The sequence below is a fragment of the Bos indicus genome, chromosome 13 (genome assembly GCF_029378745.1).
Source record: "Bos indicus isolate NIAB-ARS_2022 breed Sahiwal x Tharparkar chromosome 13, NIAB-ARS_B.indTharparkar_mat_pri_1.0, whole genome shotgun sequence".
In the NCBI taxonomy this organism is placed as follows: Eukaryota; Metazoa; Chordata; class Mammalia; order Artiodactyla; family Bovidae; genus Bos; species Bos indicus.
In genome coordinates, this window is record NC_091772.1 from 15,618,958 (window position 1) to 15,687,460 (window position 68,503).

The window sequence follows — 68,503 nt, forward strand, 5'->3', positions numbered from 1 at the left end:
AATAAATCTGCATTAAAGGAATAAGATAGGCTTGTGCACCAATGTGACTTGAGTCAATCCATTTCTTTACATGAATCATTCCTAACTAATAATAATGCAATGACCTAAAAAAAAAAAAGAAAGAAATCACCACTACTAGTTTTAGGAAAGCTCATCCCCGAGCATCTGACACATGATGGGCCCCTTGAATAAGTAGGTCAGAATCTGTACAGAGATGAGTGCATCAGAGCTAGGTGTTTAAGAAAGGCAAAGATTATAAGGCTTGGGGACAGATGGTGCCAGCTCAAAGGGACAAGAAGGAAAAGAAATAGAAAAGAGGAGAAAGAATTCTGAGCCGGGGGAGGGAATTGAAGCAGCAAAACACAGTAGCAGGCGATGGGAGAAGGCAAGTGTGTCTGCCTGGCTGGGGTGGAAAACACACGCCAGTCAACAGGAGGATGGACAGATTTCATTTCCAGGACCAGCTCCAGAGGATGGGCAGTGGCTCCCCAGGCTCCCATCCAAAAAGCATCCCGAGTCTTTCTCTGGGCCTCAGGAAGGGAGCCCGGATGGACTAGTATCTCCAGCCAGGAGCATCACAGGCTGGCCCGGGCCCCTCCTAGGCCAGGGTACAGCTGTTGATGGATGGTCTTGGGGCCCATGAGGAGGGAGAGAAGGGCACCCAGAGATGAGCCATCCAGGAGCAAAGGGGCTCAGAGTAAAAGGGGGAGCAGGAGGAGAGTTATTATTTCATGGGTGTAGAGTTTCATTTGCAGAAGAGGAAAAGAGTTCTGGAGATGGATGATGGTGATGGTTGTACATTAGGAATGAATTCAGTATTGCTTCAAAATGGTTAGATGGTTATGTTAGGTGTGTTTTAGCACAAAACACAGCCTCTCCTTAGGACTGGAGGTTAAAGCAGTCCCAGAGGGGCAGACAGATGATCTTGAAACCACTCATCCCCCTCCAGGGCCCCTGTGGTCTCAATGCACCATGGAGAAAGTTTTCTGCTGGAAGAAGACATCCACTGAAGCCAAGAAGGTTGAGACAGTAAGTTCCCACAGCTGTGGAAGGGAGACAAAATCTATCTACACTTGACAGTCAGGATCTAATGGGAAAAGCAAACTGAAAGGCAATAAATCTTAACATTGGTGATATCCAATTATGGCTGATTTTCATATATTCTCCATACTTTTAAATGGGTAAAGATATACCTATATTACTCTTATAATAGGACTTCCCAGGTGGCTCAGTGGTAAAGAATCTACCTGCCAATACTGGAGACACAAGAGACACAAGTTTGATCCCTGGGTGGGGAAGATCCCCTGAAGGAGGAAATGACAACTTATTCCTGTATTCTTACCTGGAAAATTCCATGGACAGAGGAGCCTGGCAGGCTACAGTCCATGAGGTTGCAAAGAGTCGGACACAACTTAGCGACTAAACAACTCATAATAAGAAACAAACATTTTTCTTTAGAGGTTAAGCCTCTGGCTACCAAACCAAATTTGATTCTTCAAAGTCAACCACCGTATCCATAGCAAGGATAAGTCCTGGACCAGGACTGCCCATCAGATGAAAGATAGTCTCTATGGCTTTATTACAGTCAGCTTGTCCCCCACCTCTGACTACTTGAAAGCCCTCCAGAGCTTGGGTCATTTGCAGAACAGTCCCAGGGTTTTGTTTTGTTTTGTTTTTTCTTTTCCCAAGGCACCCTCAGGAATTGCCTCTAAAACGTTTTCTCTTTTTTTTTTGGCGGTGGGGGAGGACAGATATCTGTGCTTGTGACATCAAACCAGAATGTAAATTCCTTGAGAATAGAAACTGTGTCTTCTTCCTGTCTTAAGCACCCTTTATTTAGCAAGTAGAAAGGGGTTTCATCGGGGCTTCCCAGGTAGCTCAGTTGGTAAAGAATCCACCTGCACTGCAGGAGACCCCAGTTCGGGAAGATCCACTGAAGACGGGATAGGCTACCCACTCCAGTATTCTTGAGCTTCCCTTGTGGCTCAGCTGGTAAAGAATCAGCCTGCAATGCAGGAGACCTAGGTTGGATCCCTGGGTTGCGAAGATCCCCTGGAGAAGGACAAGGCTACCCGCTCTACTATTCTGGCCTGGAGAATTCCATGGACTGTATAGACCATGGGGTCGCAAAGCGTCAGACATGACTGAGCAAATAAATAAATAAGAACAGATTTCATCAGTGTTCGTTAAATGATGAACATTCCCTGTATGTCCCCTGCCACTCCCCTGGCCCTCTTCTCACCTCGTTGGTGTCCTTTGCACCTGCCAGTATGCAGCACGATTTCTTGTTGTTCTAGAAAAAGAGAAATGCATGCTGTCAATCTCTGTCTAAGCAAGGGCCATGCCCTGTCACTTCCCCGGGCCTCTGGTGTTCGGGAGCACAACCTCTACGAATGCCAAGAACTGACTCCAAACCCATGGTTAGTCACCCCAGGGCTGGCTATTGGATGATGTGGTCCTCTTAATAATAATACTTAGCACTTAAACTGCCGCTTCTATGAGCCTCTTCAAAGCCTTTTACAATCATTAACTAATTAAGGCACAGCCCTGCCCTAGTGACTACAGTTATAATTCCCACTTTACAGATGGGGAAACTGAGGCAGATTTTAGATGAGTTGCCACAGGCTGGAGTCAGTTTGCAGATACCAACTTCTGGGTTGAAGCCGCTGTACCGCACACCTCTCTTATTCTAAATAAGTAGTTTCTGAGTAAGTGAGTGGACAGGCCTCTGCACAGCTTTTGAGGGATGAGTGTAATTCTTCCTTCAATACTTCTGTCAGTCTCCGGGCTGAAGTTGAGTTCAGCTTCCAAAGGGAATAACTAACAAACAAACAAAAAAGAAAAAAACAGGTTTGCCATGAGGTTTCGTTTTCTACGGTACATGATTTCTGAGCATATGTGAAAAGTCTATGGCAGTTTAGAGCAAATTAAATATTGTTCCCCACTTCTGGCCACTCACCAGCTTCCTCTCAAGAGAAAAAGATGCAAGAGAGAGAAAGAGAAAGGAGACGTAATGAAACTTTAAGCTCTGAGAATCCTCAGTCGGTGACAGAAATAACAATAAGTAGCCACAGCCGAGTGACATTAACGTAACATAGCAAATGATCAAAATAATACTTCTGCTCTTAGGTGTTAAGATGCTAAGTATAAAATTCTGACAGAGTAGTTTGGCAGGAAACTAAATGACTCAAACCATCCAAAAGAAAATCCGAGACTCTTGATGTCTGAGTGCAGATTCCAACTATTAACAGAAAATATAACCATGCACCTTATCCAGCTTGTCAAGTTTGGAGGGGGGGCGGTTATTATTAATACCAAAACTAGAAACAAATATTTGAGATTCTTATAAAAGCAAAGTACCTGTCTCTGGGCCCTTTGGCCTATGAAAAGAGATGAAATACCAAAGCCAAGGGCATCCTGAGCACAGGAAAGATTTGGTGGATTCTGGGGGACCCCTTCGGGGGGGCCCAGCCAGCTCAACATCTGTAGGGACTAGAGGTTTGGGGTCATTGGCAGATATTCAGAGGACATACCACACTTCGCACACATGATGTCACAGAGATAAAGAGGAGCCAGTCAGGGGACCTGACCCAAAAAAAGGACAGAGTTGGAGACTTCTTATTGGTCCAGTGGCTAAGACTCCACACTCCCAATGCAGGGGGCCCATGTTCGATCCCTGGTCAGAGAACTAGATCCCACAAGCCGCAGCTGAGGGTTCATGTGCCACAACTAAAGACCCTGCCTGCCGCAATGAAGATCAAAGATCACACACGCTGCCTGTCACAGCCAGATAAATAAATAAATGTTTAAAGAAAAGAAAGCACAGAGCTGAAGAAAAGGATGTTTATTAACCTTTAAATGAGACAATTTTCTGTTGTTGTAAATCACAATAACCTCCATAGGCGATTTCTTGGAGGGAGGGGTAGTAGGCCGCCCCCCACTCAAAGCCTGGGAAGTACATATTTCTTGTCCTTCCAAAAGAGAAAATGCTTTCTGTGCTGCAGGGAACTTGCGAAAGTGGGCCTGTGCCCACCGCCCTGACATCCTTAGGATCTGCAGCTTATAAATGCTTCCGCTTCTAACTCCCTGAGGTGTGCAGCCAAGTTCATCCCATGCTCACTAGCAACGTGGCTGAAAACTTGCAACAGAGATCATATTTTAGGACAAAATTAAGATCTTCCTATTAGGGGTCAGTTAGTTCAATGTGGTTCCCAAAGCAAAGGCCAGGGAAATGAAATCCTTCTCGTTTAAGTCGCAGATTCCCTCCTTATGTGTAAGTAAGAGGTGAGTTCGTGCCGAATAAGGAATCGAAGAGGGGTTTTTGGTTTGTTTTGTTTTTATGGAATTAACTATTGGAATTAAAGTAATTAAATGCTATTAGCGTAACAGTTCTTGATTATTATAATAGTCCAGGCTTGAACCGGGTAGACTCAAGGTAGATTTCAGATCCCACGGATATTTGGCGTTGAACTTGGTTTCATTTCTTGCATAGGTGAAAGGAGCTAAGAAATAAAGCCTGGGTAACTTCATAAGTCAGAGGGAGAAGGAGGAATATCGTATGACATCCCTTATATACTAAATCTAAAAAGAAATGATACAAATGAACTTGTTTACGAAACAGAAACAGGCTCACAGACTTAAAGAATGATCTTACGGTTGCCAGAGGGATAGATAAACGCTAGGGATAGTCAGGGAGTTTGGGATGGACGTGCACACATTGCGGTATTTAAAATGGATCACCAACAAGGACCTACTGTACAGCAGAGGGAACTCTGCTCAGTGTTATATGACAGCCTGGATGGAGGGTAAATTTTGGAGAGAATGGACACACGGATGTGTGTCTGAGTCCCTTTGCTGTCCACCCGAAACTAGCACAGCATTGTTAATCAGCCATACTCCAGTATAAAATAAAATGTTTTTTTTAAAAAATGCTGGGTGACTTGGAATAGAGAAAGATTCAGCCTTTCCCAAGCCCAGAGAGCCCCAAACCCAACCCTAACCCTTTCTCATCCCAAAGCCCCTGAATAGAGACAATAGAGTTTGAGTTCAGAAGTTTGAGAGGATGTCACAGAAGAGAAATATACCAGAAGCACAAGTTCCTGGGATCCTCTGCTATAGAAAGTTGCAGTGAAGCATATCATGAGAGGTACGTTGGCTGTGTAAGAGTTTGAATTCTATCCCTCATGCCTAGGGTTGCCAGATAAAATACAGAACACCTAGCTAAGCTTGAATTTCAGATAAACAACCATTTTGGATCAGTATATCCCAACTAGTGGATGGGACATGCTTATACTAATGTAGTGCTCTTTGTCTCATAGTCGTTTGATGACCTCAGGACTTCCAAGGCGGCTAGGTGGTAAAGAATCTGCCTGCCAATGCAGGAAACACAGGAGATTTGGGTTCAATCCCTGGGTTGGGAAGATCTCCTGGAGGAGGAAATGGCAGCCCACTCCAGTATTCTTGCTTGGGAAATCCCATGGACAGAGGAGGCTTGTGGGCTATAGTCCACAGGGTTGCAAGGAGTTGGATGGGACTGAGTGCCTGAGCACTCATTTCAGTGACCTCACCCAGGAAGAGAAGCTCACTGGTGTAGCTTTTCCACAAGGCTTTCCTCCCAGCTGGAGTGTGCATGCTGAGTGCCTCCTGGAACGGGTAAAGGAGGAATCTAAGTGTCCCCCAGAGAGATACTTCATCGCGTGCCTCTAGAAAGCCTGGAATTCGAGGGTAGGGGGGTCAGGAATTGCCCTAAAAGATACAACATCCCATGTGCCTGCTTGTTTCCCACCGGAGAGTAGTAGGGGCTGGGAGAGAAGTTACAACCATCACCGGTGAGTGAGGAAGGGTCTGCCCTCCCAGACCAGTCCATCGCCTCCGAGGCCAGCATGCAGTTCAGAGCCAGGAGACAAGGCCAGGAGAAGGCTTGTTTTCTGAGCCTGTGTGTTTTCAAGCTTAAGCTTCTAGAGCAAACAAGCCTAGGGCAGCCTAAGGCAAGGCGGGCATCTAAAAGCTGCCACTCAAATTAACACCTTTCTTCTCAGCTTTGATTCCCTTCAAGCCACACCTGAACACAATGAACAGATGTGGTTATCTCACCAGCTCTGAGTCTGGGGGAATCGTCAAAGTTCTTCCTCCACGTTGGTCCAGATTCAGGGCTGGCGAGAGAAAGAAGTGCTGTGAGGGGGCGATGGTGGCTGCGTGGCTCATCATTGTGATTACTGTTTTCAGAAAGCCCAACTGTGCACTCAGCAGGATTGTAACTGCCCCGAACAGGTGGAGAATGCCCCCCGGTCCTTCTCAGGGAAGCCAGCGAAGGCTCCCCTCTGCCAGCATCAGATAATGACCAAGATGATAAGTTTCAGCTCCCTGTGCTGGAGCCTCCTCCAGGATTTGATCCCAGTAGGAATCTGATCCCTCGTAATGCCATGTCTCTTTGATGTCTGAGATTCTCCTGAGGATAAGCAAGGTGACTGCAGTCTCCTGGCCTGACTCAGTTTTGCTTTCCTGCAGCCCTTGAGAATGACTTCCATCCTGGAGGCCTCCCCATCCTGGACCTGTTTCCCAGGACCTATCTGCATAAAAGTTGCTAGTACCATTTTTTAAAAACGAACATCAGGGACTTCCTTGAGAGTCCAGTGGTCAAGACTCTGCACTCCCACTGCAGGGGGTGTTGGTTCGATCCCTGGTCAAGGAACTAAGACCTCACATGCCACACAAAGTGTCCATAAATAAATACACAAAATAAAAAACAAACATCAAGTGAAACTTTCTTTTTTTTTTTACACTAAGGACGTAAGTCTCCAGCCACCCAATAGAAGCCCATTGTTTCAAGAAACCAAAGGGGTAGATGTTAAGATTTTGGCTTGCATACATTCTGCGGGTCCCCACCAAACAGAATTTCTGTGTGGGTCTCACTAACTAGTTGGGTAACATGTAGCCTGGGGGTTAAACTCAATACTCTATTTCACTTCATGCCTGTTCAGTTGCTAAGTCTTGTCTTACTCTTTTGGGACCCCATAGACTCTAACCCACCAGGCTTCTCTGTCCATGGGATTCTCCAGGCAAGAATACTGGAGTGGGTTGCCTTTTCCTTCTCCAAGGGATCTTCCTGACCCAGGATAAAGCTCGCATTTCTTGTACCTCCTGCATTTGGCAGGCAGATTCTTTATCACTGAGCCACCAGGTAAGTCTCACCCTGTTTCATGTTTGACCACAAATATTTATAGGCCACCAGCCTGGAGGTCTTCACATCTCTGTCTCTGGCAGGTAACTGAAGGTCGGCTTAACTCTCCGGGGAAGAAGACTGATGGCTCGTGGGGCTGAACCGCAGCTCAGGGAGCTGCACCTACTGGCCCGTCATCCTGCTTGTTGAGTCACTGAAAATCCCCAAACTGCCAGGCTGAGTTGGAAACTGTAAGAAGGAAACAGACTTCTGGAAGCTCTCCCTGAGTGCTGCCTGAGGGTCAGTGGTCCTTGTGTTGCTCTAGGGTGAAAAGAGGTTTATTCCAAGGGCTCAATGTCTGGACCAGAAAAACATTCTCTCATTAGTCAAATGTTCTCATGCACACACATACGCACCCACCCACACATACATCTCAGGACGAATTGCATAGGAAAACAAGATCAGGTCCCAGGGTCTGCTGAGCCTGGGGCTGTGGGTTACAGGGTGAGTTGAACACCAGCTTGGAGGCCAACCTGCAGTTCCGGGCTGGGCTCCAACCGAACCAGGGACTCTCATCCCTCTGGTGACCCGGTGTCTCCCAGAAGGCAGGAATGGGAATGGTCAGGAGGGTGAGATGGGCTGAGAAGACGGTGGGGGTGGGGAGAGAGCAGAGTTAGATCACAGGTGCAAATTCTGGCAGGTCTGAATCCCAAAAGAGTCTTCCAGAACCGCATTCTTCCAGACTCTGAACCTTCTGAAGTAGGGACCATGCCCATAGCCTGGACCATTCTGGAGGAGGGGACCCCCACAATCCTGAGATCTCTGGTTTTAAACCCTGCAAACCCCAGCCCGGCGCCCAGCTCCCCACTGCCTCGGGCGGGTGAGTAGAAGCTGCACCCCTTCCTCTGCCGGGGAGGGGATGGGGAGGCGCTGGGGCCAGGTCCCAGCAGGTGCCTGGGCCCGCCTTTCGTCCTGGGGCAAGAGGCAAGCGCAGGTGCCTCCTGCCACTCCCGCTTTCCTCCCAGTGGGAGTGGGCGGCAAGGGAGGTGCCCCAGCCGCGCCCTCGAGCCCCCCAGGGCTGGTGGCCTAGGGAGGGCCCTTTCCTCCCAACTCTTCTCCCAGAGAGAAGGCTGGGCCCCTAAACCCCAACCTTGGCTGCCCACCCTCCTTCCCCACCAGCCCCACCAGCTCTAAGGAGCTTCAGGGCTCCTGGTAACTTCTGCTTCCTCCACAGCCCCAGTCCTCTGCCTCAAATCTGGTGCCAGTCAGTACCCTTCAGAAGGTAGCTGTGGCCTCAAGGAAGCCATGTTCTAAGGAAACAGAGGGAACCCAGAATCTCTGAAACTCCCATACGGGCCTTCCCAAATGAATGAGCCCTAAGAGCTCACGATTTGGTTCCTTAGGTTTACAACCCACCCTGAAGCTCTGGCTCCATCAAATCTCTGAGTCCCTGCTCCTGAATCTTATCCAACCCTGGACCACACGGGACTCTGGAGAGCATCCCTTTTCTCCCCTACCTGGGGAGTGGTCCCCTCACTGGGGAGGAAGAGGAAAGGGGATTCTTCAAGGTAGAGGGTAGGGGAGAACCATCAGATCTGTTCTAAAAGTTCTTCAAGGAGAACCTCAGGTCCAGAATCGACATGTACAGCTGATCTGGAAGGGATAGCATCAGGAGAATGAATGACACACGGAGGGCCCTTCCTGGAAACGGCGACCGTGTGTGTCCATGGACCCCTCCTCCTGGCCCCACGAGTCCAGGGCTATGGAGCAGAATCCCAGGGAGACTGTGATCATCCCCCACAGGATGACCTGCCACCTCCCAGTCCATCCCAGCAACTCCAGAAAAGGGCTGCTTCTTTGTGACCCGGGAAGGGTCATGTTTCCCTGGGAGAAAGCAATTGATTCATGGAAGCCCTGTTCTAAGGAAACGGAGGGAACCCAGAAGCTCTAAACCTTCCAGAATGAATCTCCCAGATAAAAGGCAAGCGTGGAGGAGAAAATGGCCCGAGGAAGGCCCCTCGGAGGCTGGCAGAGATGTATGGGTGGAGGAAGGGGGAAAGGGAGGTGACACGTGGTCGGTAGTGATGACAAAAGTGTGCTCGCCTAGAAAATCCACCCAAAGACTTAAAAATAATTGTAGTTTTTGAAAGACCAAAAATGGTTCTAATTTTAGGGAGAAAGAAAGTGGGAGAAGCAGCAAAGGAAACAAGAAGCAGCGGCAGGATACGATTGGGCAGAAAATGTGACAGAGAAGAGAAGGGGAAACAGGCAATGAGGGAGAGACATGGACAAAATAATGTCCTTTGTGCCTCGGGCCCCTCTTAGGGCTCGTGACCCTTCTATCCTGGACATGAACGAGCTCAAACCCTGCTCTGCTAGTCTAAACTTGAGCTGAAATGCCAGACGGCCCCCCAGTTATTTCCGCTGAAATATAACTAGATGTTTGGGTAAAGGGAACATCTCCCCAGAAGCAGTCAACCAGGGTTTGGGGGGTCCCTTCCAATGACGATCCCTCATTACTAAGCCCCAGGCTGCATCCCTTCTTCCACAACTTGCCTGTGAAGCAGTGAGACATCTTACATTATAAAGGTGGAACATCCTTGGTCTTCCTCTCCATCTGACCCACCTTTCTCAGCCCAGCAGCCTTAATAACCAGTCTTCTCGTCAAGGTTCCATAAGTCAAGCTGAGAACATACGTCCCTGTCCTTCCTGCCGAGAGAAGGGGAATGTCTAATGTTGGGTCAATCTAGGCTAACCTTCTAAAGTCCTTCCTTAAAGGATGTAACAATAAAACACTACCATCTTCTAGAAAGGTTGTTTCTATTCTCCTGTGAAATTTCTTAAAAAAAAAAAAAATAGAACTAAAATGAGATGAAAGAGAACTCCAAGATCGCTGAGTAATTCCCAAAAGAGCCTTCGTTGCCCATCCACACAGCTGAATGTGATCAAAGACTAAAGAAAGCAGATCTAGAAGGACTTTCAGGGACTATCCAGGCCATACTCCGATTAGATGAACAATGAGGTGTCGAGGACTATGTGACTTGTTCAAGAACACACACTAGCTGTGTCTGTATGCACAAGCATGTCTCTAAAATGAATTACTGGTAACAGATTCACTGGGTGAAATTATAAATTTTGAAACATGTTATCAAATTACATTTGACAAGTGTATATCAATTTGTACTCACTTGATCAGGGTATTTAACTTATATGCAGAGTACATCATGAGAAACGCTGGACTGGATGAAGCACAAGTTGGAATCAAGATTGCCCGGAGAAACAACAATAACCTCAGATATGCAGATGACACCACCCTTATGGCAGAAAGTGAAGAGGAACTCAAAAGCCTCTTGATGAAAGTGAAAGAGGAGAGTGAAAAAGTTGGCTTAAAACTCAACATTCAGAAAACTAAGATCATGGCATCTGGTCCCATCAATTCATGGCAAATAGATGGGGAAACAATGGAAGCAGTGGCTGACTTTATTTTCTTGGGCTCCAAAATCACTGCAGATGGTGACTGCCACCATGAAATTAAAAGACGCTTGCTCCTTGGAAGAAAAGTTATGACTGATCTAGATAGTATATTCAAAAGCAGAGTCATTACTTTGCACACCACCACACCAGACTGTTAACTGCTGTTCATTTGGGGGCGTATTTCTGGAGTTCTTTAAAGGAAGACACCATCTTACTTTCTGAAACAGGGCACAGGAGGGCAACTCAAAGGGCAGGACACTGTAATCCCACACCAAGGAACCCGTGGTGCTCAGCTCTGGCTCCTGCCCCGTAGGACTGCATTCCATGGAGCAAGATGCCGAACGCCAAGGGGCCTGGACGATGGCAGCCTCACGTTCCTAGGGCCCCTTCCCCACCCCGCCCCTGCCCCCACCCCAGGGCAAGGGAGCTTGAGCCTGGGGAGCCGCCAGCAGGTCCAGCCCCCACCTGGCCCATCTGCAGACACCCATCCCATGAGGGTGGAGCGCTCTGAGTCCTGACGAATGGGAAAGGATCACCCTGGGGCGCTGACGGCTCCTAAATCGAGTTTTCAGTTCAGGGGGGAAAAAAATAAGCCAAGAGAGGAATTTTCCACTGCCCCATTCATCACACAGCCTGGGAGCGAGCAGCTTTCCAAGGCCCCGGGCTCACCTGGCCCCACTACAGTGCTCCCTTCCCCCACCCCCAGGGGGGTCGCCTGCCACCCTCACGGATGGGGTTCCTAGGGCCCATCGTTCATAAACATTTTTTGAACTAATACACTGCAGGCCGAGGGGCCCCCTCTCCTTCCGTGGTTCTCCTGGAGATACAGTTTGAAGACTATGAGAGGGACACGCCCCATGCGGTATCTTCCCATCTGGGGTTCACAGTGGCTGATCCTGCCCTGAGATCCACCTCCTCGGTGGAAGCCTCACCCTGCCCCTGAGTCTGTCTCCCGAGACAGCTTAGAACAGGGGCTAAGAGGTCATTCCACCACCAGCCAGCTGCTGGTCATGGACCCTTCCTTGGCCAAAGCATCTGTAAAATAATAGTTGTATGTCCCCAGTCAAGCTGCTGTGAAGATTCGTAGGATAGCGTGTGCACCAAACTCGCTGTGTGAGCCCTTCACAAGTGCTCATTGCTTCTGTCCAGGGACACATTCATTCAACAACTATTTATTGATAAGGTGTCCTGTGAGGACACAGAGGCTTCTGCCTTCAAGCAAGTCATCACCCAGCAAGGGGGGAGACAAATGTTCAAAACAAACAACTATGACATCGCATGATGTTTGTAAGGTGTGTGTTATGACCATCCTTCTGCAGACTATCTCTTCTATCTCCCCAGTAAAGCTTTAAGCTAGATGTGACCATATTACCCATGATGAGGCTGAGGGCCTGAGGCTACAGAGTTGTTTGGCAGACCCTCGTGGGTTTGAATCCAGGTCTTCAGAGTCCAGTCTCCACGCTCTCAATCTACAGTCACGACTCCCTTTTTTCTCTCTCTTACAGGGTCCTTCAAAGCTTCAGCTGAACTTCCTGAGATTAACTCCAAAGACCCCCCAATGCTGAACATGGCTTTAAATCTGAACCTGAGGGTCTTCCTCCATCAAGTGTTCAACTCTGCCAGACTGATGCAAGATTATCGACAGGCTTCCATTATCTGGGTTCATGTTCTCACCAGCCCAGCTCTGTGTCCTTACAGAATTGCAGCTCCGAATGTCACTCTGGGACACGTGGCCCAGGGGCTATACATGGCCACTAGGCCATGGCTGCTGAAGGCTGCCCTTCCATGCCTGACTGCATGGATTACACATCGCCTATAACAGAAGCGTAAAGAAGCCAGGTGTCCCACATAGATGAGTAGAGCAGAGAACAAGCACCTGTGTAGACACTCACTCTCCCTCACCCATCTCATCTCACCAGTTTCCAGATTCGACTGATTTTTCCTTCAGAAGATCTCTCCTGTCCATCCCCAACTCCTCAAGCTATTGTCCTGAGTTAGCTGCCACTTATTACCTTCTACTTGAGTACCTCTCATGGCCCCCCAGCTGGTGTCTCTTCTTCCATCTTTCTCCCACCAACCCATCCACTTTCTGTCATCAAACATACAGCTGTGATCAGACCACACCTCTGTCCAAAGACCTTTCATCTCTCCATGTTGAGGAGTAAAGAAAGCCCCTGCTCTCTGACCTGCCACTCATAATCTGGCCCTGACATCTCTTCTTAGCTTCCACATGTCCTCCACAGAGTTAGAAACCAGGGCGACTCCAGGTAAGACCCTCCTCCGTACCTACCTCCGCCCATAGCTCTCCTCTGCACACAGTGCTCTGACCTTCACCTCACTCTGCCCAGGAAAATCCTGCTCTCCCTCAAACTCAGTCCAAATGACACTTACTCTCCACAAGCTTCCTTCGTCCACTCCTTGTCATCTTCCTTGGTTCCCTTGCACCTTCCTTATCAGAGTTTAAAAAAAAAAAAAAAGCATGGTTATTCATGACATGACTCATCTTCCCTCCTTGATTCTAAGCCCCCTGAAGGTTCAAGACCACTTCTTAGTTCTTGAGCATTGAGTCTTGCCTGGTGCCATCTCTCAGGAAGCATCTTTCAGTTCTACAGCTGGAAAAAATGTTCTGATCATTCCTTAAATCTACAGAGTTCTAGACCCAAACATCTTGGTCATAGACATCTCTGTTTTGACAGACATCTACATAGCAGCATCAGCACCATTTTCTTTTTCTTTTTTTAATTGACTTCTCTGTCCTCACTGATTTTTTTATCTTGTTGTCATAATAAACATGACATCTACCCTCTTACACATTTTTAACCTTACAGCATATGATTATGGACTCTAGTACATGTTGTACAATCTAGGTGCAATCTCTAGAGCTTATTCATCTCAAATAACTGAAACTCTATTCCCATAGATGAGTAACTCCCCAACTCCCCTCCCCTGCCCATGGCAACCATGATTCTACTTTTCAATTCTGTGAATTTGACTAGATTCTTTATATATAAGTAGAACCATGCAGTATTTGTCCTTCTATGATGGTTTAGCTCACTTAGCATAACATCCTCCAGATTCATCCCTGTTGACACAGATTGCAGAATTTTCCTCTTTTTCAGGGCTGAACAGTATTCTACTATAAGCATGGAGCACATCTTCTTTATCCATTCATCTGTTAATAGACATGTAGGTTGTTCCCATATCTCAGCTACTGTAAATAGTGATGTTCTGAATACAGGAGAGGCAATATCTCTCCAAGACCTTGATTTTCTTTCTTTTGGATAAATATCCAGAAGTGACTCAGATGGTCATTCTATTTTTAATTTTTCGATGTATGAAGTTTCTATCTTCTCCACATCCTCACCAACACATGTTATTTCTCACATCATTTTGAAACGTATTAAACACACAGATGGTTGAGCCTTTCTAATGACGCTAAGAACAGTCACCATCTGTTGAATAGCCAGACTGAGTGACTGAACTGAACTGAACTGAAGCAAAATGTTCTGCCTGTGTTATCTCATCTAATCTTCATAGAAATCCCCAGGCTACAGTCCATGGGGTCGCAAAGAGTTGGACATGACTGAGTGACTCTTTCACTTTCACTTTTTCAAGCTAAATGTTCTACCTGTGTTATCTCATCTAATCTTCATAGAAATCCCCATTTTACAAATGAGAAAATAAATTTTCTATGATCCAAAAAATGTATGAGTCAGCAATTCTGCTCCTGTGAGCTCTACTTAAGCTCTGGGAGTGACCCGAGACTTAGCCTCGGTGCCTATTTTTCAGAATATCTGAGTTTGTGCAGCCACTAATTCTCTTTATGAAGAGCCACTCATATGGAACTTGCCACTGCTATTAATCAGCTCCAGCCACGAGTCAATCCGATACCAGAGGCAGGAGAAGCAGTCAAACCTGTTTGTCTTAATGTGTCTGAATCATTTCATTTTCAGTTTTGAAGTGTTATGCACCTTTCAAACCATCAGATCACCACTAAAGGCATAGCCCAATGTCTACGACATAGTGAGTACTCCATGCCTTCATTGAGTTTTTTTTTTTCCTTTAGGATGTAATTGAATGATACGCATGCCCAGCTGTGATGTGTACACCATCAGACAAGTTTGCCTGGCTCAAATGGAAACACATCTTCCCATCATGCAACGGAGAAAGAATGTGACTCTTCATCCACTCTAGGGCTCTGAGTCTTTCAGATTTGGGAGAGTCAGAGACCTGGGTCTATGTGATGGCTGACCACAGTTCTTACCTCTTTAGATAAGAGGTCAGATCATGGGTTAACCCTTAAAGGATCCATAAGAGGCCACATCAGAGGCCACAGGAAGCATCACGGGAGCCCGAGGCCAGCAGCTACACCCAGAACAAAGCCTGTCTGCCCAAGAAAGAGTCGGCTCTTAGAGCTCTTGACACGTCAGCCCCCGTCCAAACATCAAGGAATCAGAGCCAGCTTTTTGCTCCAGAAAACTTAGCCCTATCTAAGGAGAAGACAACCCTGAATTTCATTCTCTTTCCTACCTAAATATTGGGCTTCTGATACCTTCTCTGATGCAAGACGTGGCCAGTTCAAGATCATGAATAAACCTAAACTAATTTATATTTTAGGCTTCCCTGGTGGCTCATATGGTAAAGAATCCGCCTGCAATTCAGGAGACCTGGGTTCAATCCCTGGATCAGGAAGATCCCCTGGAGAAGGGGCTACCCACTCCAGTCTTCTTGCCTGGAGAATTCCATAAATTTATATTTATATATTTGGGACTGTAAAGATAAGCACACAAACATGCTAACACCTGCCCATCCATGGACAAACATGTCGGCACACACACTCTGAGGCACAAGCACAAACACCTACTTTTGTGACTATCTACTTTTGCACGACTTGAACCTGATCCTATAACTGGAGGCCAAATCTTGATCATGTTGACTTTAATTCACTTATTTTTCTGAGGCTCCTCCTGAATACACTCAGGGCTGACGTCCAGGCCAGTATCCACACTGCCAGTATCATACTCCTGATGCCAAGAGTATTTTATACGTTGGGTTAAAGCATAGCGTCACACAGCACTCTAGTACTTTTCAGTATTATCCAACAGCTTGACCTCATCCTTGGCCAAACTAACAACCTTGGGAAAAACAAAATAGGCCAAGACAGAGCTGCCAATGCTTTCCCACTGATACACCCTTCACCTAAGGACTCATAAGCTGTAATTACCATGATAGTCCATGGTCTTAAAATGAAGAAACTAGCACAAGGAAAGTAAGCCCCTTGTCTGGGCTTACGTAACAAGTGAAAGTTACAACCAAGGCTGAGACGCTAACAGAAATTCTGGACATTTTTCATCCCTTTCCGTCATAAACCAAATGGTTCCAAGAGGTAGAAAAGAGAAGTTGAAGGATCCAAACCAGTCCTTGGGCAGATATTCATTTCTTTTCATCCTGATGATGTTAGTTCTTACCTTTTTATAACACTGACAGAGAAATGTACAAACAAAAACCTGAATTGTACTTACTATGGCTCCACCAATCCTCAACATTCTAGGGATTTTTTCAAGGTGTTTCAGACAAGCCAAATTCCAATAAAATGTTTTGTTTTGTTTTGTTTTTAATTTTTAAATAATAAATTAATAAAAAATGTTAAAGGATGTGTCAGACAGGCATTTAGAAATTCGACTTTTTTGGCCAGTTTCTGGCCACTGGCAGCCTCCATATGCCTATCATTGCCTTGGGACAGCAGGTTCTTTCATTGTTCAATCACTGCTTTTGGAAAAGGACACCTCTGAAAGGCCAGTCATTTGGGCTTTATCTAGTTTGGGTCTGTCATGAATGCTTCTGTTTGTTCTGCCATTCCCTGATAGGCATCATTCGAATAATTCTGTTAAAACCCCAAAGGGAGCCGGAACCATGTTAAATCCATCCTCTTCCAATCCCCCTCAGGACCCAAATGTCACAGGAATACAGTGACAAAAGATGACGATTTCAGGGAGTATGGGATTCCAGTCCTAGAAGCTTCAATACAAGACTTTAAAAGGTTCTCAGGTCCTCAGACAGAGGTTCCTATGTTGCATTTCCATCTTCATTTTAGCCAAGCCAACGTGTGCCACTTATAAACGCAAACAAACAAACAAGAAGTCCTGCTTTATTTCTTAGACCCACACATGGTCCTGACTGGGCAAGTCGTATTAATTAACATTAGCCAGTCACCCTCAGATCTGGGATGAAAGGCAGGAGGTTATGTTCCGTGTACCACTCTTCATATTATTACTATCATAATTATATTTTATGGCAGTTTCCTTAAGCCCTGCTGCTCAACACTGGTTAATTTCTCCATTATAAAAAGTGGATTATTTTATTGGACTGAGTGTTTTGTGATTAGTTGGGTTACATTTTACCTCCAAGACATAATTAAGAGCAGCAGGTCTCCAAGTAGGACTGAAACCCCGCTATTCAGTCTGTGGGCAAGCCAGCAATTTTGAAGGCAGTGACCATGCTTTGCAGGTCGTCCAATGGGAAATCACATCCTTTTTCGGTCATTGAAGGGGAGTTTTTTTAAATAGAAGTATAGTTGATTGACAATATTGTGTTAGTTTCAGGTGTATAGCAATGTGATTCAGATATAGATATAGGTATGTTCTTTCTCCGTGAAGAGTTGACTCATTGGAAAAGACTCTGATGCTGGGAGGGATTGGGGGCAGGAGGAGAAGGGGACAACAGAGGATGAGATGGCTGGATGGCATCACTGACTCAATGGACGTGAATCTGAGTGAACTCCAGGAGTTGGTGATGGACAGGAAGGGCTGGCGTGCTGCGATTCATGGGGTCACCAAGAGTCGGACACGAGTGAGCGACTGAACTGAACTGAACTGAACTGATGTTCTTTTTCAGATTCTTTTCCATTTTATGTTAGGACAAGGTATTGAATATAGGTCCCTGCACGTGTGTGCACACATGCTCAGTTGCTTCAGTCTTGTCAGACTCTTTGTGACCCCAGAGACTGCAGCCTGCCAGGCTCCTCTGTCTATGGGATTCTCCAGGCAAGAATACTGGAATGGATGCCATGCTCTCCTCCAGGGGATCTTCCCCACCCAGGGTTGAACCCAGGTCTCCTGCATTGCAGACAGGTTCTTTACCTCTGAGCCACTGGGGAAGCCCCATAGCTCCCTACACTATAGAGTGAAAGTCTTTTTGCTTATCTGTTTTATATATAGCAGTATTCATCTGTTCATCCCATACTCCTAACTTATCCCCCATCTCCTGTTTCCCCTTTGGTAATCATAAGTTTGTTTTCTATGTAAGTCCATTTCTATTTTGTAAATAAGCTCACTGTCTTAGATTCTACATATAAATGACACCATATAATATTTGTCTTTGTCTGACTTAACTTGGTGTGATCATCTCTAGATCCATCCCATTGCTGCAAATGGCTTTATTTCATTTTTTATGGCTGAGCAGTTTTCTGTTGTATATTTATATATCCCTCATCTTCTTCATCCATTCATCTGTCAATGGACACTTGGGTTGTTTCCATATCTTGACTATTGGTAGTATGCTGCTACAAACACTGGGGTGCATGTATCTTTTCCCATTTGAGTTTTCCTCTTCTGAAACCAATTTCAAAACCAGACCTTCCATGCTGAGATTATGCTGGGCTCCTGCCAAAACCCCCAGTGACCACAAGCAACCGGATTTAAACAGAACCTACCTCTGTTCAGAACATTCCCCGGGGGACACCGGCCCTGTGCACACCTGTGAGTTTTCACCTGGATTTTGACCTTTGTCCACTGTGAGATGTTGGGCAAGTAACTCAACCTCTAGGCAGAGAGGGTAAATGGTTAGGCTGCCTTTTAAGGGAAAAACTGTAAGAGGAATCACTCAGCCTAAAGAACCAATGGAAAATGAAGTGAAAGTCACTCAGTCATGTCCAACTCTTTGTGACCCCATGGACTGTACCCACCAGGCTCATCTGTCCATAGGATTTTCCAGGCAAGAATACTCGAGAGGGTTGCCATTCCCTTCTCCAGGGGAAGCTTCCTGGCCCAGGGGTCTAGTCTTCTGCATTGCAGGCAGATTCTTTACCGGCTGAGCCACCAGAGAAACAAAAAAGTGGAAAATGCTTCCCCCACAGTCCCGAAGCCTGAGGACATGGGAGCACAGCACCCTTTCTTCAGCTCCTGGTTTCGGTTGAGGAGGAGAGGCTCTCAGAGAAGCAGGGACTCTAGAGCAGCAATAGCTCTAGAGTCTGGCAAGCTGAGTGTTCCTGACCTATTTAGCATCTCTGAGCTCTGTCCTCCTTTGTAAACTGGGGATGATAAAGAGTAAGCCTGCAGCCTAGGGTCATTGGGATAATTAAGCGAGAGGCATATGTCAAGCAGTCTTCCCAGGTGGCACTGGGGGTAAAGATCACGCCTGCCAGTGCAGGTAAATGTAAGAGTCGCAGGTTCAATCCCTGGGTCAGGAAGATCCCCTGGTGGAGGGCACAACAACCCACTCCAGTATTCTTGCCTGGAGAATCTCAAGGACAGAGGAGCCTGGCGGGCTGTAGTCCACGGGGTCACAAAGAGTTGCACGGGACTGAAGCAACTTAACACACAAATGCACATTTATCAAGCATACAGTAAGTGCTCAACACTTAGGGCGGCCCCCAAATATAGAAGTACGGAAGAATATACCATTGGTTTATTGATGGCTATTTCCTTATGCGCTAAAATGATTGCTACCTTTCCAGATGAGGTGGCAACTTCATGCCTTAGCTGATAGGATTATTCGACAGATAGCCCTGAGGTGGTGAAAGACATCAAAAAGCCCCTTTGCCCCCAAATATTCTGTGATCCCTGGAACCTAGAATTCCCATGGGGACCTTGTGCTTGGTTTAAGTTTTAAGCAGATCTCTCTCTTAGCTCGCAGGTCCATCTGACGGTGCCATTCTCAGACCCTCCTGGGTGGGACTCCTGGTCTCTGGGAACTGATCTCAGATGTGGAAAAAGAGGCCCTCCCCTGCCTGTAGCCCAAAGGAAGCTGTAGACGGTGGAGTTTGCCATGCTGCTGTAGGAACTGAGCCTTCTTTAAACCTCCTCTGGAGGCACCAGCCCGTGAGTTCCGCAAGGCCATACCTACGCAGAGCTGTAGGCAGGCCGGTACCCACCAGGAAGCTGAAGCCATGTTAATTACAGGGCCAAAAGGTTGGGCTGAAGGCGTGCACGAGGCTTCTGTATTAGACATTCCATATTTCATGTGGACGAGTTTGATCCTTTAAGCTCTGAAAACACCCAGAGGGCAAACTGTCAGCACCATGCACAAGAATTTTGCCCTGAACAAAATGACCTTTGAGTTCTTAACTGGTTTCATATTCTCCGGGTCTCCACGCACATATTCCTCAACGGTCACTCTCAACATCTTAAATGCATTTATTTGCTGGTGGGGTTGGCCCTCTCTGGCCAACAGCCACTGATTAACATCTAGTCTGCAAACCATGTAGAAACGTAATCCTTAACAAAATGGGGAAGTTCCGAGCAAGCCAACACATTGTATTGATTTGCAAACTTGGGCCCACAGTGAGCATCTTTTCTCACTGAACTCCAGCTGTCTGTCTCCTGTGAGACTCCATGGAGATTCCAAGGATCAAACCGGGACTCCCTCTTGTCGCATGTTACCGACATTAAATTCAGTGGCTGATGGGAGCAGAGCATGAGGCTAAGACGTTCCTGGACAGGAATGGGACTTTTTGTTTAAGATGTGAAGTGAAGGGACTTCCTTGGTGATCCAGTGGATAAGACTCCACGCTCCCAGTGCAGGGGCCCCGGGTTTGATCCCTGGTCAGAGAACTAGATCCCCCTGGGAGCAACTAAGAGACCCTACATGGCATAGCAAATATTCCCAGAGCTGCAACTAAGATCCAGGGCAGCCAAATACATAAGTAGATTTTTTTTTTTAAAGGATGTGAAATCAAAGTGACATCTTTCAACAGGGGTATTTTTGTCTAGATATCAAACATTGTTTTCTCAGCAGTAAGCAAATCAAAGCAGCATTTCCCTGACGTGTTGAGACTTAAGAGTGTGGACTTTTCTGTCATTTACTGTCAAGGCTGACAGCAGACACACCAGCACCCCGCAGCCCAGGACTGGCCCTTGGGGACAGGTTTCTCTGCGTCTTTGGGTAACTTGGATATGTCCATCTTCAGTTTCCCAGATCATGATGGCGAGGAAACAGGGCCAACCGTGTACCTCCGAAGACCTCAGAGATGGAAAAAGTGGATTGATACATGCCTCTTTCTTTCCTCCTCTCCTTTCACCTCGGTCCAGCCAGCTGGCTCTGAGGGTGAACATCCTGCCAGCTCTTCTATCTGTGGTAACAGAAAGCAGACACCTAATCCCCAGCCCTCACCTGGGGCTGAAAACTGGTACCTTCATCAGAGCTACTGGTGACGAGTCAGGCAGACTGGCAGAGGTATTTTCATTTCTCCTCCCCATTTTCCAGTGGGCGGGCTGAGAAATAAGCTGGCTCTTCAATCTCTAAATAAATGTTGCAGAAAGGGCCTGATTGATCCTCAGACTGGATAATCCATCTGGATTCATAATCAGAATAATCAGCATGATCAGTCCTCGGATGGAATCAGGGATGCAGGGAATTAAGCTTCAGTTCCAGGCCTTCAGGCCACCACCCATCACAGGGCAGGAGCCCGAGAGGCAGCTGCAGGCTCCCTGATCCAATTAAGATGCGAAGTCCTCTCTTCTCCTGGTTACAGGCAGAGAGTTGAGCCTTTGAACCTGTTCTGCCAGTGAACCAGTGTAATGGTTCTCAGGCACATCTCAGCTCCCCAAAGAGGCTGCAAAGCTCTTAAGAGGAGGGTTGACTTCACTCACAGTTGGGCTATCTTCCCTCTGCAGTTTGGTGGTAAAAAGTTATGACCAAACTAGATAGCATATTGAAAAGCAGAGACATTACTTTGCCAACAAAGGTCCGTCTAGTCAAGGCTGTGGTTTTTCCAGTGGTCATGTATGGATGTGAGTGTTGGACTGTGAAGAAGGCTGAGCACCGAAGAATTGATGCTTTTCAACTGTGGTGTTGGAGAAGACTCTTGAGAGTCCCTTGGACCGCAAGGAGATCCAACCAGTCCATTCTGAAGGAGATCAGCCCTGGGATTTCTTTGGAAGGAATGATGCTAAAGCTGAAACTCCAGTACTTTGGCCACCTCATGCGAAGAGTTGACTCATTGGAAAAGACTGTGATGCTGGGAGGGATTGGGGGCAGGAGGAGAAGGGGACGACAGAGGATGAGATGGCTGGATGACATCACTGACTGGATGGATGTGAGTCTGAGTCAACTCTGGGAGTTGGTGATGGACAGGGAGGCCTGGCGTGCTGCAATTCATGGGATCGCCAAGAGTCGGACACGACTGAGCGACTGAACTGAACTGAACTGAAGCGTTGCTGGAGAGCCCACGTGTACAGTACAGCAGCCTCCAGGCCACGCTCTCACTCTCAGTCCTCTTATCATCCAGTCTACATGAGCCACAAGGGCCAGATGGGACCAGTGACCTGTCCCCTGTCCTTCTAGAAGGCCCCCGTGTTTCCAGGCCACTGTCAGCGATCCTGGGGTCTTTAGAAGTGTGAACGTCATGGGTTGACAGCTGGGATATGAGGAATTCTCTGGAAGAGACTGAGCTTGAGGCCACCAGGCCACCAGGAAGCCCTGAAATGTTCCAGGAGAAGGGCAGAGGGCTTCGTGCACTCAGCTCTCAAGTTCATAGAAGACAGGTCTGCTCTGGGCCCTCCAGGGAGGAGGGAGTGGCTGCATTAACCAGGTGGATTTTACTCAACAACCCCTCCCAATTTATGAGATGGAGTTGTAATGACCCTCAGAAAGCATAGGTTCTACCCAAGCCGCCTCCCCATCCAGCCCCATCTCCCAGTCCATTGGATTCCAACATCGGTTCTTGACCAACTATTCAAAAGACCAGATCACAGACTTCCCGAACAATCCAGGGGTTAAGACTTAGCCTTCCAATGCAGGAGGCTCATGTTCTATTCCTGGTCTGGGAGCTAAGATCCTACATGCCTCAAGGTCAAAAAACCAAAACATAAAACACAAGCAATATTCTAACAAATTCAAAACAGACTTTAAAATTCAGTTCATTTCAGTTCAGTTCAGTTGCTCAGTCGTGTCCGACTCTTGGCGATCCCATGAATTGCAGCACTCCAGGCCTCCCTGTCCATCACCAACTCCCAGAGTTGACTCAGACTCACATCCATCCAGTCAGTGATGCCATCCAGCCATCTCATCCTCTGTCGTCCCCTTCTCCTCCTGCCCCCAATCCCTCCCAGCATCACAGTCTTTTCCAATGAGTCAACTCTTCGCATGAGGTGGCCAAAGTACTGGAGTTTCAGCTTTAGCATCATTCCTTCCAAAGAAATCCCAGGGCTGATCTCCTTCAGAATGGACTGCTTGGATCTCCCTGCAGTCCAAGGGACTCTCAAGAGTCTTCTCCAACACCACAGTTGAAAAGCATCAATTCTTCGGTGCTCAGCTTTCTTCACAGTCCAACTCTCATATCCATATATGACCACTGGGAAAACCATAGCCTTGACTAGATGGACCTTTGTTGGCAAAGTAATGTCTCTGCTTTTCAATATGCTATCTCAAATTGGTCTATGCCAAAAAAAAAAACTTAAAAAGACCAGACCACACATGGCCCATTCACACAGCAGCATCCCAAATCCTGTGTCTTCTGCTTTAAAAAAAAAAAAAAATGGGGGAAAAATTTTTTTAATTAATTCAAAAAATTTGAGGGGTATTTTACAAGTTTGGTCAATTCTGTAGTCAGGGGAAAAAAAAAAAAACACTTCAATTTTCTGGAATTTCCTTATGCACACTGGCCTCTCCCCTCCAAAAAAAAAAAGTTAAGCCGAATTGGCTGATTTCTTAAAGGGGATGGTAGTTTGGGATTCCCTGTTGACTCAGAGGGAAAGAACCCACCTGTCAATGCAGGACATGCAGTTTCAATCCCTGGGTCAGGAAGATTGCCAGGAGAAGGAAATGGCCACCCATTCTAGTATTCTGGCCTGGAGAATCTCATGGACAGAGGAGCCTGGCGGTCTGCACTCTATGGGGTCACAAAGAGTCAGACACGACTGAGTGACTGAACACACCCTGGTAGTTTGGCATGGAGTTGACACCATCTTTCTGCAGTGGGGGCCCCTTCGGGACAATGCCGTATTGGAACCTGGGGCCAGGAGCCAGCGGCCCTGTGTGTCTTCACGCCACGTGCCTAAACTGCACAAGGCTGGGCACAGGGCCGCTTCGTTCAGAACCTGCGGCTCCCTCCAGGTGGGTGCAGGCCTCCAGGCTGTTGCTGGGCCCCAGCGGCTCAGCCCAGTGTCGTTCAGAACCTGCGGCTCCCTCCAGGTGGGTGCAGGCCTCCGGGCTGTTGCTGGGCCCCAGCAGCTCAGCCCGATGCTTCATACTGCATGTCTTTTGTTTAGCCTGAGATCGAGGGGGTGGGGTGGGGTGGGGGAGGCCGGGGGAGGGGGCCGCTCTCCAAATCCCCACGCCAAACTGTGCGCACAGACATGACAGGGGACTGTAAAAACACACCCCAAACAATGTGGCTAATGTACCAGGATCCCCTGCAAAGAAGGCCAAGTGTGAGGGGGGAACCGCTCAGAGAAAGCAGAAGCTGGACGGAGCACCCCCAAAGGAGCAGCTTTGGGGGAATATTGACCTATCTCCTCTGCTGATCCTCGTCTCCAAAGAGAAAGAGAGAGATGGAGAGAGAGAGAGAGCACAAGGAAAAAGAAAGGCTAGGCGCTGGCTATCTCCCTAGAATAGGCTGTAAGCTATCCAGGCAGAATTTCTTTACACAATGGATTGGCTGAAATCTGAACCATGCTGCCAACATCAGCTGGACAAGCAAGTCCTGTGTATTCCGCTCAAGAGGGGCCAGGACACATTTCAGAAAGAGCCGGGAATCTGCAGGCTGGGACACTAACTCCTGTCCCAGGGTGACAGTCACAAAATACAAGTTAATTTGTGTTTTGCAAGATAGTAGTAAGGACAGATGGGAGTGGAATGACCCCCAACCCAATTGGACTTCTATGAACCAGTACCGCTGCAGGCTCTTAGGATAGTCTGCTCAAGATTTTAACTGGGGGGTGTGAGGATGTCTTTCCTAGTAAAGGATGTTCTCCAAAATATTTTAAAAATCCAATGGAATCGTGGCATTTTTCTTCTCATATGAGTCTTAGCATCTCTTCTAATGATGTAGACAAACAGCCCAGCTTCAAAGAAATCAAACAAATAGCCTTAGGTCACCTTGATAGTTAGCGGCACAGCCAGAAATGAAACCCAAGTTCCCAGACTCCTAAGACTGTGGTGGTCACACGTCTCAAACGATCAGTGAATTTCTATGAATTCTGAGGTTTTCCTTTTACTGGGTTTTTGCAAAGAAGAGCAGACGAGTCCCAATCTGAGGGTGTGTTCACACCGGTTGAGTAAGCTGGAATAAGCGAAAATGAAAATGTTTTTCAGAAGCTCATTTCATCTGAAAGTGCAGGAAGGGGTTGGTGTATTATTACTCAGCTATTCTGGATCCTGGTTAACATTTCTGCTCTCCAGATAAAACTCTAATATAAAATGCTCTCGCGCAGGCGTTTTCTTTGCACCTTTCTGTGATTTTAAAAATTTTAATTAAAAAAAAAAAGACTTTAATCTCTGCGCAGCTTGGAAATGGAAGGGGTATTAGTAATGCCTGCTTGTCTGTGAAGGATCACAAAAAGGTTCGAGGACTTCGGGATGGATTCGAGGTCGAGGACAGAGGATGGAATGCAGGAGAATGTGGAGTTGTGATGCTTCTAAATCTTTGGAAGGTAAACGGGACAGTTTCACCACTGTGAGGAAGATGTCACAGCCGGGAATGGATGGCACTGGTGTTTCTGAGTTTCAGTTTAAGGAACAGGTGTTTTCCTGAAATTGGGTCTGATGTCCTTTTCTACCTGGGGAAAACTGGCTGCTTTCAAACAGTTTTTAGACTTAAGAAATCCTAAAATGATGTCCCCTGATGAGGAGTTAGCTTTAAAAATATTTTTAAACTAAAAATAATTCTAATTTCAAAGGTTTAGAAAACAGACACTGCTCTCAGCAAGCAGACTCTGGGTGTTCCCACTGCGTCATGCCTTCTACCTGCCTGGCGACCAACACCGAGGCCCAGCCAGGAACCTCACCACAGCTCGTCATTCGTTTCAAAGGGGAATAACCTGTAAATGTCATAAGGCTGAGACACTGGAACCTTGGTTTCTCTATTTCCTACACTGCTTTTTTTTTAAATATCTCTTAAATGGACTTCAACCTAGATCTTCAATAGGTATCTGCTGAATCAATGAAAGAAGTACTTCCATTCAAAATGTTTATTACATCATGAACGTCCAGTGTTTGAAGAGTTCATACATAGCAAAATCTTTCAATAACTACGCAGTTTGTCTTTTTTGTCTTGTGTTGGCTCTGAAAATGTTTTCAAGAAATAATCCAAACGTGCCCATATATTCCCATGGATGAGCTAAGCGCAACCATTTCAAAAGAGAGGGAGAAACAGATGGAAAATTAATCAGGGGCACAGTTTATTCAAGAATATTGGAGCAGGATTTTAGATCTACAATCTTGTTCTGTTTTTCTAGAAGAAACCCCCTCTCAGGGTCACTGTTCTAGTGTGTCTTTTTTAAGTGAAGAAAAGAAAGAACAAAATAATTAAAAACTATGAAAACAGATGATAACATTCTGATCAAGAAACTGGAGAATATAGTTTTTTTAAATCTTCTGCATCATCTTCCAGAACTATCTTAGAATGTTAAATCCAGGTATTGAATGATAAAATGATGTTTCTCTGAAAAAGGAAGAGGAACCAATGTGCCTTTATGGCTGCAGCACCTAAAACAAAATGTAACTGGATTGTTGAGTTTGGGAATTTTCTATGTGTGCCCCCCACTCTCGCCTGCCCTTCTCCCACCCCCAAGAATGTCAAGAATTTGAACTCCCTGTTCTTAAGGTGAAAGGGCATCAGCTCAAATCTGTACGGAGGGAAAAAGTGGCAAACCCTGAGACACTGGAACTCTCCAGCCACAACTGCTCCCAAGTTTACGATGGCAACATACGGCCACGGCCCACGGCCTTGGGTGCTTCAGGAGTCACGGGAAACCACGTCCGAATTAGGAGCCAGGCAGATCCTCACGTGCGTGTCAGTAATTCTCTACTTCTTTATTTCAACATTGAGCTTTAGCTTTGAAATATTTGCTAAGAAAGCAGAGAGGCAATTAACAGAGATTCTTCAAATGTGTGCCAGGGTTACACATTCTGTCAACAGAGTCAAAGGAAACTGTACAGCGTAAGTTACAAAACGGTTATTTCATGTTTCGCAAACATTCCAATCCACCCTTCACTGTGGTGTGATTCAACAGTAGAAAAGCAAAACAGACATAATTTCAAGACCCAGCCCAGCTCCTCTCCATCTTGCAGAGAACCATGAGGAATCTCAGCTGCAACCTGCCCGCCTGAGAATCTCAACAAGGAAATCCTCCCATTTCTCTGGCGAGAAAATCTCCTCAAGGCCAGACCAGGAGGAGAGAAGAGCAACTCAAGAGCGGACCACAGAACTTCCTCCAGCCCCGGGGATGCCTTCCTCTGGGCTGCATCGCGAGCTCCCAAGATGCCCAGTTTCCCAAACACATCGATGTTCCTGTCTGGGGTTTGCATTCTCTCCCAGCGTGTAGCTGAACACAAGTGGGCTCTGTTATCTTGTTTAAACTCCTTTTGCTTCAATTAGCTAGAGCTACCAGATTCTAGAAGAGCTTGGCCACCACTCTTAATATGATGTTATTTGGTTGTTTCTTAAATATTTTCACTTTATTATTTCTTTATATTATTATTCCAACAGACTGCATGAAAGGCAGTGATCACTAACACAGAACACAGTAGGCGCTAACATTCAGCCAGGCTGCTCTCAGGACCCAGGGCTGGCGGGCCTGAGCCGCCGACATGCACGCGGGTAGCTCATACACTGCTACCCTCATAGCACAGGCTGCGGGAGAAGTGACAAAGGACATATGCTCTTGTACCCTTAGAAGCTATTTAATAAATATCATCGAGAAACAAAATGGAAAAAAAAAAAAAAAATCAACCCTGTGGAGCACAACCACCTTAGGTCAACTGAATGTCACCCAGTTTTTTCAACCAAAAATGGAGAGAAGAAGAAAATATTAAAATAGAAACAAAAAAACCAAAAAAAAAAAAAAAGCAGTACTTAACACTAGCAGGAAATAAATTTATACAACAATTCAGTCTGTATAATATGATGAAATAAATCTACAACTTTTCTTATTTTGGTGCTTTGAATTATACATACAAACAACAATTACAGGGACATGTTCACAAAGCATGAAGGCCCAGGAAAGTCTAGTTGAACCCTCCAGGGCAACCTGAGAGTGGAACACGTTGCCCAGAGTAGTAGAATTTCCTATGCAGAGGCCCACAGCTTTGAACAAATGATTTGCCTACAAATTTTTTCTTTTTTTTTTTCCTTTTTTTTTTTTTCTTTTAATGCATCAAACGACTGTAACCAGGAAAAGGAAACAAAACTGGCAGTTTGTCCATTTGGATATCAGACCTAGTTTATTCTTAATCGCCACTCTTTATTTTCCCCACATCGTCCTTCAAAGGTATGGCGTCCTCCATGCCTTCCTGACAGCGACCGAGAGGCAATCAAGTCTTCTTCTTTCAATGCACAGTATTTCTTACAATATAAGTTATATGCAATGTTTGGTGACTTTTTTTTTTTTTTTCACAGCACTAGAGAGACCCTGTTCAATAGGGAATGTGAGTCTGAATGGCTTATTCACAAATGGGATCCAGATTCGGGGAGTGAGAACACAGACACCACGGTAGGCTGCGTCGTCCGAGTGGCCACAACATCAGGTTGCTTGATGCCTGCAAAAACACACAGATCCATCGGGTTTCGGTTTCATGATACTGCTCCTGCGAAAATGCATGTAGAAGGGGGGCCGGAGGGACTCTCGCCTGGAGCCCTGTGAGCGGTGCTCGAGCAGGGACCCTAGCCCATGGCGGTGACCATACTGGAAGGGTGGTGAGGTCCGAAGGAGAGGCTGGACGGCGGGTGCATCGGTGTGGGCGTGGTCAGCATGTGGCTGGAGTGGCTGAAGGGCGAGATGTGACTAAGCGAAGACATGTGTCTGGAGAGGGCGGCGGGGTTGAACGAGCTGCTCTTGGGGAAGTCCTCCAGCGCATCGTGCACCTTTTTGCACTTTTTGGATTTGCTAGACATTTTTCGGTTTCTGGTCTGGATCCCTTCCTTCTTCATAGTCAGGGGTCTGTTAATCTAAACAGAGATCAATTTTTTTTTTTACTTATTTTTGGCTGGCTCTGAGAGGGGGCAGACTTCCACACCCAGGCACAGGTTCCTCTGACCGCCCCAGATCAGGGATCTGCTTTCAGGGAGCCCCTTCCTCCCCACAACCCCTGACTCCTTCCCAGAGAGCCCAGAGTTCTGCAAGTGAGGGTTCTGTGATGGGGGGCGGGGAGGGGGGTCTCAGCTGCTATCAATTTCAAAAGCCAAGAGGCCCCAGGTAAGATGTTCCAAGCAGGGCTTATTCGTTTTATTCATTTGCACCAATCACTGGGGGGAAAGTTGGTCTCAGGGAACTTTCTGTCCCCAAGGACCATACTCTTGAGCCACCCAAGATGGCTGTATTTCTCTGCTTCACTAAAATCTAATAACTTGTCTTCTTCCTAGAATTACCTTACACGATTTCAGGAGAAGAGAGGCAAGGGAGGGATTTTCAAGAGGGAAATATATCTGGTCTACTGGTCCAAAATCTGACTTAGAACTTTGGCACCACTAGGCAATCGATCTTAAGGGTTTTGTCTCTCTGTCTTGAGAAGCCCAGACTGCTTCAAAGTAATTTTTGCTTGCCTCTCTTCTAACGGCCTTTTGAAACAAGAGGTGATGTAAAATCTCCCCCTAAATAGACAGCAAGTGGGAAGCTGCTGCATAGCACAAGGAGCTCAAGCCAGTGCTCTGTGGCCACCCCGGGCTGGGACGGAAGGTGGGAGGGCGGTTCAAGAGGGAGCGGACATGCGTATATATTTATGGCTGATTCATGGCGTTATATGGCAGAAACCAACACAACACTGTAAAGCAATTATCCTCCCATTAGACATAAAATTTTTTTTTAAGTCATTTTAAACACAGGGGAAAAAAAGATCTTCCCCTGAAATTTGTACATTCTGGGGCCGGAATTTAACATAACGCATCTTTGCAAAAATGTAACTTCTTGCCCCGGCCATAGCAACTGTGATGATGAAGTTGCAATTTCTACCTGGTCCTGACGACTCACTTCTAACTAGATGAGCAGTGAAACAACCAGTCCACAAGAATTTAATATTCACTTAGCGGGTACAAAGCCCTGTGCTAGCCTGAAAGCACTCTCCTCCTAAAAAGCAAAGCCTAGGCATGAAGGATTTCCCTGGCAGTCCAGTGGTTAGGATTCTGAGCTTCCAATTCAGGGGGTAAGAGTTAGATCCCTGGGCGGGGAGCTAACATCCCATACTCCAAGTGGCTAAAAACAAAAAACAAATACAATTTCAGGGTAAACAAAAGATTTAGAAAAAAAAAGACCAAGCATGAAGTTGAGGAAAAAGACCAAGGCAAGCACCTACTCTCATGATCGTTGCTCTTGTCTTCAGGGCAGCATAGCATCACTCTCTTCCTGATAAGCCCCATGTGTTTTGTTTTGAATACACATTTGCTTAAGGTGGGGGTGGGGGAACTTGACAAAGCAAACTAAGATCATTCCCCTCGAGGAGTCAGAATCAGATTGACCTCAACAGCAGCTACCTGCCCCACACACCAAACCAACCACACATTCAGTCCCATTTCCAGGGAAATGGGCAAAGGGACTCAAGAGGGTAAGGTCTTAGTCATTCCTGACTCCTTGGAGCAGAAACCACTTCCTCCTCCAGGGTCCTCAAGGGTGGAGGAAGAGAAGATTTCACGACTCAAAGATCTGCCCGTTTGCTCCAAAAGCTAGAAAGAGATAGTGAAGGAAGTGAGAACCCAGAAGACAAGAGGGCCAGGCTGCTGATAACACTTCTGGGAGCAGCAAACTCACAGCTTCTAGGGGCTGAGCTGGTCACCTGGACAGGAGTGCAGACCTGCTCCGGGTGGGGCTGACCCCAGCTCTGCCCCTTGCACAGGAAGGCCAAGTGAGTGACGGCAGAGGACCTGAAAGGTTGTTGCTCAGAGAACATCTCAGGGTTTCTTCCTCAAAGTTATAATCAAGATAAAGATGCAGCCTACAGAGGTGATAGGAATCTACTGTCACATCAAATCTCCCCCGAGATATCACCTAGACACATGCTCTTCATGATGATATCTAGATATACAGGGCCAGGTATCTAAATATAATATCTAGTTACACAGATAGCCACACAAAGCCAGATAACTAGTCCCAGCACTGATACTGAGATAGGTAGTTATCTACACACCTAGATAAGGAGACAGGAGCTAACTTAGGGCATGCCTGGTATCTCGATGGGCAGAACAAAACACAACAAGATGAGAATGTTCATAGATTAGTATCTCTTATTGTTAAATACACAACAAATCCGCCTCCTTCCGTGAATTCTTACTAAACCAGAGAAGGCAGAAAAACCACTCTGGAGGATGAGCACGCGTCTATCTCCCAGACACTGGGGCCCAGGACAGGGTGAGGGCACTTCCATGGTAGTCCAGTGGTTAAGAATCCACCTTGAAATTCAGGGGACACAGGTTTGAGCCCTGGTTGGAGAACTAACCGACTAAACCTGTGAGCCGCAATGAGAGATCTCCCACGATGCAACTAAGACCCAACACAGCCACACAAATGAATAAATATTTTAAAAAGAAAAAGAATAGAGTGGGAGTAAGCAGTGAAGAAGGGCCCTTGACTTCTCTTGGATTTAATGAGAAAAGCATATCTTTCAGAAATAAATGGCTTTTCAATCGGATACAACTGAGATCACATCTCACTGTGGCTGAGCAGTCAAAGAAATTTATAGCTGGTTCATTTCTCATAATTCCTATACTTCTATGGAAATCAGAAAGAAGTACATACACACACACAATCCATTACTCCCAACAGATCTCTGGTATATTCTACAATAAGAAGTGGCTCACTCTTCCCTTGTCCCCAGTGGTCCTGAGCTCCTGATCTCCCTGGAAGGTCTGTCGCTAATCAGAAATCCATATGGGCCCTTCTGATTCATCAGCCTCATCCTTGTTTCTCTGAGTCATCATTTCTTCAAGTAAAACAAAATCAGAATAATTTCTTCCCTGTCTACATCACGGGACTCTTTGAGGCTCAGATGTTGTCAAACAACAGGAAAGTTCTTTGCAAACCATACATCACACCCCCAAAATCATTTTGTTGACTACCATCGGGTGAGCACAAGAACTCTATGGCCCCAAACCTTCCAGATTCTAATCACAAATCTGCTTCTCTCCATGGCAATGAGCAAGGAAATTCCGCAAAGCAAAAACAGGCCTGGGGTTTCATCACTGATAAATGTACACAGACCACAATCTAGGGATGCAAGAGAGAGAAATGATGGATTGTAAAAAGACCCTCATTCCATCAGCTCCAAGCCCTGAGTATCAAGCAGAGATGACACGCTGGCAGGTGGGTGTATTACAGGGTCCCCCGGAATCAACTCATTCCCAAGAGGTACCAAAGGACTAGATTGCTAAGGTTACCCTGGAAAGTTCTCCTGAGATTCAAAAACTCTAACCAGCAAATCTTCCTCCTAAATTCACAAGTGTCTCTGGGTAAGACTCGCTGACTGCCAGGATGGCTCTGAGAAAACCCCTCTGCCTGTCCCCAGTTCACTCCCAGACTCTGCCAGTCAGACTGGCCCAGAGACTTCAGGAAAACCAGACGGAACCATAGAGATGATATGAGAGAGACAGGGAAAGACAGACAAAGACAGAGGGAGAAAACAAATTCTTTCTCTGGGATTAACATAAACATCAGGCGTCATTAGGGTCAGCCAGAGTTGTACGAGGGAGAAAAAAAAATAGCTGATTTTTTTTTAAAGGTAGAGATATTACAAAATGGGAGGATCCCCAAATTGAAAGATCAAAACTGACACGGCCAAATCCACGTAACTGACTGGCAATTATCATCCTGCTAATATGATCTATAAGGAAAAGGGCATTCTTTTCCCTGGAAAGGATAACTTCCGCAGGCTGCCTTGCAGGAGTTCTCCCGGGGAGGACAAACTCAGCAGATGAAATATCTCAGCCATTTCATCTCGTATCTTTTATACAGAGAATCCGTTTAAAATTCACAGCACAGGTTATGCCAAGCTCTCTACCCCTCAGTAACTGAATCGCCCTGAACTCCTGCATCATGCATCACAATCCTATTTACCTTTCTCTTCCACACTCTGGCACACTCTTTCTTTTTTTTTTTTTTTTGCAAAAAGTTTAAAATGCAAGAAAACATCAAAATATGTCCGGCAACTTTTTTTGGTTTGCTAAGGGGAAGATTTTTTTTTCCCCCTTAAAAACCCAGACGAGGTCCACCACGCATTCTGTTTCCAATACAAACTAAGAGGTTGGATCGACCTATTTTAAACCCTTCAGTCTTGACAAGGCTTCGCTGTGCCCAGTCCTTTCCCACACTGGATCCTCCTGCAACGATTTTTCTGAGGCTCCTCATTGTGTGATTCAAATGGATCATCAACAAGGACCTACTGTAGAGCACAGGGAACTCTACTCAGTTCAGTTCAGTTCAGTCGCTCAGTCGTGTCCGACTCTTTGCGACCCCATGAATCAACTCTGTAATAACCCATAAAGGTAAAGAAACTGAAAGAGAACAGATACATGTATCCGTATAACTGAATCACTTTTTTGAATATGTGAAACTAACACAACATTGCACATCAACTACATGCCAATAAATTTTTTTTTTTTTTTTAAATCAAGAAGGGGACCAGGGAAGGGGAATGCCATGCACTGTGCGTTAACCAAAGGAGACTGTCTGGGGGGTGGGACCCCCGGACACTTACATTGTGCAGCTTATAGTAGAGCCCACAGGCATTGCAGACAGGGTCTCCATTGGCATTTCTTCTCCACAGAGTCGTAGTTGTGGTTTGACAGTTTGCACAGGACGTACCTGCCCTTCTTGCTGCCGACTGGGGAGGGGTTAGACAGGGGAGGATAAAAATCAAAACAAATGTTAAATGGGTTTGCAGAACCACGGAGACCAACTTAAAAAAAGAAAAAAATTATCACTGAAATCAAAACTAGCAAGTGGCCCACATGAAAGTAATAAAGATCCCCAAAAGCTGTGTCAAGAGGAAAATTACAGCTGACCCACTGGCCTAGGAGTAGATCAGACCATGGGCCGGTGGTCAGTAGGTAGCCTGCTGTCCCCTGGGGTGAAGAATTTGGGAGGATCAGAAAGCTGACCCTACCTCTCTAAATCACAAGCTATCCCCACCTCCTACAAAGTCTACCAGATGTTTCATTTTTATGGGTTGCAATAATTTTTGGAATTAACTAGACATGTTTGGGTACCAAGCTCTCTGTGGCTTTCTTCACCAGGCCTCCAGGAGGTCCTTTCGAAGAGTGACTCCCCAGAAAAACAGCTCTCAACAAGAATACTGGTCATCACAAGAGACTAACAGCCAAGGAAGAGGAAACCCAAGCATCAGAAGTGCCTTCTAGATCCCAAATAAAGAACTGCTAGATGATAAGGAGAGCAGGGTGCTGACAGTGTGAGAGAATGTCTGTGCATATGTGACTGACACACGTGGGGCGGGCCACAGAGAGAGCACCAAACCAGAACACCGTAAGTGAGCCAGACCCAGCCCATCTGCAGCTATCCTAAATGTGCACGGCTCAGGCTTTCAGATTCGGCCAACTCGTGGTAACAGCCATCTTCATCCTCTTTAAGTGGTTTTCAGTTAATGAGACAAACTAAGAAGAACAAGGACTTCTGCAGTCCACCAGGAACATGGGCCCCACTTCTGCCTTCAATTCATCTGACTCCCTGAAAAGTTTCCTATACGCTCTTCACAGAGCCAAATGGTCACAGGTCAGATGTCAGTCCCAAGCTGAATTTTCATTATTTGATTGTGTCACAGCCTTCATTTCCTTTAAAAGGGAGATTTTTCTTTCACTTTTTGACGTACTTAAATGCATCAGGGGACTATTCCCTGCACCCATACTCAGAAAAAAAATAAACTTAAGCCCAAAAACTTTTGAAAGAAAATGAAGGTGGGTCCCTGGTAACCCCTCTCATCTCCTCACTACTCCCTGTAACACAAAAATAAATTTTCAACTGCAAAATTATTTCTGTCCCTGGACTCAAAAACATTATCAAAGGCAAGAGAAAGAAAAAGAATTTAGCTGCTCTTTATCTGTGATCAAGAAAATTCTGGCATGGTTATGAGAGCATGGAACAAAATGACAGGGATCAGGGTGAGATTTTCCATCAATATTTTATCCAGCAAGAACTTGAGCCAAACACTCAAAGTGGCCAGATATGGAAAACCCGGAGGCAATTCTGAATGAACCAGGGTGATTCCTTTCCTTTCAAAGCTACTAAATTGTCCCAAAGATGCTCCCCTTTGCTACAGGTTTAAATACCAGAGCTATGGCACTTTTTTTTTTGCCTTTTTTTCCCCCCTGGTAATTCTTAGTTTCTGTGTTCTGTGGAACTAAAAAGGAAACACAGCCCTTCTCCCTCGTAACTGAGAAGGTTCTACTTTTGAGTAGTCCATTTGGAAAATAATTCACCCCAGTCCAAAAGTGCTGTCTCTCATTCCACAAGCCTCTGTCCACCCGCCTTTATGAAACATGATCGTTTAAGACTTAACTGGTGTTCTTGTACACTTTTGGGAAGAAAATGAAGTTATGAAATTGATGCTTAAGGATTTTGACAATTACATTACCATCCGATGATTATCATCCTGGACTGGTTTTCTACACTTTAAAAGAAATACTTGGATATAACAGACTAATATCTACTCAAGCACTGGATTTCTCAGCCCAACAACTGGAAAGGGATGGTTCAAGCACAAAACATCAGCCAACAAAATTAAGAGTTCCGAGTAACGAGCCTCGTGGTATAGCCCTTTATAGTATCTTGACGGTATCATGAACCTAAGCAAGCTCAGACTTTCAGTGAATTTATACGGAAGCTCTGAAAGTCACACTGTTTGGTTCACTAGCAGAAGACAAAGTGTATTGATAAAGCAAGCTAGAGATTTATGAAAATCCTCCACCACTAGGAATAAAAATTTCTATGGGTCTTCCCTTCTCCTATTTCCGGCATAGCCTGAGTTTATTTGGTGTTAGATATGCATCTACCAAGGGGTGGAGTGGTCTTCAGTGCAAAGCAGAAACTGCAAACTGGAGAGACAGAGCCGGGAAGGAGAGACAGGGAAATATAGGAAAGAAAAAAAGAAGTTCTAGATACTCAGAAGTCAAATACATCTAAGCGCTAAAAATATATGCATATATATCCTGAATGGGCCCCCAGTGTCTCTCTGGAGCATATGAATTCTATGGAACTAAAAATATAAAACCACCCAGAAGAGATGAGTAAGAAAGAAAAGACAGCTTCACATGTGACAGCAAAGGAACTCTACAATTAAAAGCGATTATTACTCAGAGTTCTAGAGATTTCTTACGAAAGATGAATGAGGACAAAACTATATAAAATGCAAGTCTAGCCCTCCTAGGCAATCCACCTCAGACAGAAGAAACCTCGAGAAAATGTCAAATGCATTCTTGCTCATCAACCAAACAACCACGGGGTCTGAGACTTTACTGCTCTCTATTTCTTCTTTACCTTTTAAAAAGAGCCCGATTATCATGATATCATGATTTATTTTAAAAAGAAAGTTTTTGTTGTTAGTTTTCTTTCCTTTTTTTCTTTTCTTTTTTCCCCCCCTTCTCTCTTTTTTTCCTAAGGCCAGGTTTGGAGTGATTCAGAACATTCTTTTGTGGTGTGATCATATTCATTCTGCACTAACACCTCCAGTCTTTTTTTTTTTTTTTTTCAAACAACGTCTTGTTCTGATACGTTCAAACATCTTGATGTTTAGGTTGGGGAAGCTGAGTTGTTGTTTATGAGTTATCTCCAGAGCTCAGATATCCGGCAGCTTTTTCCTAGGAAGTTAGCTTTGCACATGAGAGAAAGGAAAAAAAAAAAAAGTACCAAAGAGCATGGGGACAAGTCGGGAGAAGGTTGAGAAAGCTGGAGACGGGGGCAAAGATCAGAAAAAATAAAGCCTGGAGACCTAGGATGGCCAAAAATTAAAGTCACGTGGGCATGGCCATCCCTAGAAAGATTTTCATTCTTCTGAAGAGGATGTGAAAGGTGTTGATTTGCACTAAAATCTAATGAGGAAAACAAATAATTCTTTTAAAAGAATGCAGAGGATTTGGAGGGGTCCACCTTACAATCTGAGGGATGCTACTTCATCCATTCATCGGCAAGGGGAAATTCCCCTCCTCCCCTCTCCACCTGGTGAATGTCATCACCACAAAAAGCATTTTGATCTCTTGACTGTGGTTAGAGTTATCATTTGCCAAGCTTGCTTTTATTTGTCTGTTACATACACTTGCTATTCAATCTGGCCTGAGGTTCCAAAGACAAGTTTGCAAACGAACCTCTCCTGCTAGTTTTCCTTATATGTGCTTGCTTGTGCCAGGTTTTCTCAAGTATTCCTAGGGGTCAAGAGGTTTAAGAAAGGGAAAAAAGAGGGGGAGAGAGGAAACAGCCACCGGGCTGGCGAGAGTTCAAAGGGAAAATCAGACTAGATGCTAGGAGAGACCAGGGAGCAGGACAGAAATCCATTTTCCCCTGTGTTTACCTGTGGCAATTCCTCAATTCTACAGACCACGGAAGAAGAAAAACTCCACAAAGGCCACCGGCTGCTGCTTGCGCAATGCAGTTAATGAGCCCCATTCATCTTACAGCCCTGGCCACGTGAGAGCTCATCCGGGGCACTAAGGCAGCACTGAGACCATCATCACTTCCTGGGAGACCCCTTCTGCGACTCCAGAAACAAGTTCTGGGTGGCACCTGGGAGCCTCCACCCACCTACTAACCTTCTCTGTGAAACTGTGGCTATCAACACACTTTCAATCCGTCACCCTGGTCCCGTTAAAGCAATCATTCTATCAGCGAAGATATTTAAGATTGGATAAATCAGAAGTCGGCATCCTTAAAAATGTAGTAAGTGACTTAAGAACCATAAAGGGGGCGATAGAGAGAGAGACAGAACACTTTCCTGTATATTTAATTTGAAAAAAAGAAAGAACAAAGACAAGGGGAAAGCTACCCCAAGCCAGCTGACACGATTTTGAGCCGTCCTGCCAATTTCCTGCAGAAAGCTCTCATTCCTGAAGAGGGGAAATTAAAGACACAAAATGGAGAGTGTCAGGTCAGGGCTGCCCCAGGGACAACTCACCAGCCTTCGCTTGGGCTTGATGAGGGGCCGGTTCTGTCCGTTCATCTTGTGGTAGAGCCCGCAGGCGTTACACAGGTAATGCCCGGTTCCGTCTCGTCGCCAGAGAGGGGTGGATGTCGCCCCACAGTTCACACACTCCCGGCCTTCTGAAAACAACATCACACATAAGTCACTTACGGAAGACACACGAAAAAGCTACCAGCAGAATTAGGGAAAGAAAGCTAAATAGACAACTTTCTTTTTCCTCTTTTTCTTCTTTTACGGAACTTTCTCACCTCCAGCTCCCTTGAAAAAGAATGACTGTTCAGCCCTCTCATGGCCTGACCATTCCCATGTACGCATACATGCATGTATGTACTCACAGGCACACACATGTACACACACACACACACACAGCTCCCTGGCCCAAGAAGTGACACAGGAATCAGAAGCAACAGACACCTGTCCGGGGCCGGCCCCACTCGATGGGAAAGATGAAGCAGAGCCTAGGAGGAAGGCGGATTTCAACTTGAAACAGTTCCCTGGGAAAATCCTGAGCCCCAGACAATGGCAAAAGCTAAACACCCCTTTCATTTCCCTCAGAGGAAAACAAAGATGATCCATTCTCATCACCAGGTCTGTCTATACAGATTGATTAAATAATGACGATCAGGATGAGGCCAAAGGAAAGATTCATCAATGGCTAGATCGAGAAAACAGATAATAAACAGATGAACACATGGATCAATTGGCTGACTGATTTTTAGCAGCGAGGGCTTTAGGTTTTACTTCCAATGAAACTGTAAACGTCCCTGGCTAGCAATGAAAAGATGAAGACCCCGTAGGGCCCACTCCTTCCCCACCATCTCTCTTTTTAGAAAAGGCCCAGATTTTCTGTGGGTTCCCAGCCCCGGAAACTCCAGTCTGAAGGGTTGGAGAGGCACACAGAGGCGTCTTGAAGTCGAGGGAGCTGGAGATGGGCGGAGGGAGAGAGAACCAAGGGAAGTGTTAAGAGGTGACGAGTGGATCAGGAGGATGGGCCAGTTTGGGGAGGGGGAAGGGAGGCCCTCAGTCGGCTCATTAACCAAGGCCTGCCTGCAGTTGCTCTTTTTCCAAAAAAACAAACAAACAAAATCAACAAAAAAACCGGCCAGGCCAGGTTGGAACAACGCTCACTCTAGGGGCTGGAGAGTGACCAGGCCCACCTTTGGAGGGGAAGCCCCCAGAGGGGAAGCCCCCACGGGGAAGCCCTCCAGATGCTATTGTAGGAGCTGCCTGCCAGCTCTTCTGAACTTCTGCAGGGGGAGGAAGTGGAGGAAGGTTTCTGGGAGAACCTGCCCCACACCTGGGGGGCTCATTCCCCTGAGGAAGACACACCAGCTTCACAGCCCTCCCAGACGGAGCCAACCGGAGCTGGTCCCTTCAAGAACAGGAGATCTCCCAGGTGCTGGGGGAAGGCTTGGGGATGGTGGGAAAGATGAGCCCCTAACAGTTGTTTTTAAAGATTAATCAGCTGACCCCAAACTACCAGGAAGACGGGATGGGGGTGGGGGAGGGAGCCAACTGCCCCTGGAGGGCAAGGCCAGCCCAGGGCCCAGGGCCCTGCTCAGGTTTAGGAAAGCCCCAGACCCAGCATGAGGGGTGGCAGGGAATGGACACCCCCAGAGCCTGGGCTCTTCTCCAGAAACGGGCTCTGGGGAAGGAAACGGACTTTTGGAAATGAAAGTGGCTGTGGCCTCCTTTTACAAGCTGGAGGTACTCAGGAGTTTCATCCACTTTGCTTTTCTCAAAAAAAAAAAAAAAAAGTGAAGGAGTAACGAGATTTCACTTTTTGTTCCCCCTACCAAAAAGGTTCTTAAGAAACCCGGGGTCTACAGAGAGCCTTCCAAGCAGCCCCATGATGATCCACACGAGCATGGCCCTAAGCGGCCAAGGAGGGCTTGCAAGGCGCCCAGCAGGCTCTGGGCTGAGTCACAAGCGGACGCCTCTGCTCTGGGGTCAAAACTGGAGGGATGCGGCCGCTGAAGGTGCGGAGGCGCAGAGGAAGGAGGGAAGGGCGAGTGGGCGAGGAGTGGCCACAGGCAGCCAGGGGCCCCCAGCCCTTCTGCCTGCCTCGGGGCGGGCCCAGCCTCTCCTGGGGGCAGCCATGCCCACCAGCCCAACCCAGCCTCTCCTGGCATCTGTGCCCACTGTCCAGCCCATACCAACTCCCCCACCTGCAGAGACAGGGGCCTCAGGCTCCCCACTGTCTCACACCCCAGACCTTTGGGGGTGTCTCCGGGACCCCAAGCCTCCTCCATCACCAGCAGCTTGGGCTGAACGGCCCCACTCCCGGGCACCTGGGCCGGGGATGTCCCCGCCTGACACCATCAGTCTGATTTCCTTTCCTTTGTCAGGTGGCAGGGAGGATGACAGCTTCCTTTTCTGAGGGACTTTGAAAGCCAGCAACGGTTGCCTCTCCAGCGAGGCTCTGCACACTAGAGCAATTTTCTGTCTTGATTCACTCGGCAAGTTCGCAATTGCCTCGTGTTGGTTTTCTCTTATTATTTTTTTTTTTCTTCTCTCCTTGTTGCCTCTAATCTGTGACTTCAGCAAACAACCAGTTTTCCTTAGGGAGGCCCTGACTGTCTCCTGCTCTCTTTCTCCGCGCTCAGTGCCTGGTGTGAGCAGCTCAGACAGACACCTCGCGCTAAGGTGACAACCGCAGGCCTCTTAGCATTCAACAGCCATTTTCAGACACCCCTCTGCCTCTGACTGTAAGCCTGAGCCTGGAGTTAGATGGAAAGGGGTACGGAAATTGCAGAGGAAAAAGGGGGGAGTGGCACGCCCCACGATGGAGGGGAGCCGGGGAGAGCTAAGAATTGGTCCCCCCCTCCCCTGCTGAAGAAAAACGGCTTATAGTCTCGTGTTTGCAAAGACACATCCCAGCCCGACAGCCCGGGTGTTAGAAGCAATAGGTGCTCTAAACCACAGCTCAACCGTTTCTCCAAAATGCGACAACCCTCTCTTCTCTGGGCTCCTCCTTCAGGCGATTGTGAAGAAGAGGTTAAATTAAAAAAAAAAAAAAAAGCAACCACTAAAAACCAAGAGAGTCCCCTTCTCATTAATTCCCACCCCTTCTACCCTTCTTAGGAGTCTGGAAACTTCCCCTGCATGCGCCACACTCCCGAAAGTCCCAACTCCCTCACTGCCCATGTGTGCGGGCCCAGGATTTTTTTTTTTTTTTCTCAAACTGTGAGAAAGCAATAGGGAGGAGGAAGTCAAAAGCCAAATTTAAATCGGCTCCTCTACTCTCTCCCCAACCCAAAAAAAGAAAATAGGTATATAGGTGCCCCTGGTTCTGGTTTAGGGAAACCGCAACCCTCTCCCCCACCACTCCCCAATGTCCCGAGTCTCCAGGAAAGTGACAAAGCCAGGCTCAAGGTGCGCACGACAGAGTGGGGCGGGGGGGAATCAAACTCCAAAATGAGGGCAGAGGACCAAAGGCATTTGGAAAAGTCACTCTGTCCCCTCCCCCCCACACAAACCACCACTCCAGCCTCAGAGACCACGATCTTCCCCCCAACTTTTCAGCCCTACCAGAAAAGAGAACTTTAAAAAAAAAATCCCACCCTGACCTCAAAACTGCACAGGTTTGGCTCTTATTGCCAGCAGCCGTCCAGCCTTGATCAACAACCTCCCCCTCCGCGCTTCGGGGGACCCTCCGCTCCCCGCTTTCCTGCCTGTCCTCCCTTCCTCCCGCCGCCTCCCTCTCCCTCGGCCGACTTTCATGTACTGAACATGCAGGTCTGAGTTTTTCTGTCAGCCTAACCGCATCCGGGCTCTAGTGAAGTTCCTGGCTCGGGATAAACAATGCAACTGTCGCGTGCAGCAGTCTGAAAATAATTGGATTAGCTGAAACATATCAACTAAATAGAGACAGTCCTGCCCAGGCAGTCGGAGTGAATGTCACCCTAGAAAAAAAATCCTGGAAACTGATCTCATGGTCACTGGGGCGCCCATAGCCCTCGCTCGGAAGTTTTCTAAACCCGGGTTTTGCAAGCTCTGTTTCAAGACTGGTTGTCTCATCCAGAAAAGACAAGCGATTTCCACCACTTCAGTGCCTACAGAGTCTGTAGAGAGACTGGCTGGGGAGGTAGCCAGTTAGGACAGACCAGGACAGACACCTACCCTGAAATGGATATTTCCCAAAGAGACACGCCAATCTTCCCAAAACCATCTTGGAAAAAAAGGAATACATTGAAAAGGCATCTCAAAGAACCCCCGACTGATTCAGCCACTTCGACATGGGTAGTGGATTATTTTATTTTTAAAGCAAAAAAAAATATTTTGTGTGGGCTTTGCATTTCCTTTCATGCCAGCCTCTACACCACACATGCAGCTCAATTTTAGGGGGGCGGCGGGAACGGTGCTCTTCTGTAAGCAGATGAGCAGAGGAAGCAGAGACAGGCACCTGGGGAATCTTTTTACGTCCTTCCTAACCCCTCTGGCTTCAGATCAATCGGGGAGTAGGTCGTCAGACGCCTTCCTGCCCCTGCCTAGCAATGGGCTCCCAGTAGCCAAAGACACTGCAGGTAACAAGCGCTTCTGATTGTCACTGAACTGCTTCCCCAGGGCGGAGCTCCCCTCTCTACCCAGAAGTCAGGATTCGAGCCCCCTTTGCCACGGAGAGAATGTGTGTCCTGCTTTTGCCAGGGTCCCGCCCCCAGCGAAAAATATACACATACTTTATTTATACATGTCTGTGTCAAGGGCTGTCCTCCGGTGACTGCCTGACCCCCTCCGAGCTGAGCAGAGGGAGAGAGCCAGGACACAGAGGCCAGGGGGGTCAGAGGAGGGACCTGTTTTGTTTGGGTTTCAGGAGGTTTCGTTTTAGCATTAAACACTAAAGATTTATTCCCTCGCCTTCCATTTGGGCTTGCAAACTGACTAAAGGTTACCGCCAGCACCCACCAATACCCCCGCAGGACAAGCAGGAGATGGGGGTTTGTTTTTGTTTATCTTTTTCCTTCTCCAGCTCTAAGGGGGCCTTTTCAACCAGATCCCACTTGCCCTCTGCTCTGAAGACAGGACCGAGACAAGACACACCTCCTTCTCTCCCCATGGAAGAACTGGGAAGGCGGGCTCTCTCGTCCCTGCCTGGGATTTCAGATTGTGGAGGGGGCTGGGGGGCAAGGGGGAAGGGTCTCTGGGGGAGAGAAGGTTCCTACCTGTGCTGGATCTCGCCTTGGGCCTCGACTTGCACCCGAAGCCGGTGGGGGAGCCCCCAAGGAGGCTGCTGGGCGGGAAGAGTCCAGAGCTGTACTCGGGGACGTATGGTGGGTAGGTGGTGATGGGGTGGTGGGCCGAGGCCGCCGCCCCTCCCAGGGTGGCCATGCTGCCGCGGGGGTGTGCCGACTCCAGCTTCATGCTCTCGGGCAGCGGCACCTGGTACTTGATGCACTCCTTCTCGTCCTGGCGGCCGGAGCCGGCGGAGCCCGGGGTGGACAGGGATGGGTCCGGGGAGACGTCCTTCGGCGGGGTGGGCGGGAAGGTGAAGAGGTGTGGGCTGGAGTGCCCCGCCGACAGGGAGGAGGACGAGGCCGGCGGGTAGACCGACAGGGGCCCCGGGGAGCCGTGGTGGATGGACGTCTTGGAGAAGGGGCTGAGGTTCCAGGGCGAAGCGGTGTGATGGCTGCCCAGGGCTTTGCCACCATCCAGCCAGGGCAGGGATCCGTGCAGCAGAGGTGGCCGGCACACCTGGCTCCCTGTAGGGGAGGGAAGGGGCCAGAGAGAGACACAGGCAGGTGAGAGCAGCCCCCAAAGGCACTGGGGGGCGTTCGCGCCCTCCACCCCTGCCCCTGCCCCGGCAGCAGGACAACCTCAACACAGACTGGCCCCAGCAGTACCTGGGCCAGCACACCCCTTTCACCCGTCTCCCACACCAAGGTCCCACCAGATCCAGGGAATCAAGGGCCTGCATCTGACCCTTGAGACCTGCTGCGATGGAGCAAGAAGGGGCCCTGGCTTTCTTGGCCTCTCCAAATACACTTTCTAAATCACAGCCCCGAGGTCCCTCTCTGGAACCTGACTTGATTTATTGGTTTCCTTCAATGACCCAGCGGCCCCTAGCCTAGACCTAATCCCAGGCAGCTTGATAAGAGGGTGGGCTGTGAGGGATGAGGCCTAAAGGGGTGAGCCCGGCTGCAGGACCACTCAAAACCAGAAGGACACACGGACCCAGCGGCCCAGGCCCAGAGCAGGAAGGATAAGGTTTGGAAGAGAGGGGAAGGACCGTTTTAGGGTGACTTCCATGTACCCCTACTTCACTGCTGGCCTATAAATGACCAGGCCTGAAATGAGATTTGCAGCAAAATTAATTGCTCAGGCTTTTGGAGAAAGTTTCCAAGGCTAGACCCTGAGATGGCACTTTTGTCTGCCTTTGTCACCCTCCCAAATCCTACTGAAAAAAAAAAAAAAACAACAGGCCCATCTCAACCCTAAGGTTGTGATTCCACCAGGGTAATATAAGAATTTTCACCTGAGCCCCAGAGACACAAAATTCCAGTTTCTGTGTCTATTTCGCTCACACGCAGTAAACTGAGCCCTCCTTTAAAATACAGAGCCATAAGGCAGCCCTAACTCAGACCAAAAGTCACTCTGAGAGGGGTAAGTCTACACGGCAAGTGCAAATCCACACACTTATTGATCTTTTAATCCAGTACCTATCTCAGCGTTTAACATTCTATTTAACCATTAAGAACAATACTGAAACTAAAATCTTCAGAGAGAGGAAGGGGAGGGGAGACGAGGGGGAAGGAGAGTTCTCTGAACACTGAGGGTCATGCTTCACATTATGCAGGAAGTCGTATAGTAAATAATATTAAGGCTGCATTTACCTCATTTCCACTTAACTGCTGATGTGCACAGAACGAGGGCAAAGAGCACCCCCTCTGCAGAAACAATTGTTTAAAGCCTGGTGACAGCAGAGTGAGAACGCCGGCTCCCACAGGGGCTCTGTCATCAGCCCCAGCCCTGCGACCTAAGCAGGGGAGCCAGGGCGGATCTCCAGGAGAGCATCGCACAGTTCCTCCACCTAAAATGTTGCTCCTACTTTTTCTTTGGGAACCCACTTACAGGTGGAAAGTGTGAGAGCTTTCCCCCTCAGCTACATAGGGCTGGGTTTCTCTTTACCATTTCAGAATTCCCCCGAACTTCTCAAGATGAAAAGAGAAAGAAAAAAGAAAATACTGGAATTGCATTCATAGAAGGAAACCCTGATGGATCCTAAATCTTCTTTGGGACCCTATGGGTCAGTTGCAGGCAGGAGGAGAGAGAAAGGCAAGAGTTGCCGGGAGCAGGCAAGGAGGCAACCAAAAAGCATAGACGCAGGAAAATTCTGTGCAGGCGGGAATCTAGGAAATCCCAAACATCTCAAACTTAAAATGGTAGTCTTTCCACCAAAACCTGGTCAAGCACCAGAATCCCCTTCCTCGGAGCCTAGGAGTTAGGAGATATGCCTAAAAACCAAATGCACTAGTTTTAGGCAAAGGCCGAAACACAGCGAGGGGAATAAATACATTCCTTGGGCCCTTCTGGAAATGTGCTGGAGAAACACACCGAGGCACGCCGGCAGAAGCCCCCGAGAGAGAACCACGGGATAAATGGGGGAGCGAAGCCCCTAGAAAGAACTAAGCCCCAGCCAAGTTTGGCCCGCGCCGGATGCCCGGCCTGGGGAGCGGTGACCGGCGGAGGCGGAGGTTCGGCTCTCCCGGCGCCCCAGACCTCCCAGGCCCCAAAAGCCGCGGCCGCGCCGGGAGAGAGGGCTGCCGCGCGGCGCCCGCCAGGTGAGCGCCAGGCCCCCGGGCCGCAGCCGCGCAAAGGCGCCTGCTGTGACTGTTTTGAAAAACAGACTCTAGCGACGATCGAGACGCCTTCCTCGCCCATTTCCGGGCCCCAGTTTTTTAAATGGAGCAGCAGCGGCACTTGAGGGGGCTTTGGCCGGCTCTCCCCACCCCCTGGTCCCTCCCTGCCTCCCCGACCCGGGGAGCCGGGACAGCCGGTCGGGGGAGGGGTGGTCCTCGCACTCGGGGCGCACTCACCATGGTGGGTCGGAGGATACCTCTGCACAGTGGCCCTCACCGAGTTTCCGTAGTAGGACGGGACGTGGTTGCCTTGACCGTCGATGTTAAAAAGTACATCCACCTCCTCGGGCAGAGGGTACTGCGCCGGGTCCATGTAGGAGTGGCCGAGGCCCGGGTGGTGAGTGTCCGGGTGCTGCCCGTTGAGGACCGCGGGGTGGTGATGGCTCACCCAGCGAGGCTGGTCCGCCGTCACCTCCATGGCCCCGGCTGCGCTCGCGCCCTCTCGCCGGGCCCGGAACCCGCGCGCGGAGAGAGAGGGCGGTTGGGGGCTCCGAGGCTCCGCAGGTGCTCCTGCCGTCGGAGGGGCGGGGGTCGTTTAAGGATTTGTTTTCAGTGGGGGAATGGGAAAGCAGGGAAGGAAAGGTGAGTAAGTGAGATTTTTTTAAAAAAATAAATCTTTGCGGGGTAGTTTAGCAAAGAGAAGAAGAGGAAGAAAAAAAAAAAAAAGAAATTCCCAAAATTAGGTACGGGAGGACAAAAACGGGCCAAATTGTAAAAGGGAAGCGAGGACTGGCTAGAATTCTGCAAGTGAGGCTCCTGTTCACCGGGGGCTCCTCGGCGGCTCCAAGACTGAGTCTTTCTGGGCCACCTGCAAAGGAGAGAAGGGGAGACCTGGATGAGATCCTAAGCACTTAGCACCTGAGTTTATGAAGTGGCATCTCCTCCCCTCGAGCCGTCCTGCCCCGCGCCCGCGCCCCCGGGACACGCTAACACGCGCGCACTCGCGCACGCCCCCTCCGGAGCTCGGAAAACCGGGAGGCAGCGAAGGACCCGACGTCTCCCAAGCGCATCCCCAGCTGCCTGGCTCTCCCGGGATCCCGGGACTGACTGAGCGGTTCCCACTTGAACGACAGCTCCCTCCCTCCGGGGACCCAGGTCCCAGGACCGACTTTCCAGCCTCCAGAAACTCCCCGAAAGAGGAGGGTTGAGTTTTCCGTGTTTTAAAGTCCTCCCAAATGGAGAGAGAAAACAAATCAAAGTTAAAAAAAAAAAAAGTCGCCAGTACCAACCTGGGTAGCGAGGAGCAGAGAGGAAGAGAAGGAGGCGTGCGACCGGGAGAGCAGAAACTGCCCGGTCAGATTGCGTGGCTCGCTCTGCCTCGCGCGCTCGCCGTCCCTCTCTCTCTCTTTTCCTCTCTCTCTCCCTATTTTTTTTTTTTTTTTTTTTACAGGGAATGCATTCTTTCTGAAAGTATCAAGACGGCGCCAGGCAGCTCAGTGTTCGCAGACAGCTGTGGCGCGACGGAACTTAAGGAGGTTCTAGTGTCATCCGCGCCGCCGGGGGAGGAGCCTGGCGCTGGCGAGGAGGGGACAGGATCCCAGCACAAGGAAACTGCAACCCAAACCCGCTCAGGACTTCACCCCCCACCCCCACCTCTCCTCCCGCCCCTCCACTGACCGGAAAGGGGCGCCGCGGAGGGCAGCCCGGGCGGAGGGGCAGCGGGGAGGGTGGGCTAGGCGCGCCACGGGCTTCGGGGCGGAGGGGGCGGGCAGGAGGGAATACGCGCTCTGGCCCTTTAAATGTGGCTCCGGCTCCTGCCAATTCATTCCGGCTCGCTGGATTATTCCGTACCGGGGACACCGGTCTGCCCCATTCATGAAGTTTATTCTACAGACGGCCCTTCTTTTTCAGACTTTTAAAATGAGCAAACATTTTTTTTTGCATTCATTCCAAGGTATTGGGTCGTTTATTGATGTGAGGTCTCTGCAAGTAAAAGTGGTCAGGAAAAAAAAAATGTAATGTCAGAATACATGGAGATATGCGTCTCTTGAGAACTGCCTAAGAAATTGAGGAACTGGGGGAGAGTTGGGGGGGCAAGGGAGGGTCGGGGGCGGGGCGGAATGTGACTTTGATTGAAATGTCGGTGGCAACTTTTTGGTGGTCGTGGTCTACATTCTCCCAGGCTCTGGCGTTCACAAGCCCCTGGCAAGAATGTCTCAGCTGTTGCAGCTGTCCCTTCCAGACCTAATATTCGTAATCAATGCGTGCTTTTGACCAGAGTGACAGTAGTGATGGATGAGAAGGGGGGGAGGTGAGAATCTCTGGTTCCCCAAGCACTCGGGTCTTTGCTCCGGTTACCCAACTTGTTCCCTCTTCCCCGCCCAGAGCCCTATTTACTCCCGCTCCCGGCGTTTTTCCCCAGCCCCCTCCTGCGGCCCCCACCCGGGCCGCCGGGCAGGACTGCGGCGACCTCCCCGGGGCCCCGCAGCTCGCGGGACTAGCTGGGTCCGGCCTCGCAGCCTCGGGCGGAGGCAGCAGAGATCAGAGACAGCCCGGCGAAGGGGCGGGGCGCCCGGGGCGGGGCCGAGAAGGGGCCAATCAGCGCGCGAGGCTGCGGCGCGGCCGCGATTGGACAGCCCCGCGGGCTGCAACCTCCTTGGCCGGTCTCGGTGCTTTGAGCCACTGCATCCCCTAGCGGCGCTCAGGCTGCTGCAGCCGTCTGGCCCCAGAAAGCGGCCCGGGTGTGCTAGAGTCGGGCGGGAAGCGAAGTCTCAAGGTTCCACCCGCGGCTCCCCTCAGGGCAATGTGTGCAAGGAGAGAGCGTGGGTTCTCCCTCAGGCTTTGCCACGGACGGTACTGACAGTTTGATTTGGGGTTCAATTGGAAGGCATTATTCCCTCTTCGCTTCTCTACCCCACCCCGTGACAATTCCCTACAAATACACCTAAAAAAAAGTCAACATAGAAGAGACCATCCCTTAAAGTGCTAGAGGATTCCTTCCTTGAGGTGAAAGAAAACCACCCATATTCAACCTTAACTCGGTGTGTGTATGGAGCGGGGGTGGGGGTGGGGTGGGGGGCGGGCTGTCCTGCTTTAATATACAATCCTCGTAGAAAGACTAACAAATTTCATTTGGAAGAAATAGTGGAAACGTGGCTCTTCCTGACGTGGAAGTTTTCTTGAGTCTCCATTTTCTTAAAGCTGACGTTTGTTAGATGTTTGTTAGAAACATCAGCTTGAGTTTCTAGACACGAAACGGTAAGAAAGTCCCTAAATTAACCCCCCTCCCCATGTTTCTCCTGAGCCCACTTAGTCCCTGCTTATTAGGGTGGCCCAGTAAAGGAGCATCGATTTTCCTTCATTCTGACCACGTCTCTCTAGGGCCAGTCAAGCTGCCAGCCTCTCCTGCTCACCGCGCTCTCCAAACCTTTTAATTATTTAGCTTCTGTCTAACATCCACCGGAAACCGCTCCATAAACAAGGACAACGGACTCATACACATTGTTGCTAAAAGTCCCGAGATTCAGCTTAAGGATGGCTGCAGAGGCGGAAAAAAAGAAAAGAAAAGGGCATCTTGGCGCGTTGATCTAGGACCCGCCGACACTAGCCGGACCCCAGTTCAAAGCTACGCGGAAAATGCCAAACGGAGCTCTTTGGTCCTCTACGCCAAGACCTGAAAGTCCAGGAAATAAAAGGGACCCATCCTCGGAAAGAGACGCTGCTGACGCCAGGACTTGAAAACGTTAACTTCAGAGGCTAAAGCCGATTTTAAAAGACAAAGAGAAAATATCCCTGAGAAGGAGGCCTTCCGGTGTAGTGGCGCCTCTGATAATGCTCAAACTTTGGGGGGAGGTATTATTCATTTTAATTAAATCACGAGCACCAAGTCTGGCTGCACTGACCTGAAGAGCCACCCCCAACCCTTGGAAAAATAAAAGATCTCGAAGCCCCTTCTTGGTCTGGGTGGTTTGGGGCTGGCAGAGAGGAGTGGGGGCCTGCGGCTGGGTGCCCAGTGTAATGGAGCCAGCCTGTAGGGGGTATTTAACATTTAATTCCCAGCCGGTCCGCCCCTGTTCCCGGACTGACAGTGGGTAATTGGGAAAGAGGACGTTGCTCTTTTGATGGCCCGCGCCGGCCAGTCTCGCCGACGCCACACTGGGTTTGACGTCACGGGCCCAACCCCAGAGCCCTGAGTACAGAGCTGGGGGGAGGGAAAAGGAGAGGAGGGGTCTACCGAGCGGGGAGGGCCGAGGTCGGCCCCGGGACCCACGCGGAAGGAAGGGGGGAAGGGAGCAAGGCGGGAGAGAGGCTGCGGCGCGTGGCCTGAGGCGGAGAGCCGGGCTGCGGGAGTCTAGGCCAGGCCCGGCGCCTGCCTGACCTGCCTCGCGGGCAAATGCAGGCCGGGCTTCCTCCTCTGAGGGCGGACGGGGGGAGCGTGGGGGCTCGAGGCCCGGTGAAGGGAAGAAAAGGTGGTACTGAGCCCCCCTCTGCCCTAGCCCGCAAAGCTAATCCCAGCCTCCTGCGGAAACGCCTCAGCGCCCTCCTGCAGATCTGAAGCCCCCCCTGCCCCCCCTCCCGGGCTCCTATCCAGGACCCCGGCCCGGGCCGGTCTAGAGAGCCCCCGTCCCTCCTCTCCTCCCCGGGAGCGGCCGGCGGAGCTCGGGTCAGGGAAGCGAGGTGGAGACCTAGAAGGATGCTGCCGCCGCCGCCGCCGCAGCAGCAGGGCCCTGGGCTCCTGCAGAGCGCTAGGCCTCCCTCTCCAGAGCAAGGGGCTGGCCGAGGTCTGGATGCCTGGGACCCCTAGGGCGAGCATCCCGAAGCAGAGACGGCGACCGCGCGTCTACCGTCCATCCCCGGTCGCCCGGAACCGGTACCCGGGCTGAGCGTGGGGCGGCGGGAGCCGGTTGGCCTATCTGAAACGCCAGGCCTCGAGGCGGCTGCTTCAGGCGTCAAGTTGAGCGGGGTGTGTGTGCCCTCTTGGGGAAAGGGTAAGAAATGGAGCCTTCCTTTCTCTCCTCGGTCGGGGTAAGCTGGGACCCCCCCCCCCCCCCCACCACCACCACACACACACACACTCCCAAACACATGCCCTCCAGCTGAGGTCCCTCCCACCCGCCCTCCTGGGAGCTCAGACGCTCTCATCGGATCCAAGTGGGGAACCCAATCCCGCAAAGGAGCCAGAGCCCGTAGCGTAGAGAGGAGGAGCGTGCCCCCCGCCCCAGGCTCACCCCTGGGGTCGCAGGACCCAGAGAGCGGAGATCCACGTGGCCAGCGTCACCCACCCGAGCCTGGCGACAGGCGCGCCCAGGCGAGCTCCGCGGGGCCGAGGTGTCTGGAGAGCGGCCCCGGGCGCCCGCGCGCGGCCCACCGAGGGTAACCAGAAAAGCCAGCCTCGGGGTCGAAGTCATAAAGTTACTAATCCTGTGCAGGGGGAGTAAGCGTGCCTCGGGCCGCCTGGGGCGGTCATTTGAGCGTGTTTACTTAAGGACTTTGCAAGCGGAGCGCGCGCGATATAGTCGGATTTCCAGCGAGGCAGCAAATATTTGCAAGCGAGAGAAAGAAGCGGAGCCCGGCCGCGCCGCTGCGTCCCTCCCCCCGGAGCCGCGGCGCCGGCTTGGGCGGACCCGGCCGCGCCGCTGAAGACAGAAATGAAGCCGGGAACCTGCGGGGCTGGGGGGCAGGGAGGGCGCAGAGCCACAGCAAAGGCCAAAAACTGCTGTGCGGCCCCTAGGCCCTGGCGAGCTGGGGCTGGGGGAGGAGAAGTCCCTTCCAGCTCGATCAATCTTCCTGGGCTGCGATCGGTCAATAAAAATGGTGTGAACCGACCGCGATCGTTGTGCGTCTGGGGAGGAAGTGGAGGCCAGAGGTGCCGAGGCTGGCGCCAGAGCCCCTCACCAGTCCCGTTCGCGCCCAGGCGATCTGCAAGCCCCAGGCCGGTGGCCAGTTCGTCGCCGGGAGCCCAGCGCGGTCCGGCAAGGCCTTTAATTGGGTGTCTCCATTTTTATAGTGGCCATTGTTGGAGCAATTAGCGAGAGACAATAAGCGCCAAGAGGCGTTTAATTCGATTCCGTGCGCCGGCTGCGGCGCTCTGGAAGAAGTGGCTGGCCCTGGAGGGAAGATCTGGTTAAGTGCCGGCTCCCTGCCTTGCCAGTCTAGTCTTAGATGTGGGAGTTCTCCAGGGGCAAGTTGAAAGCGGAGTGAGAGCTTTCACCCTAGTCCTGGACTGGGAGGATCCCGTCCCGGGTCTCGCTAGCCCCGCGGGGCGCCCACGGAACCGCCGCGCCTACAGGCAGCACGCGTCCGGCTTGGGTCCCCGATTACCTGTTAGAGGGAGAAAAGCAAACAGGACAGGGACGTGGAAAACGGCCTCCTTCCTTCTTAGCCCTCGGACCCCCATCTCGATCACCCGAACCATCCCAGTTTCCTTCCCCATCGGGGGAGGAGGGGCAAAGGAGAGAACCCCCTCCTCGCGCGTACACACCTCGCTCTTCACCGAGCACGCCTCGCCACCCCCTTCCCTGCCTCTGCCCTCGGATTAGATTACCGTGGCCGAGCGAGGATTTCTACTGGATACGAGAATAGCACAGGTAAAGCTGTATAAACAGCTCGCCGGCTGCCGGGCGAGAGGGTTACGCGGGGGACACGGCTCAAGGCGCCACCGCCAGGCCCGGCTGCGCGAGCGAAACGGCGGGGGAGCCCGCTCGGGCGCCGCGTCCGAGACAGCGCAGGCTAAACACATATTACACGACATCTCTGCAGCTCTGCCGCCTCTCAAGCCCCCTTTCTCTTTCCCGCATGAACTGAAATGCAGAAAGTGGACAGTGGGGTCACAGGATGATGGAGAGAAGCAGGCGGTGGGCAGTGCTGACGGTGCTGTTCAAATGAAATACAGCTAGCCAGCAGGGACGCAGAATAAAGGGGATCCCAAAATAGACTGGCAAAGGAAAGATGCTAGAAGTAGAAGCAGCAAGGGGGAAACCCGCGAGAACGCAGGCGAAAAGCGCTCGCGGCTGGCGCATTGCTTCTCCCGGCTCCAACGCCCACCCGCCCAAGCCCAGGAAGCCCAGGAAAATTGAGCCAGCGCTTTGGGGATGGTATGTGGCTTAGATTTACTTTTTTTTTTTTTTTTTTCCCTCGCTTATTCATCTATCACCGTTTAAAACTCGAAGGAAACCCGCCTGGGCCAGAACGGGCTACCAGAGAAGTCCGAGAGGAGATAAGCCAGAAGATTACCCGCCCCCCCCAGAACCCGCCCCCAGCGCCAGGCCGGGCCCTCCAGCTTCGAGGGATCCTGGCCCTCCTTGTGAAGCTATGCTTTTCTCCCGGGTTGAGAAAAACCCTGATGGTAGCTAGATAAAAATTGGGTGGGTAGGGGTGTAGAGGAAAGGGGGGGAGAGGGAGGAGAGGGGATTTCTCTTTTCGAGTTTACCAGTGCACATGTCAGAGGGGTTGGCCGGGGGGGAGCCCCCGGGCTGGATGGGTGAGAAAGATTTCCCCTTGATGGGGTGGATCGAAAGGCCTGCGAGTCACCCTGCAGGAAGGGGGCACCTCCGACCTCTCCCTCCCTCCTGGCTTTAGGGGCCTAGAAGACAGGTGGAACCAAGAGAGAAGGGAAAGGATGGGGGGTGCTCCAGCAGGTCCCCGCGGTGTGTCCCCAGGCACAGGCCGCGTGTCCCACCCAGCAACACCAGTGACTTCCTAAAGCGGCCCGCAGCGCCTAAACCCAAGCTCTCACGATGTGGTGTCCTCGGGTCATGGCTGAAGCCTTCGAGACACCCAGGGAAGGGAGCAGCCGCCCCGCAGGCGAGGAAGGAGTCAGCATGAGGGATCCACCCACGTCAACTCCAGGCCCTCGCATTTGGGGGGCGCCGGCTCCATCTCCCTTCGCCTCCCAGTGTCCCCGCTCTGTCGCAGCTGCCTCACCGCCCCGCACCTTTAGAAGCCCGGGGCCAGCCCCGAACCCGGCGCTAGCCGTGGCCAACTCTCCTCCGACCACTTCATTTTGACATTTCAGGAAGAGGAGGGCTTTCTCCTGGGGCTGCTGTGTTTTTTACTTTTCTAGAGTTGCCAGAAAACTGGGATGTTGATGGCTGAACAATGACAGTGCGCTTTGAGGGCTGGGGACGTCATGACCCGGACAGGGAAATGGAGAAAGGTAATCTGTGCCGACCAGGAGTCAGCAGAGGCGAGCTTCTAAACGCACCAAGTGTCCGCGTCTTCCTTGGACACGCTAGAGACCTCCGGGTAAAATCTGGGGGGCTCCCCGGCTCTCAGGGGTTCACACTTCGCCCAGCCCCCGCCTCTCCCCTCCGGGCCCGGCTTGCGCTCGGCTCTCCGCTGCCTGCCACCTCGCGAACCTCAAGCAATTTGTTATATAAAACAAAACTGCAACCGCACACGTGTACCAGCACACCCGCAGCGACGGACACCCAGGGAGAACTCCGCTCCAGCGCCTTGGGCCACGTTTCTTTCTGGTCCTTCCAACAGCCGCATCCCTGCCACCACCTCTAGTCCCAGCTGCCCGAAGCAAAAAGGGAGATTCGGACTTCAAATCTGGGGCTCCCTTGGCCCGCTCCCTGCAGTGGGTAAAGCAATCTCTAGTTACTCCCACCATTAAGAAAAAGAGTTGATCAGAAATATTTGGTCCGCACACAAAGACGTACCACAAAAGGAATGCACTTTTCTGCGCGAAAGCCTTCGGACTAGGAGTCCACACCTGAACGCAGCCCAGAAATGGTTAGAGTAGCCTGCTGCGGGACAGTGCTGGGCCTTCGGACTCAGCCCCACGGCCTTCTCAGGACCTCCCGCGGTTCCCGGCTTGTACTGCCTTAACCTCGGAGAAAGCGGCTCTCAGCCACCCGGCTCCCTGCCGCATTCCCGACCTCTCTGGGTGGCCCTGCGCTGCTGGGGTCGCCTTAGAGAGGCTCCGCTGATGCGCCCTAGAGGCGCCCACTCCCCTTTCTTTACTGCGCCCCCGGACTCACCCACACCTCATATATCGTTGGCAAAAGGCAGGATGGCCACATCAAATAAAGCAAAAGGCAGCTTCCCAGTCTCCGGCTTTTGGCAGGAAAAGACCAACCCCAATTCTGATTCCCCAGGACTGGTGGGGATTCTAGTGTAGATGGGAGGATGCGCATGGAGGGGCGGGGTGCGGTGCGGGGCTTGTGTCCAGAGAGCCATTCAGCCAGATTCTCAGACCCCAGCTGACTTCTCCAGCTAGGAACCTGAGGCCTGGCGGGACAACGCTGAGGGCTGGGCCTCCTGCCTGGCCCCAGGAAATTGGTACAGGGGCCCCTAAGACCCTACACCCACCTGGGTCTTGATTTGTCTGCCCTGGGCGCTGAATCCCACCCCAGATTCAGATGGGCAGCAAACAATTCATTTCCTCAGGATCACACATTTTAAAGGTTTAATGGTGAGCCTACTCCCCATGACCAGCCATTTGGTCCAGCAAGCATCTCCTAACCAGGACCCTTCCTGGGTTGACTCTACCAGCCTGGCTGGTACCCCACTACCTCAAACCTGTCATGCAACCGACAGCCGCCCTCCCCGCACCTTTTCTGCCACAAGCACTAAGGGATGAAAGGGCTACAAATGTTACTTTATTATTATTTGTCCCTTTAAAGTTCCTCAACCCCCACCTAGAACCCCAGCACTGGAGTGAATGTGGGTGATGCAAGAAGACAAAAAGCACAGGGGAACTGGGAACCCAGCGGAGCGGAGATCCTGAAGGTTAGACTCCTTTCCATCCCTGCTCAGGACAGACTTACCCATGTCCACTTCCCAAGCACCCCACAGTGTCTGAGAGGAAAGAAAGGTGAATAAAAGCAACTCTTGTGCTTAGATACTCTCCTGTTCAGATACTTTCTGAGAATGCAACTTCCCTTGCATTGTAACGTTATCTGTCTTCACTGGGAACTGCTTCCCAATGAGTGACTTTTTGGAGGTCTGCTGGTCCAATGTCCCTGGAGAAAGTAGAATCCTAGTTCCCTCTGCCCCTGCCATTCCCCAGTTCCCTAGCACCCTCTCCCAGGCTTCGGTTTTCTCACCCACCTTAGGGTGCTTCTGGAATCAAAGGTGCCTGCCAGCCACTAGCTCCCCAGGGGATGTCAGATGCTCACACATCTGGGTTCCAACTTTCAACCCACAGCCACAGCTGTTTCTTTAATTGTATTCAGAGACAATGAGCCTAATCAGGCACTTGTGGGCAGAGGGAAATAAACATGAAATTGACACTCCACAGCCACCTTGGGGAGAAGGCTGAGCTGCTCATTCAGACTGGTTCTTTCCTCAACCCTCTGCCCTCCCTGAAGAGGAAAATATATCCAGCCCTTCCCGAGCCTTACCATCCTCTCCTATTTTTCTGTTTAATTTTTTCTCCACATGCCTAGTTCTACTGGCTCTTTCCTCCAAACATGGACAGGCACACATGCACACACCACACTCTCCCAAGGTCATTGCAGAAAGTCAAAGATTTCCAGGGACCAGAAAGAACAAGGACTGGGGTCTAGTTCATTTTCTTCAAGGGGCAGCTGTTCTGGAGCGGAGACCGCCTGTTAATTCTCTCCACGTGAAGCAGGGAAAGCCCATGCAGAGCAAAAGACAGAAGATAGTGATATTCACTAACCTGGGTAGCTTGCTCTCGGCCGCCAGCTGTTTATTTTTTATTTTTTTATTTTTCCTGACTTGCTGGAGATCTGAAGGCAGAAATGACAGGCAGACCTGACCACTGTTGTCGCTGCCGCGGTCCTCGCCGCCCCAGCTGCTTACGGCATCTCACGCAGGCTTCCAGCGAGAACTAAAACCAGGGTGATGTGCATCCTTCCTAGGAACCCCCCTCCCCCGCCTCCTGCTCACTATAGAGAGCAGAGCTCTTCCGGGTTGCGAAGAGGGAAAGGGAGGGAGGGAGGGAGAGAGGCTGAGGGAGGAATGAATTTCACCCCCCTTCTGCAAACAGGCACGCTGCACATCAGGAGTAAGTGACACCGGCAGAGCTGGGGGAATGAGGAAAGACTGTTTGAAATGTGACCAGCCCCCTGGTGCCTACAAAGTCCACTGTCTCTGGCGGGGCTGGAATTAACACTGTAAATGTCACTAGTAGTGTTGACTGGGTCACCAGCAACCATAGATAGAAAAACTTTTCAAGAGTTTCCCTCCCACTTTGGAAGTGGAGACCCAGAGAAAGCATCTGGAGATAAACCTCATGGCCACATTTAGGCCATGGTCTCAACCTCCCAGACCCTCCCCCGCCACCCCTCCATCTGACTGTTCCACCACGCTCTGTATAGGCTGACGCTTCAAAAATGAATACAATCCACTTTCCACTACCTCTAGCCACAGCTGGCCAGTGAAAGTTAGGAAAAGCAGGAAGGTCAGTGACTTCACTCTGGGCTTGCTGGCTACAACTTAGCTCTTCATGGAGGCCATAAAAACACGTGAAGCAGCGACACTTGTGCACCCACTAAGTAAAAGTTTGGGGAGAGTCTCCCGAGGGGTCCCAACTCTTTCCAAAAAGACTTCTGGGAGAAATTAACCTTCTAGGAAAGTGAGACAAAGGAGCAAGAATCAGAGGTCACTCTGAAGATAAAATGTTAGAAGGAAAATGATCTTATTCGTCTACCCACCAGAGGGAACAAGCTCCCGCCCTCAGCCTCAGGAGCCCCCCTCCTGTACCATCCCTACTTCTGCAGGGGAGGGGGTGGAGATCAAAATAATCCACAGAGGGAGTCTGCCATGAATAAAATTTCTGCAAGAGTAAAACGAAACTCCATAAACATTGGGGTAGAAAGGTCAGCGTCCATTTGTTTTGACAGGTAGAGTTTTCCCTTCACAATATTTATACAACAGGAATATGGAGACTGACTGTAAAAATAAATCAATCTTTGGGGAGAAATAAAAAAGAAAATGTGTCCACCGCTGGGCCAGGAAGTCAAGAAGTTTCTTGGGCTGGAACCAGTTCGGTAGGAAGGAGTGGCATGATGTGACGGTTCCAAGTGTTCATGGGTGGCTGTTCCCCACGGCGAGGACGAGGCCATTGGTCAGCGGGGCCAGAATGAGTGGGCAGAGGTGGGGCGGCGCCGAGGCGGGCAGGTGCCCAGCGCTGCCCCGGCGGCCGGCGGCCGGATCCGGGAAAGGCAACTGCCTGCGCCTCGGATCCTAGCCTGCCTGCAGCCGCTCAAGGCCCCCGGACCTGGACACAGCACGCCCCGCTTTGCGCCTCGCTCAGCATCCTCCGGGGTCTAGGTTTAAGCCACATGCGGGATGGGCGCGGGGTGTCTTATCGTTTTCACAGATGGCCAGGAGACAAGCCGGGAGCCCCCCTGCCCCCGAGGAAGCTCTGAGGTCCACCTCGCGTCACGGCTCAGCCCCTCCCCCGCCGGCGGCCCTGGCCCTCCTGCCTGCCGCCACCCAGCGGCAGAGCCACGTTCTCTGGCGCCGAGGCGCGGAGTCGGCACGGGTGCGCCTTTCGAGGGCGTCAGGGAGAGGTCACTCCTTCCCCCAACCTGTTGCCCCGGCGCGAGTCAGGGAACCGCGGGTTGTTCCCGGAGGGCGGCCGAGGGTGGAGCCCTTCAGGGTTCCCCGGCCACTCGCTCCTCTTCACTCCTGCCTTGTGGGCAACAAGACCCCCCCGCCCCCGGACCCAGGAGGGTCATTGGCCACCCAGATGGCGACACCTGTCTCCTTGACTTGGATGTCAGCTGTGCCCCCCATCTCGCCTGTTTCTGCATCTCCCCTACAACTTCTGCGCCCTTTCGAGGGTCTCCTCCCTTCATCTCCTCCCTTCCCCATCACAGAGTCACCTCCAACCTGCCAGCCTTTTACCTTTAGCATCTGGATCCCCGCCCTGCAACACTACCCCCGCCCCTCCCGCCCGCCGACCCCAGGCTCGCGCCCTCTCCGTCACCCCCAGCACCCACACGCTCGTCACCCTGTCCCTGGGGCGCGCCTGCCACCCTCCGCCCGGTTCCGGCTGGGTCTGACGGCCCCTGCCCGCGTTCCTTTTCTGCTGACGCGGGCATTTGCTCGTCTCCGGTTTAAAGTGACTCTCTGGTTAAGGGAAGGAGAAACCTGACCGCTTGCACACAGCACCCTCGTCGCCCCAATTCTACCTTTAGCAAAAGAAGGTTTATTTTAAGGACACTCGACTGCCAAAGATACTGGGGCTTAAAAAAAAAAAAACCAAAGGACTTAATTAAAATATAACCGATTTTGAATTCAATGTCCAGTAAGGGGCAAGATTCTGAGAAGAAATACCAGCTGGGCATTTCTTGTCATCTTGATGGACTTAGCAGTGGAAAGTGCTGCTAATTAGGAATCCAGGAGAGAATTATTCCAGGATGGCTGGGGGAAATTTGATGTTGGGGGGAGTGGGCAGCAGGGTGAAGAAAGGATACAATTTATCCTGAGAAGTAAACAAAGTGAAGGAAAGATGCTGGTCACTTATCCAGAGGGGCTAAAGATTAATTTGGGATTCGAGGACACTGGCCCCTGCACATGGTAAAGATGTGACTTTAATGAAGCTACAAGTCACTTTCTGAATTTTAAAAGCTGCCACCCTGGCTTGCTGATTTGTGGTTCAGGTCTCTGTGCTTGTGTGTGTGTGTGTGTACTTGTGCTCACGAGAGACAGAAAAAAAGACCCTCCTTTATTCAGGGAGCAACTGCCAGTGTTAAAAGCTGAGGGGCCTCGGATCCCCAGGTGCTTGGGAGAGGCTCCATCTTAACAAGTCCGAGGGGAGAGGGTGACTTCCCTCCCAAGGCTTCAGAACTCAAAAATGAGCCTTTTTATTGACATGTCCTTGGAAGACAAGAACCCAGCTCCCTGGCACATACAGAGGGCCCTCAGGGGCAGCTCACCTGTGCCTGCACCCCTGTCTCTTCACCACCCCAACCCACCCCCAGCACATACCACCGGCCTTTTAGCCCCTTAACCCAGGGCAGGTGATCCTCCTTCCTGGAATTGGATTCAGAGGCTGAACTAGGAGAAGTGTTCTATGTGGCTCCAGGGCCTGGGGACTGCGCTGGGTCTGGGGTTCTTCCTGGAGGCAACCATGCCATTCTAATTGGCACCAGCATCGACTGCTTTCAATTCTGTGGTGGGTTGGACCACAACCCCACAAACTAAGGCATTTGATTGGATTTTAAACATAAAGGGAAGTCGCTGGGCATGTGGCGGTGGAAGGTAGATCAGTAAATGACTAACAGATAATGGAAACACTGTGTCCCCGGATCTCAGCGATGGCCGCACAGATAGGAACTTCACCTGTTGGATGAAGAAAAAGGAGACCCCGTAGGAAGAAATAATCGCTGGCAGAATCTCCAGTCTTTCTAAGAACGTGCCGCCACTTAGAGTTGTTCCGAGCAGGGCTGGAGGAACCATATATTTATTCTTCCAGGTTTCCCACATCCCAGGGGAAACACAGGAAATCTTTTCTCCTCCTGCCTATCAGCCTACAGCATCATTCCCCTTCTCCATTAGTCTACCTTCCTGTGTATACCCTTAGACTGGCTTAGTTCACCTAAGTTCACTCTCTGCCAGATGAAAACACACACTCAATATTAGCCTTGGTTTAAAAGTTCCACTCTTTCAAGCCCATTCATTGACATTTATTTTATTATAAATATGTACGGTGGGGTGTTGGGAGGGAGTAAACAGATGTCTAGCGTGGGGACAGTCAGTTCTTCCATTTTTCTTTTGCAAGAGAACATTTTTATTAAACTCAACTTTTTGGTCTGGTACTTTGCCTATGTTCTTTGACCAAAACTCAGCCTGGTTGGGGAGTGAGTAGGTGGTGGGGGCCTGGATGGTATAGAACATGGATGTCTCAAATGAAAGTTTCACAAAGCAATGACTGGAAATCTTTAAAAAAAAAAAAAAAACAAAAAAACAGAACTATTCCACCCAGGCGCCCTAAATAAATAGCCCCGTTTGCAAATTCCTATCAATTATTACGTGATGGGAAAAAATCCTATCTGAAAATAAAGCACGTGAACGTGGAGAATTTTAATTAAATCTTACTGTGGATATAATAACATGGAAGTGATTTTTCATTCGGCGCTTGCCTGCTCACCAGTGTTTTATGGCGTTTTCTTGCCTCTGACTTTATTTTAAAATATTAGACGAGGTGGAGAATTATAAACGACTCTTTCCTTATCTGTACTGCTCACATACCCAGGATCAGAGGAGCTGATTAAGAAAGAAGTCAGAGGCAACGTTGGATTCATAATGATTTGGAATAATGAATCCTTATCTCTGCTTTCCAGATTATCTGCCTTTCAGCTCCCAATGTTTTGTTACATGGGATAATTTATTGCATCTAATACATCACAATGAATCTGATGGTAGAAAGTGATGGCCGACGTTGTGAAAGGGGGCCCTTATTTTTTATCCCGGGGCAATGAAACTGCTTTTTGCAGTTTTTAATTGGGAAAATATAAGGTAGATCTGATAAAAAAAAAAAAAAAAAAAAAGAGCTGGGTATAATCTTGCCTGCTCCGGCTTTACCACGGTGCTCTTTAATTAGTGTGTCAATTTCAGGCTGAAATTAACAAGATCGACCTGAAACCCTGGCTTAGTTTCTCCCCAGCACCTAGATCCTAATTTTTAACATGATTTATTTTTATGAAAAAGGAGATAATTAATCATAAACACTGAGGAGAGCACAGAGCCGAGTTGAGATAAAATGCCATTTGCATCTTTATATAGAGAGATACCAATAATGTTAATTTTTCAGAGATTTCTTCACTCCTTGCCATCTCCTGCCCTCACTCAGCTCCCACCCCGACCTCTGGCCACTCCAGTCCCATTCTTAGTAAACAAGAAAGAAAAAAAATCAACTCCAGATTCCTCTTTGGTATTCACTGATCTTTCTTTTAAGGGTATATATTTTTATATATTGTCAGCTCCTCCGGCTTTGTCTGTTAACACATGCGGAATTTTACAGGCTTCCTTCCCTCCTCAGAGCAGTGAGCTGGGTGGATCGCCTGCTCTCTCTTCCACCTACCCTCACCATCTTCCTTCCATTTTTGAGTTAGAGAGAGGAGGACACACATCTCATTTAATGGTTAATTAGTTACAATAATTGGCATTTTTGTTTCTTTTGTCTTTTGCCCTAGCCCAAGGAACAAAAGCCATCCCAATGCAACAGGCTTTCCTCTGTGCTGCTTTCAGGACCGATTTCAGAATCCAAGGCTACACCAGCATCCCCTCCCTACCCCAGACAGCACTAGCCACCTCCTGGCTTCAGGAAGTAAGAAGGGGCAGGAGTCACTAGTAATTTGCTCTTTAAGCTTTTTGTGCCTGTTGATTACTTTCTGGTTGCTTGGATTAAACAATCGTTGCAAATATGCAAACCAGTGAAAGGCAATTCATACATATTCGCTCTCCAATTGTTCCTCCTGACGTCAGATCATAATTTCTTGGTAATTGGATGGCTTGCACCCGAATAATGCGCATCTGACATTCTCTACGTTTGCTCTGGGTTGTACTAGATTTTGTGCTGGGAGTGGGGGGGCAGGGAGGAGGAATTGATTTTTTTTTTTTTTTAAGAATTCTTTTCTGTGCACTGAAGTTCCTGCTGTCTCCTTTCCTCCCCTACACTTAAGAATAGTTGCTTATGAAGTGTGAGGATATGGGAGTTTGTTTCTTGGGAATATCATTTCCTAGGCAGTTCTTGAGTAGATTGAAGAAAGTTGAAGACAGGCTGGTAAAGATGGAGGAAATGGGGATACAGTTGGGGCAGAAGCAGGGGTGAGTGTCTGTGGAGCCAGAACCACTTCTCTTTCTCTGCTCGGATCTGCAAAGTGTCCTGCTGTGTGACTTCGTCATGTCAGGCTAGGTTCTCAGCTCTGAAGTCAAGTCTCCATTCCTGAACGTGACCCCACACACTCAAATCATTAAAAGCTTGAAGCTTGATTATAAAGATATTTCAGGTTTTAGGCAGGTGGTCCCAGAGAGAGACCTGACTTTCTGATATTTTCTCTTTCCCTTCACCTCTGCCGGCCTTAGTTCAGTGGACCTAGACTGCTAGGTCCGCTAGGTCCGGATTCTGTATCCAATACTTTGGGATTGCCTCTCCTTCCCGACCCCCTCTTCATCCCTTCCCCACCCCCTCTTCATCCCTTCCCCCTCTTCCTTTTGCTCTCTTTTCCCTCTCTTTAGGACACATCACTCCAAGAATTTCAAGTATCAATTATAAGTAATATTAATTTCTCGACCCTAACCAGTGAAGAGCAGATGATCTGATAGGAGTATAAAAATGGTGCTTCCCTAGATGAAACAGACCAGTGGAGCCTGCTGGGCCGATTCCCATGGCCAGATGAACATTCAATTTTCCGGCATTATCTCCGCACTTAAACTCGCTTTCTCCGTTTCTGTGCCAAGATAAATTTGCATAATATTTGCAGCTGTAATTAGCTGATGAGCATCTCCTAGTCTCCTCCTTTTGTTTCTCTCTGCATTTGGTCTTCCATTGATGCTACGTTTGATCTTTAATATTATAGGATTCCCGATAGAGGACTGCATATCTTATCTCCTGGGCTCCAAAATCTTTTAAGAAGGATGGTGGGGGTGGTGCAGAGGGAGGGTGTAGGGAGAAGGCTGAGTGGGGCAAATGAAGCCTCACTAATCACAGTTGGAAAAGGTTATGATGGTAGAAGGTATAGGTACTGACAGAACAAATGAGAGAAATGGAGAACCATGGGGGTGGATGGGAGGGTTAGGATGAGCCTCTGGAAATGAGGGAGTCTGGAATGAATAGGTTTATTTAGAGAACGCTAGAGTGCGGTTTGGGGGCTGGGCTGAGATTTGGAACATAGATAGGTAGGGGAGTGCGGTTGGCATCCAGCCTCAAAGGGTATGGCCCTTCCTCCCTTTCTGGGAAACCAGTCACTGCCCATCCAGGGTCCGAGTAGGACACTCTGGTGGGTTGCTCCCTTCAGGCAGAAACTGGAGCTTTTGAAACCAGGTGACACCTTTATCTGCTCATCTGTTTGTCTCTGTTAATAGAGACCAGGGCACTCCTGAATTTGTAATACACCACTAACACTTCATTCCCTCCAGCGTTGTTTAAAAGAAATGAAAGCCCAGCAAAAAAAAAAAAATTAAGAAAAGGGGGAAAATGAAAATAAAAAAGACACAAGGGATTAAGTATAAGGAGGGGGGAGTCGGTCGCACTGAATAGCGTCGACTCCAGAAGTGGAGCGAAACCAGAAAAGTGGCCCCTTGCCTGGGCTGTCATTGTTGTGTTCTTTTCCCCCAAACCAAGAGTCTTCTGACTTGGGTGGCAGCAGGGTGGGAGGGCGGGAGGATTAGAGGAGCCACTGGTTGAATTAGTATTTGTGGGAATCCGGAGGGGAGAGGGAGAAAGGAAAGGAAAGAGGCAGAAGGAGGGGGAAAAAAAGAAGACAAGAAAGAGTCGATTTCCATGCCAATCATCGGAACAAATAGCTAACATTTAACGTTTACACCCGCACTGGCGGCGCCCTGGCGCTCCGAGGACCTGGAGCCGAGCTAAAATGTCCCGAAAGCCTTTGGAGAAACGAGTTTCCAGCTCTCAGGTTCTCTCCGTCCCCCCTTCCGTGAGGCTTCGGTTTCAGGCTGGACTTGTCCAATGTCTGCGTCGCTGCTCCGAGCCCCCAAATGAGTGTCAAGGAGACGAATATCAAATAGCGCCGGGGTCAAGGCGATTTAGTTAACCGCGCGGGGCGCTCGGGACTTGAAACTTGTGTGGGACTCCAGAGGGAGTAAGACAGGCGGAGGGAGGGCTGGTGAATGAATGAATGACGATGAACTGATGAGTGAATGAAGACTTAGTGGAAAGGACACGCAGGCACTCGTGGGGCTGAGAGCGCCTCCACGCACTTCCTCTCCGCCGCAGGGCAAAAAGCAACGCTCTCGGTTGGAGAAAAGTTCCTTAAAAAAACTTTAATTTTTTTGTGTAATGAGGCCAATTTTCTAAAGGGAAGCCAAGCCATTGGGCTCTTGTCCGGCCCTTCAACGTGTACCTTCTATCATTGTATTGCCTCAAGGCTTCAGGGTCGCCGTCTGCCAAATTGATGGGGCAAGATCAGAGGATGGTCAAGTTCCCTTCTTCCTGCTTTGAAAAAGCAGGCTGCGGGCCCTGGGAGGTTAATGGCGGTGGGGGAGGGGGGTGCGGGGAAAGGGGATCAGCTCCGCAACCCCAATGCGCCCTGGAGACCCCAGCACTGCCCCCCACCCCAGTCTGGGCCACAGGCGCTGACCAGACAGACTTCCAGCAGCGACTCGCCCAGTGCAACTGCAGGGTGCCCCCCTCCACCCTACTCCCACACCGAGCTTGGCCGCCTGGAGCAACAGCACTTGTTCTCGATTATTCGATTATTCTCGGGCTCGCCGTCTAGGGAAGTCCGTCTCGTCCTTCCTCTGTCCACCAAGACTCCTTCGGCGCGCCCTGCGCAGTCTTGCGCCTCTTGAGTGTTTGCAAGAGAGCATCCTCTTTTGGGGGAGGAAAGGCGGAGTGGAGGGGTGGTGGTGGTTGCGAATTGAGGTTTCTTTCAAAGTTCCCAACTCCAGAGCCAGAGCGGAAGTCCAAGCGGACGCAGTCTTCAGCTGCACCGCGCGCCGGGTTAGTAATCGATTAACCCAAGCCCGCTCCTTAGGATTTCACGGTGTCTTTTTTTTTTTCCCCCTTTAGTTTTGAAACCCAGGTTTCCGTGCGCAAGCGGGGGAGAGGGGGGGACGTTTGCACGTGCGCCGATCTTTGTGCGCGGGCGTCGCAGCCTGTGTTCCGAAGCTGCGAAGGGGGGACGGAGAGGAGACCGCGGCTGCGGTGGGGTGGGGTGGGGTGGGGTGGGGAGTATGGGCACCAGACTTGATGATTTGATGATTTACTTCCCCGAACCCTGAGTGGAATATCGGGTGGAGACAGTAGGCAGGCGGCAAGACGTTGCTTTGGAGGCTGCTCAGGCTTCAGGACTGGCACCCAGGTCTCCATTATCCTTTCGGCCTCGCCCCCGGCCCCCATCAACTCCCCCAGACCCCCACCTCCCACCCCTCGGGCGCAGTTCGGGGTCTGTCCGAGGCCGAGCGCCTGGACCCTGGCTGTCCAGTACGCTGCCTGAGGGTTGGGGGTCTGTGCGCGGGGTGGGGGGGAGTGGCTAACCACAAGCGAGGTGCCGGGACGTGCGGGGTGGGCTGGCGGGGGAGGGGTGGCGCTGTCTACTTAAATAACCCTTCTCTTGGTGAGTCCCTCTCCTCGGTGTAATTCTCAGCGATAGTCATGAAGACTAATCGCGATGCTACTTTCCCCCTTCTTTCTCAAATTAAAAAGAGAGAGAGAGAGAGAGAGAGAGAAATGCGCACCCAACTCCACTAGCGTTCGGGTTGTGGAGAGAAATTCTCCAATAGAGCAGTGTAATTTCTCAGTTGATTTTGATTGACACACTGTCCCTGGGATCATGTGTTAATCCCTTCTTCACTCAAGCCTTTTCATAACTCATTTCTCTCTTGCTAGATGGGGAGTCTGATGGTTACCGAGGCAACCACGATAGCGCTAAGCTATTTCCCTCTCTGCAAGGAGACCATTATTCCGCATGCATAGGCCATTTGCAACAGAGGTCGTCGCAAAGTCATTCACAACACAGCACACACGTTTATTAAACTTTTATTCTCTTTTTTCCCCCCAACACAGAAACTAGTTTGCCCTTGTACGGGGGAGTGAGGCATCATTGTCCGGCCCCGCGTTGGCAGCCACTGCTCTTCAGGGCGCGGGCCCCTCGTGGACACTCAGCCCCCGCCACCACCGCGCGGGGGTCAAAGGTCCCCCTACTTCCCCATCTGCCCTTTGAGTCTTCTCTGACGCCACTTCTGGGACCTCGGGGATAAGAAGAGGCGGGGGCAGCGTCTCAGTGCAGCCGGGAACCGGCCTCTCCGGCCGCACGACCTCCACCGGGGAGGCCGGGACTTCACCTGCCTTCCTATGCAGGCTCCCCCCTTTCTCGGAGTCCCCCCTTGCCGACATCCCTTTTCTCCTCCCCGCCTGGGGACCTGGGCTTGCCGGGCGCCAAAGCTAGCTGCCCGGAGCGCTCGGTTCGTGGGTTTCTGTCCCCATTCTGGCCACGAAAAGGGCAGGCGAGGCGCCCAGGCTCCGGCCTGGCCCCGCACGTTGGGGGCGCCGGGAACCGGAGTGGTTGGGTCCCCAGACTTCTGGCCGGGAGTTGGGGCTGGTGGGAGGGGAGTGGAAGACCCGGACTGTCTGGGGCGGTCAGTCAAGAGCATTATTACCCCAGCCCCGTCTGGGTTAAGGCAAACACAGCAAACACCTGTCTAACTTGTTCGGGAGCTCCCCAGAGCCACAGGGCAGCTGAGAGGGCCCTGGATCCGTGGCCAGTGCTTGCATCTTCTCCCACTTCCTCCCTCCCTTTCTTTTGCTTCCCTTTGGCCCCTCCCAGTCTTTATTTTTTCGGAGAAGGCAATGGCACCCCACTCCAGCACTCTTGCCTGGAGAATCCCATGGACGGAGGAGCCTGTTAGGCTGCAGTCCATGGGGTCACTAGGAGTCGGACACGACTGAGCGACTTCCCTTTAACTTTTCACTTTCATGCATTGGAGAAGGAAATGGCAACCCACTCCAGTGTTCTTGCCTGGAGAATCCCAGGGACGGGGAACCCTGGTGGGCTGCCGTCTATGGGGTCACACAGAGAAGGACATGACTGAAGCGACTTAGCAGCAGCAGCAGCAGCAGCCTTTATTTTTTATGGGAGTAGACCCACAGGGGCCCTAGGGAGTGCATCTCTACCTGATGGGAGGACACAGGCCTCCACCAGGCCCTTCACTGCCTTCCCCACCTGAACCCCAGCTCCCTGAGGTCCCCCGAGAGGATGCACCTGCCTCACCCACAGCCAGGGTTGTCCCCTGGAGCCTGTCCCTACCCTTCTCCCCCGCCAGGACCGGCTGGCTGGGGGATGGCTCCCTGCACTGAAGGCGCCAGCAGGGAGCACAGACCTGGAGGCAGGCAAAGGTCTGGGGGCCGGCTCCCAGCTTAGCATGCAGCAGGGCCTCCAGAGGGCTGCGAGGGTCAACGTCCCTCCCCAAGCCCGGCATTGCTCACCTTCTGTCAAGATCCCACAGGCAATGCTGAAGGCTGGAGGGGATGCCACCTGCACTGGTGCCCCCCAACTCCGTTCTGTCCCCAGAGAGAGGGATTGCTTTGTTCAGCCTCGGAGGTGACATCACCTGTTCCGTGGGGAATGCACCTGGCTGGGGTGGGGGCGCCAGAGCCAGGCTTGTGATCTGCCAGGACTGGGTGCTGGGGAAAGGATGAGGAGGGACCCTTCCCCGGGGGTCAGCCAGCTCATCCTGGATCAGACCTCCCCAGTAAAGGCATCTGGAGAGGGGAAACTCCAGCCACAGCTTTCCCGGGGGTGTGGGGTTCCGGGAATCTAGAGCCCCGGGCAGAGGGCTCCAGGTTGGGGAACTGAGACGCGGCTGGGTGGGCGGCAGTGGCCCAGCGGAGCCTGCAGGAAGTGGGCTG

The 68,503-nt window shown here is 50.0% G+C and overlaps 1 protein-coding gene and 1 long non-coding RNA gene across 5 annotated transcripts; one reads left to right on the forward strand and one right to left on the reverse strand.

The window, feature by feature from the left end:
• Nucleotides 1–26,859: 26,859 nt before the first annotated feature.
• Nucleotides 26,860–56,785, reverse strand: GATA3 (GATA binding protein 3). Of its 4 annotated transcripts, XM_070800754.1 has the most exons (7): nt 56,621–56,785; nt 47,668–47,973; nt 46,228–46,858; nt 43,357–43,893; nt 38,168–38,313; nt 33,749–33,874; nt 26,860–29,018 (listed from the first exon to the last, which is right to left on the reverse strand). In XM_070800754.1, exons 3-7 carry the CDS (start codon nt 46,466–46,468, stop codon nt 28,734–28,736), a joined length of 1,335 nt encoding a protein of 444 aa, XP_070656855.1. In that variant the 5' UTR covers nt 46,469–46,858; nt 47,668–47,973; nt 56,621–56,785; the 3' UTR covers nt 26,860–28,733. The 4 variants fall into 4 exon arrangements, with proteins under 4 accessions (XP_070656855.1, XP_070656854.1, XP_019828592.2 ...); XM_070800753.1 differs by lacking the exon at nt 47,668–47,973; XM_019973033.2 differs by lacking the exons at nt 47,668–47,973; nt 56,621–56,785 and adding an exon at nt 47,280–47,610 and having other exon boundaries at nt 38,168–38,310.
• On the forward strand, nt 32,203–35,105 carry LOC139186443 (uncharacterized). The gene is made up of 2 exons (XR_011569995.1): nt 32,203–32,358; nt 34,287–35,105. It is a non-coding gene; the product is annotated as an uncharacterized lncRNA (long non-coding RNA).
• Nucleotides 56,786–68,503: the final 11,718 nt, after the last annotated feature.

What these genes read in the sequence shown, in the direction of transcription:
- GATA3 (XM_070800753.1), bottom strand. Translation starts at nt 46,468, where the DNA reads ATGGAGGTGACGGCGGACCAGCCTCGCTGGGTGAGCCATCACCACCCC. An exon ending in TCAAGCCCAAGCGAAGGCTG is followed by an intron (nt 33,875 to 38,167) that starts GTGAGTTGTCCC and finishes ACCCCTCCCCAG; the next exon opens with TCGGCAGCAAGAAGGGCAGG. An exon ending in TCTACTATAAGCTGCACAAT is followed by an intron (nt 29,019 to 33,748) that starts GTAAGTGTCCGG and finishes ATCTCTGTTTAG; the next exon opens with ATTAACAGACCCCTGACTAT.